This window comes from Erigeron canadensis, chromosome 3 (assembly GCF_010389155.1).
Source record: "Erigeron canadensis isolate Cc75 chromosome 3, C_canadensis_v1, whole genome shotgun sequence".
Classification (NCBI taxonomy): domain Eukaryota; kingdom Viridiplantae; phylum Streptophyta; class Magnoliopsida; order Asterales; family Asteraceae; genus Erigeron; species Erigeron canadensis.
The window spans coordinates 6337853-6403837 of NC_057763.1; the positions used below are offsets into that span (position 1 = coordinate 6337853).

Below are 65985 nucleotides of genomic sequence, written 5' to 3' on the forward strand. Positions count from 1 at the left end.
TGGAAGGAAGTGGGAGACGCAATCATCGACAGCCTCGTAGATTCGCCGACCGAGGCAACGAAGACTATCGACGTGACCCGCGTGATATTGAAGAGATTGAACATCTACAACAACGTATTCGGGATCTGGAGTTGTAGAATGATCCTCGTCAAAACCGAAACCGACCAAGGCATCTGGGGTGACGGGGATAGATTTGAAAACCATTCGGGAGAAACGGATGGAACCCGTTATTTGAGAGACGGGAACAACCCCAATCTGGCCCTCTTCGCAACCTAGGAATCAAGATTGAGGTCCCTGAGTTTGATGGCAGAATCCAACCTGATGAGTTTCTTGACTGGCTTCACACGGTTGAGAGAATTTTTGATCTTCGTGACATCCCCGACAGGTACAAAGTTAAACTTGTGGCTATAAAATTGCGCAAGTATGCTTCATTGTGGTGGGAACATGTAAAGAAAAAACGAGCCCAAGGACGATCTATGGTTACTACTTGGGAAAAGATGCGGAAACTGTTACGTGAAAAATTTTTACCCCCTAATTATCTACAGGAGGCTTTCTTGGAGTATCAAAACCTTTCCCAATGGTCATTAACCGTTGAGGAATTTATTGCTGAGTTTGACAGGTTAAGAATGCGTTGTGGCGCCGAAAAGGAAGAACAGGTCATTGATCGTTTCTTTGGAGTTCTACGACCTGAGATTGCTGATATAGTGCAACTGCAACGTTATTGGACGTTTGATAATGTTTGCCAGCTATCTTTAAAGGTAGAAAAACAATTCAAGGCAAAGATTAGATACACAACAGTTAGGTCCAGCCCTTTTAAACCCGAAACTTCCCGGCCCCTGGTAAAATCTGAGGTGTCCTGGGCTGCCTCAAATGCTCCAACAAGCAACCGCCTTATTCCTATTAAAACTGAAGCTTCATCAGCTGCCCCCGGGGCTTCCCGTGCACCTAGGTGTTTCAAATGTGGAGGACTCGGGCACTTTGCAAAGGATTGTGCTAATACCCAGTTGGTTACCTTAACTGAAGATCTACCTCCTAAAGACCTACCCCTTGTATACGATACTGAAGATGATCAAAAAAAAGATGAACAAGCTGAAGTTGTGTATCCAGATAAGGGTGAAGCTTTAGTAGTTCAGCGAGTCCTTAGTGCAACCCCAACCCCAACCCCAACCAGGAATGATACCCTCTGGCTTCGCAACAATATCTTCTGCACTCGGTGTACAGCTAAAGGTAAGATCTGCACTATTATTATTGATGGAGGTAGCTGTGAAACTATGGTGGCAACAACTATGGTTGAAAAACTAGGACTAAAGCCTGAACCCCATCGTGACCCCTATCAATTAACATGGCTTAAAAAAGGGAACATGGTCAAAGTAACCAAGCGGGGTTTAGTCCAATATAGCATCGAGAACCGTTATACTGACGAGGTATGGTGGGAAGTAATTCCAATGGATGCATGCCACATCCTGTTAGGACGACCATGGCAGTATGATAGGCGGGCTCGTCATGACGGGTTTCAAAACACTTATTCATTCAAAAAAGATAGTATGAATGTAACTCTGGCTTTTCTAGACACCCGTGAAACAGGAACTGAAGCCTTCGTCCTTAACAAGTCAGCATTACTAGATTTTACCCGGTATACCAACCCATCAGTTATGTTTGCTTTGGTGATAGTTCAGGGAAATGCAACAAACCACTAAACCACCAGTTGCAGAGTTACAGCCCCTACTCACCGAATTTAGTGATGTGTTTCCGGCAGAAATACCAGTAGGTCTACCAATGGTTCGGGAAATTCAGCATTGCATAGACCTTATGCCGGGTTCGGTCATTCCCAACAAGCCTGCCTACCGTATGAGCCCAAAAGAGTATGAAGAGTTGCATCGACAAGTTAGTGAACTTCTTGATAAAGGACTAATTCGTGAAAGTTTGAGTCCATGTGCAGTCCCAGCTCTTCTCGTGCCCAAAACTAATGGGACATACCGAATGCGTATCGATAGTCATGCAGTCAACAAAATTACCATTAAATACAGGTTTCCGATTCCTCGGTTTGAGGACCTCCTTGATCAGCTACATGGATCATTAGTGTTCTCAAAATTGACTAACGTTGCGGGTATCATCAGATACGAATGAGACCAGGGGATGAATGGAAGACTGCGTTTAAAACTAGAGATGGGTTGTATGAGTGGATGGTGATGCCCTTTGGTCTCTCAAACGCTCCAAGTACTTTCATGCGCCTTATGAATCATATTTTTAAACCTCTGATCGGTAGATGTGTGGTCGTCTACTTTGATGACATTCTGGTCTTTAGTAAAAAATTGCAACAACATCTTCTCAACATCTACTTTGATGACATTTCCCTTTTCTCTCTCCCCGCCATAAATCTTTCCCCTTTTCTCTAATTCCCCCTAAATTGAAGAACCCTAATTTCCCCCATCCAAAATTCGTTCGATTAAACACTAAATTGAAAGGAAAAACTTGTACCGCAATGTACCAATCGCACAGGTAAGTGTTTAATCTTGCTTTGTTTTTGTTAAAATGAAGTCAATCAATAAGTTAGGTACTCTAGAGGTTCATTATTGTGGTGGGTTTTTGAAAAATCCACTGCGATACGAAGGTGGGGTGTTGGTTACTATGGGTGAAGTGAAATATAACGAGTATACATTTTAGTCATTCAATAAAAAAGTAATTAAGGTGATAAACACTTTTTATCAAGCAACCAAAGGAAAATCTGTTAGGGCTATATTATTGTGTACCTGGTAAAGAATTAAGTATGCGTTTACGTTACATGGTATGTGATGGTGATTTTAGAAATATTGTTAAGCATGCTATTGCACATGATGGGCCTATACATATGTATGTAGATTTAGAAAAATTAGATATGTCAAGTTTTATTGAAGAAAGTGATGATGAATGTGAGGAGGAAGTGAAAGAGGGTGTGAAAGAAGATAAACAGATGGGGAAGGTGATGATGATAGTGAAGATCCTGACTATGATGGAGATGGGGATAAGGAAAGTGATTCAGAAAGTGAGAGTATGGCAGAAAGTGAGGGTGGAAGTGGAAGTCAGTCAGAAAGTGATTCAGACAGTGATTGTCCTAGCTTAGATCATCTAAGTGCTGGTGAGGAAGAATTGATGGAATGTAGGAAGATGAAACAAAATAGGAAAAGTGGTAATGCGCACCAAAGCATATCACTAAATAAGGGTTTCAGTCCAAAGAAACAACCTATGCCAGTTTTGAGAACACCAAATAAGGGAATCAGTCCAAAGAAACTGACTTTTGAGGCTGAAGAGGGTAAGAAAAATGAAAATGATGAAGACCTTGATACTGGAAATCACTCGGATCCATATTACAATCCAAATGCTGAAGAAGGTCCAGAAAAAGAAGATAATGACAAGATTAAGTCTCAAATGCATGATCCTACACTTCATTGGAAGTTAATGCATCCATTAAAAGGAGAGAGATTTGAAAGTATTGAGCAGTTTAAAGATTCCATTATTAAGTATGCATTGGCAAATGGGTATCCACTATATTATGAAGACAATAAGAGTACACATGTGCTTGTTAAATGTGGGGTGAGAAATGCTAAAGAAAAGGGAATTGTTGTTGAGAATCCATGTCCTTTTAGGCTGTGGGCATCATGGATTCAGGATGAGTCAACTTTTCAAATCAAGTCTTTGAGGACTAAGCATACATGTTCAAGAAAGCAACATTTGAGTGGAATTGTTACTGTAGGGTGGATTGCAAGACAGTTTGGTGATAAGATCAGGATGAGCAAGAAAATAACCCTTTCAGAATTAAGACATATGGTTATGAGGAAGTACAATGTAAGGGTGACACTCAGTCAATGTAGTAGAGCAAGAGCAAAAGCAATATATGAGATGACCACAATTCTCAACAATCATTATGCTAGGATATGGGACTATACAGAGGCAATAAACAAGACAAATCCAGGAAGTACAGTAGAGGTAAATGTTTAATTTAACCCAGATGGAACTACAACATTTCAAAGGTTTTATGTGTGTTTCAAAGCTTGCAAGGAAGGTTGGTTAGCAGTGTGTAGGAAGATCATTGGACTTGATGGGTGCTTTTTAAAGGGTACTGCACAAGGTGAGTTGTTGTCAGCAGTTGGTAGAGATGCAAATAACCAAGTTTTTCCCATTGCATGGGCATTAGTGGATGTTGAGACAAAAGAAAACTGGTTATGGTTCTGCAGATTGATCCAAAATGACCTTGGACTAGGAAATGGTGATGGGATTGCAATAATTTCTGATCAACATAAGGTTAGCTTCTTTTTAAACTCTTTATCATACTTTGCCAAATTATATGAAAACATATTGTCTATATTACTGTCCTTAAATTTGTTACATTTTGGCTTAAAAAATAGGGTTTGATTGAGGCAGTTGCTCAAGTTTTACCAAATTGTGAACATAGACAATGTGTCAGGCATGTATATGCAAATTTTAGTAAGAAATGGGCTGGGGTGTATTTTAAGAACTATTTTTGGCAAGCTGCAAAGTCAACATATCCAGAACATCTTATGTTCATTTTGGATAAAATCAAACAAGGGAATGAAGAAGCATACAATTATCAGGATTGGATTAGAGCATTTTATGAACCAGGATTGGATTGTGATTATGTTGAGAATGGCATTTGTGAATGCTGGAATTCAATGATCAAAGATTTTAGGAAGATTCCAATTATTCATATGTTTGAAGAGATAAGAAGGAAAGTGATGACAAGACTTAATGATCAGAGACTTAATGGGCAGTCATGAACTGATGATATCTGCCCCAGTGTGAGACTAAAACTGGAAGAAAGCAAAATAACACACAGGTATGAACTTAAAAGTTGTCTAGTTTATTAGTTTCTGAATTGTTCTCTTGTTTAGTATTAGTCTGCTTATAATTCTTTTTTAGGGATTGAGAGGTATTCAATGCTGGTTTTCAAGAGTTAGAAGTGATATATAAAAGTGATAGCTTTCTTGTGAACTTGGATAAGAGGGAATGTAGTTGTAGAGCATGGCAGTTGAGTGGAATACCATGTCTACATGCAGACAAGGCCATATATGCTCAATACAAAGAACCTGAACCATTTGTAAGTGATAGTTTAAGAAAAGGCAAGTTCTTGGCTACTTACATGTATAATATAAGATCAGTGGGTGGTGAAATTATGTGGCCAAAGACAAATAGGATTCCACCATTGGCACCACCTCTGAGAAGAATGCTTGGAAGACCAACAGTGAAGAGAAAAAGGGCAAGCAATAAGGATGGACCTATAATGTCTACAAAGTCAAAAAAATGTTCCAATTGTTGTCAGTATGGGCATAATGCAAGAAGCTGTTCAAATGTTCCATTGCCAAGACAACTAAAAATACCCAAAAAGAGAGGTAAGCCAAGGATTGATGGCAGAAATAGTGGTCCAAGTCAAGGTGGTAATGGTAGAGGTGATGGTCCAAGTGAAGGTGGTAATGAAAGAGGTATTGGTCCAAGTCAAGGTGGTGGCAGAGGCAGAGGTGGTGGTGCAAATGTTGGTGGTCCAATTGGTGAAGGTCAAAGTAGTGAAAGTCAAAGTCAACCAGTGCAGCAGTCTGCACCTGTTCAAGTTGAGGAAAATGTCACTAATCTTCATGAAGATGAACCATTGGAGCAGTCTGCACCCATTCAACAATCTGCACCAGTTGGATCCTCTAAAAGAAGAATGAAAAAGACACCAACAAGGAAACCATTTGTTCCTCCTAGAAAGAAGTCAGAAAGGATTACAAAGGATAAGCTTGCAAAAAGAGTGGTAACCAAAGATGGAGTTGGCATGAGTAGTGACAAACCATTAAATGTTGAATAGATATATGTGTAATTCTGATATCTTTTGAAACTCTAATTTAGTAGAATTATGCAATATTTTGTACTTGCATTATGTAATGCAATCTTTTGGAACTCTTGTGTATTTTCAGTATGTAATCTATGCAATATTATGTACTTGCATTATGTAATGCAATCCTTTTTTGTCTAATTTCAGTATGCAATATTATGTGTAATTTCAGCCTAAAACATTTGTAGAAACAACATTACAAAATATTACACATGTACAAACCATCACAAAATATTACAAAACATTTGTAGAAAACAATAATTGCAAAAATACTTCCATTGAATTTCATTCAAAATGTTACAAAAAAGCACAACTGCAGAAAAGAAGGCTAGAACACATTCATTCTTGAACACTTGCAGAAACTGATAAACTAGAAAACATTACAAAAGCTTACTAATTGATTGACAAACTGATAAACTAGAAAAGAAGGAAATACATAATACAAGAACATATAATACCCATTATAATCCTTCTTGAACACTTCAATTTTTTCCTCAAATTTGTGATTTCTTCTTCATGTTTCTTTCTTTCATCTCTGAAATCAATCATCTTGCCTGTATACCAAACTTTTGGTAGTGGTGCGTCAATCCAAGAGAAGTAGTTACATCTTCTAGCAGCCTGGTAATTAGGACAACCAAGAAATCTCCTACCTGGGTTGTTATTAGTCCATGACGTCCATCTTTTTGCTACATCACCACAAAAACAACGAGAAACAGGTCCTCGAGATATATTCTTGAGTTTTGGAGGGAAATAGAGAAAAAGGGGGAAGAAAGAGCGGGGAGAGAGAAACTGATTGAGAAATATATGTTTTTTTGATATATAAATTGATATATGTATTGGGTTGGTCAAAGTTAAATGCCACCTCAGCAAAAGTGATGACGTGGTGGAGGTGACGTGGCACTTAACGGGCTCCGTCTGTCAAAAACTCACGACATACCCTTTATTAGGAATTTTATGAAAATAGGATTCTTTAAATAGACGAAAACAAAATAGGTTACCTTTAATAGGAATTTCGTGTAAATATGTTACCTTTTTATGGAATAAACCCTTAAATATGATCCAATTATCAACATTCATCTTCTAATGTGTTTTAATTTCACTGCAACGTCACATGCTTATACTATTTATTGAGTCTATGCTTAGTAATGAAAGCTTCCTTGTTTATTAAACTCTCCTAAAACACCCCAAGAACACCCCCTCCTCATACCACCCACTTCTTTCACTATTAATCCATTATTTTATTATTTAATTTTCTTTTTAACAAAGTTAAACAAACACATTTTATTATAATTAAAACACATTACATTAGTTAAAAATAAAAGACAATACATAATTAAAAAAGCTAGTACTTAGATAAAAAAACACGGAAAACGATGAAATGCTACGATTACTCATCATCTTTTATTGACATACTTCCTATGCTACGGGAAGCGCTTTCGTCGAGTCACTACTTGTCGTGTTGCGGGCATTTGACTTCCCACGTAGTTTTGTCTTCCCCGCAATTGTCGTGGTACGATTCGGACCAAGTGCATTGGTCACCTAACGTGTGACCGGCCTTAAAAACATCATCGACTACCATCTTGACCTTGCTCATCTCCCTCTGTAGAAACGAAGAATAGTGTTCTTCGTGCTTTGAGACCTTGCGGCCTGGTGCTTGTATTGCCTCAACGTCTTGCTTGCATGGTCGTCTTTTCTCCCATAAGTAACCCATGACCCTAGAAAGTTCAGTTTGATGGAGGGTGTCCTCTTTGATATCAGCCATGATTCGTGTTTTCGTCTCATTTTCGGTCAGACGAGGTCGGTGAACATTTTATTTTGATGATAAGGACGCCATTTGGTTAGCAATAGTGAGTGAGTTTGTAGAAGAATGAAAATTGAAATGATGATGAAACTAAATTGTGTAGGCTAGTGTTTATAGAGTCACTTCCAAGCTAGCCATTCAGGGACCAGAAGTATAAATGTTTTTGAATTTTTGGCCGTTTGAGAGACTGAAAGTGTAAATATTTCAAATTCGAACGTTGGAGGGACTAATTGTGTAAAAATTTTGAATTTTGAACGTTGCAGGAACGTTTTTTAGTTTACCTATAAATACTGGTTCGTTATCAAATATTTATGATCAAAACTCAAAATTATATAGATCTGAAATGGCTTCTTCATCAAATGTCCTAACCGAAAATGATTGTCGATCAAGTGCAGGAAAGTATCATGGCTGGTATCCTTGACCACCAATGGTTTAAAGAGGAACTTGTTACAGTTATGCGAAAACTAAATGCGAAGAAGCAATGGTGTGTATGAACAGATGGTTATCAATGTATAGCTTTTATTATTGTAACTTGATCTTGGCCCAAATAGAAGAAAAACCCCAACCCGGAGAAGATTATAAGATCCTGGCTATGAAGATTAAAAGCCACCGGTCAACTATTATCGAACTCTTGATTCATTTTACCAGTTCAACTCATTTTGCCAAATTTCCCTTTTGACCAATTTGTTGGTCCAATGCTATCATTCATGAGTAGCTGGGTCGAATACTCCATTCTCAGCTTATTGAAGTGCCATTAAGTAATATTCTCATTGTTTTTGATGTTCAATTTTCAGCTGAAAACGCTGAGCAGGCATTAGCGCACCTGTGGCTTAAAGCTGTGATTTAAAGAATTATTAAACCAATGCATTAGGTGAAACTGTACATATTTAATTAGTCAAAGATACTTTTTAGTATCAACTCTGGACATCAAAACCAAAGAAGAAATCCTTGAACAGAAAATGGTACGCATGGGACTTTTGAACGAAATATATAATCCTTACAACACAAAGAGATAGGATAGGTAGCTTGTTTTTTGAATGTCAGATTATGTACAAAATTCTTTTTTTGATTTTGGTGATTCTTTTTTATAGATACGACTTACTATTTAATAACTTGTATATTTTGTACGATAAAACACATTGAATGATTTGTCTGGATTATTCTGGTTATGACATTCAAATCAAAGCTTAAAGTCACTAGGGTTTTTGCATTGTCGATGAGAAAAGGTGTTCTTAATTGTGTGGATTGGTTAAAAATACTACATATTACATGTTAAAAATACTACAAAACAACTAAGACGCTGCGTACAGAGCTATACGCAGCGTACATACACGTATTAGCTAGTGGGCCAATGAGCCCGACAATACTTCAAACTATAAAGTCTTGTCATTGTAATAAAAAACTTAATTAGGATGGACCATATGGTATAAAACTTCATATTCTTTGTAAACATACATTGATATTTAGCTTACCAATAGAGTTGCTAGGGTGGGCCTTAGCCGTTCCTATGTACAATGTGGCTTGGCCACCGGTGGGAATGGGGGGTTCGTATTTGTGTGCAATAATGTAATGTGTATGTTATTATTATTATTATTACTATTATTATATTATATTTATATCCTCTTTATTATATATGTTTTAAAATATGTTTTAAAGATGAAAATGAAATTATTTTATAAAAGTGTAACAAAAGGTTAATCTTGTCTTTTGACATAATATAATTTATATTTGAATTCCTTCAACTGAATTTCATTGTATTTTGTTAACCCAACACAACACACATTTTAAACTTTCACATTCTAATTCCTATAAATACCTATTTCTTTAACGAGGCGCGTAACACGACCATGGCAAAAAGTGTAACCCGACCAGACAGTATTAGCGGTGACGTCGCCGCTAATGCTGCGGACCCCATCTGACGCACATTAGTTACTTTTGACCGTTGACAAGACCTTTGACTAAGATGTCACCGCTAATGCTAAAACCTATTTTTCTTTTAAACCAACCGCGGAACCCAAACCAGACGATTCAAACAAAAAAACCCCACATCCGGCCACCCCAATTTTCTCTGCATATTCCGGCCATCAACCCATTTTCCGCCCATCACCCTCTCTATCAAGAATCAGGCCACCCCCACCTTCTTTTTGGTGACGAAATTCCGGCCACCCGCTTCCGGTTTTTGCCCATCAAGTCTAGTTTGTCATTGTTTTTACTTGAGTATCTTGCACCCGATTTATTCATTGTATTGTGAATCCGTTTGTGTGAAGAAAAGAAGGAACAAATAAGAAAAGTGTTGAGATTTAATTTTCACAAACGGATTTTTGTTTAGAAAGTTTAACTGAGTAAGAGAGAAATCAAAGAAATTGTTTCGAATTTTGTTTGAGAGAAAGAGTGTGATACATATTTTTTTTAAATGGTCGTTGTTGTTTAATGTGCAAAAACTTGTTTTAATTTACAAGATAAAGTCATCTCGTGAATGATAATGAAAACTTGTTGTGAGATGAGCACAATATCACGCATGTTATAAATTTGTAACATCTGTCAAACTTTTTGATGGTCAAATTCATTTCCTTCAATAAAATAAGTTGGTTGCAAGCTATAACAAGGAACAAGATCACATGAAGTGTGTTGCTTTTCAAGAAAAGTTGGTCAAATTCAGTACTATTATATCTTGGGAGAAAATAATCTCAAATGTCACGTCATTAGCGGCGACGTCGTAAGCATTAGCGGTGAAATCGCCGCTAATGTCTATGACGTGACATCTTGGGATCGGACGATGTCAGTCATTATTGCAGGCATGTCAGGTTCGCCACGTCATCAGCATTAGCAGCAACGTCACCGTTAATGTCCTGATCGAGTTACCCTATTTCTGATCGTGTTAGCTGTGTTTCTTTAAATGATTGCAATTTTTTAAAAAACATTCTCCGACTACCCTGAGAAGATTTAAAAAATAGTACTCGTAATAAAAATCACGGACTAGATCGGACGGTTACCAACCTAACTCTATATTTGGGAAAAACTCGCGCGTCACACATTTTTCTTTCACACACACTCTCTCTTCCTCTCTCACTCTCACTAATGTGACTGTGTGTTACACACAGTAGACTGAAGCATATATAGAGATTCACATTGAGACCTTTATAGTAAAATCAATTCAGAAAAAGAGAGATATGTCAACATCATCCGTTGCTAAAGATGCTGTTGAGTTTACTACCGGCATCAATGGCTTTGAAACCGTCATTCTCCATCAAAAACCTCACACTTCTGTTCAGGTATCTACACTAACTCCCATTCTTCACTCTATATCTATACCTGTATATATATAATATATATATTTATATATACACATGCTGTAATTGTTGGTGAATATTATGTGATCGCATTGCTAATCGATTTGATATATTCATATCGCAAGTGATATAGACCACAAAACTGTTTGTTTTCGTTTAATTAGGTTTTATATGTTGTTACATGCCATCGGATTCTCGCGATATAGGAATTTATGAACATTTATTGCTCTATTCAGAGAATATTTTGTAGTATGTGTATTTTTATTGTATTGTGGAGTAGTTTGCTGGTGGATTTTGTTTCAGCATATCGCTGATTGATTCGATATAGTTGTAGTTTGCATGATATAGATTATGAAACCGTCAATTTAGTTTTAGGTTAGATTTTTGGTTATCTGCAACCGGAATCTAGGTATATTCTATGAAGATTAGTTGCTCTATTGGATTAGAACTTTTTAGGCTACACTTGCGTATTTTATACGCGGTTTTTGCGACAGCATATGTTGAGATGGCCTTAAGTTGTTTGATGTTATAGTATACATATAACTTGCACATAGAATGTATCTGTAAACTACAAGTTTGATCTCGTTTATCGAACCAGAATTTTGAGTAGCAATTTTCTAGAAGCGAGTGATAAGTGCAGCGGTGTGGCGATAATTGTTTGCAGAAACAGTTTACAAGAATTTACTTCAGAGTTGCTAGTTTATTAAAGAAGTAGAACAACGTATCTGTTTTAAACATATTTGGTTTCTGACAAATTAGAACATCTTTTAGGCTTATTTATTACAGGTACACTGGGCCTTATTATGTAATTTAGTTTTCAACCATACTTATGATTGGTTTGTTAATGATCTTTTCTGTTGTCAGTTTAGTCCATAAAGAGGGGGACAAGTTAGAATGTTATAACCATCTTTTTATATGATAAATTACTGTCAGGTGGTCACTTTTTATCTGAGTTAGCGATCTTTACAAAGTTATGCAGAGGTAGGCGCTCGAGTCACTATCTAGCATTTAAATCATAGAAATGTGGTTTTTAAGCCATATTCATTATAAATATTATAAATATATAGAGTATAATAGTCAGTAGATCATGTTTATATATGAGAATTAAGAATCTAAATATATATGTACAATTACTATTCGATACCACTAGTTTCATTGTTCCAGCAATGTAGATGGTTATATATAGTTGGGAAAAATTATGCGTTGAAGACGTAATTAAAAAGCTTGTTGTTTCCTCTTGTTATCTTTTTTGAACACTTTTTGACATACTCTTGCTGCTCCTAATCTTTCATGGTCAGTCAGCTCCAATAGGACAAGTAACTATTTGTAAAATTCCATCTAATTGTAGTTCTCTATGATTATGGTGAATGTATAATCATGCAAGCTGGTCTTATCTGTATCTTTGTTGGCTTAGTCTAACTTTCATCATATCTGAAGGCTTTGCATCTTTGATGGCCTTTAACCTTTCTATTTTTGCAGGTATATCTGTATGGAGCTCATGTGACATCTTGGAAAAATGAGCGAGAAGAATTGCTTTTTGTCAGTAGCAAGGTACCAATTATTCACAAATTCTATCTATGATGAATGCCTTAATACTCCTATCTATACTACTAAAGGTAATGGGATTACTGGTACTCTGAACTTTTTATCTGGCACTTAGCTTCATTAGGAAATTTGTTGTACCATCTCCATTTTCTTAGCTCAACAGATCTGCAAATGCCATGAATATTAGAATCTCGGTTGTTGATTGACTTGGTTCCAATAATATGTGTTATTAGAACTACCTGTTACGACCACATATGGTTCAATATGCTATTGGCAGAAATTGTTATTAAAGCATGGGATATAGATGTGTTGAATTTCCTGGTTTTGTTTTGGTCAACTTATCCTCAGCTTTATTTTGCGGGAAGGTAGAACGTTAGACTGCATCCAAAATTCTGTAATTCTTGGTAAAGTGGATTGAGAGGGGTCTATTCTATTGTTGGTTTTGAATTGTATACTGCGAATACCCCTTTGCATTGGTGTCTTGCTCAATAGTCCATAAATATATGTGTTTGCAGGCAATCTTTGCTCCTCCAAAGAGTATACTTGGGGGTATTTCTGTATCCTTTCCTCTAGTAAGTGTCTCTATCTTTTTGCTGTTTACTTCTCTGTTTCTGGATTTGTTTAGGTCGTGGATAGTGGGACACCTTCTTCTTTCATGCAGTTCCCAGATAAAGATGCTCTTGCAGCATTTGGATTTGCTAGAAACAGAGTATGGACCATAGACTCTGGCGGCTCTTCTTATCTACCCAATGTCAATAATGAAGTTTCTGTGGATCTGTTACTGAGTCCCACTGAGAAGGATTTGAAGATATGGCCTCACAGGTATATAGATCTTTGCTTACATTGTATGTTATGTACTTTATGCTTTTACTATCTCGTATGCTATTTATGCTTTCTGTATGTTTTATTGCTGCATAGTTCCAACCCCTTATATCATTTGCAGGTTTGAGTATCGGCTGAGGGTTGCTGTAAGACCTGGAGGAGAATTAGTGTTGACATCTCGGATCAGAAATACCAACCCTGATGGAAAGTCATTTATGTTCGCATTTGCCTGTCCAGCCTATTTTTCTGTTTCAGATATCAAGTTATTTTTTCATCATATATATTGATATTCAGGTGTAGATTTAGTGTATTTGCTGATATTTACTTATTATTATTGATTCATTTTGTGCGAAAAATTTTATTCACTAGCAAGAATTCTAAATGTTCTTCATGAGTTTTGTGTTACACTATTGCTTGGGTAGACTTTTTTTTTCTTTTTCTGGGTAATGGGATACCCCAATGATTTTATAACTACACATAAATAAGGTTCAGTACAAGAAACGTGACAGAGTATCACATTCGTTTATATATGGCATACCATATATATTACAAGCATTAAGCAAACAATAAACACTGTTACTTCCAAACTGATAAGTAACAATTACTAGGAAGTAGGGCAAGGTAGTCTCCAATTTGTGACAACAGCACCACCAGAACTAAGTAGCTGCTACCATATCATCTTCCAATGCATTAAGTAGCTGCTACCATTGCTTGGGTAGACTTTGTACATAGAAAATGTTGTTCAACATGTAGTTACGATAAAACAAGCTCATGTTACTACCGTGGTATATTGGTGGTTCGGATATTTATTTCTAATGAGTTCTTATTGATTTATGGAAAATAACTTGGCTGCAGGCTTATGCAGCTACCTTTGCTGCATGCCAGTTGATTAACTACACTCTTTTTCACTAAAACCTTGTTCCAGTGTCATTGGAATTCAAGTGTCAAAGTGAGATTTCTAAATATGTTATTGCACTATAAAACAGCTAATTCCACCATGCGATAAGGCATCATCAGCAAAGCTACACATTCACATTCCCACTTTCAGAAGTCAATACCCAACCACAAACCCATTCTCAGTTTCTAACTCTTATTTTTATGCAAAAGTGTACAACATATATATAAGAAATGTGTACAGAAAATGTTTGATGATAAAACGTGTGAAGGAAAAACTTGGTTAGTTCATGGACAGGTTAAAGTTGTTGCATAGATAGGCACTTATGAAGCCAAGTTTTTCTCTTTGAGATGAGACTTTTACTTTAGCTATATCCAAAGGATGGCTATTAAGATACTAATTACTGAATTATCTCTTATTTTGCTATGTGGAAAATACAAATCCAAGTCAGTTGTATTGTATGATATACAATATAATTGGTAACCTCACTTCATTTTTAATCATACCTGATTTCAAGTTTGCTCCAAAAGTGAATCAATATTATCATATAATGACTCTTTGCTATCTCTAAGAGTAAGTGAAAGTATTAGCTCTGCTATGTTTGTATATCACACTTCCAAGTATATCTCATTGACACCTTATTGTGTGAAGATACAGCTAAAAAATATCCGTAATATGTAATCGTTTCATTTAAGGATTTTTGGGCATTTGTGTAAACTTTTAACTTTCATTGAGCAGTTTCAGGTTTTGGATCAAAGCTGTAATGGGGTGAAATTGTAAAGATGAATCTCTTTTGAGTATGAAACTACATTTTTGTTGAGTTGAAGAGATACAATTCTTTTAGCCTTAGACAGTTTACAGTTCTAAGTTTTCATCATAAGTTAGTTTGGTCTTGGCCTATCTGGAGCATATACGTTTAGTGACACTCTTCACAAAATTGGGTAGTGACACTATTCGCCACATTGGGTTCTGTATACTTCCGCGGATGTAGTGCAAGGGATACATATTCTTTATGCTCGAGTTTCATACTTTACTTTTTAGTAAATTTGAAGAAGAGAATTGCTTTTAAGAAGCCTTTATAGATCTGGAATTACAAAGTTTATACGTAGCATGCTGGTGTTACACACAGGTTTGTGCATTGGGTTAAACCACACTTGACTCACTGAAATTCCTGTTGTCCGGAAAGCCCTGTTTTGTCTAGTACTAGTAAATGTAATCCTGAAAATATACCAGTGGCTGTGTTTATGTATGGGGACCCTGCTCTTTCTACAGTTATTTTTTAGGCTGTGAATCAAGTACGACAATAATGATTCAGCTTAACATAGTATCTCAAAAGGAAAATTAGATGTTTATGTCCAAGTTGATCTTGTTGATGCCGGTAGATGATATTAATTTGGAGCTGACCTTATCTGCATTGATATGAAGCAATTATCTGGCCCTCCTTTGCTAATTCCTTGAACTGTTTAAACTCCCATTCAATGCTCGTTTTGGATCATTGGTTGTCAACTATCTGGCGGGATCAGTGGTTATCTGTTTCTAAAGGAAACATCTTACTATTTATCCCTCCAGTGATGTTCGAGTGGAAGGATTGGAGACACTTGATTACCTTGACAATATGAAGAACGAAGAAAGATGTACAGATCAAGGGGATGCATTAGCCTTTGAATCCCTTGAATCGGAGGTAATGTTCTTGCCTCTTATCTCACTTTAATTATGTTGCCATGGTTAAGCTTATGTAGTATCAATTGTTTACCCAGATTGACATGACATATCTGAGCACACCAACAAAGATTAAGATTCGGGATCATAAAAAGAGGCGAACACTTGTCATTCAGAAAGATGGGCTTCCTGATGCTGGTGCGATTATGCATTTTCGTATAAGATTTTTTGTTTGATTGTTCCAGATGTCCAGGTTCTAAATTTTTTGAAATTTGAACTCATAACATGTTTCCGTATTAAGGAATAATCTGCAAAATGAAAGTTCTTTCATGTGCATGGGTATATCCTTGAGCATGGCCTTTGAGCCCATAAGGGCCATAGCTTTCTGTATTTGATTTTTTATTTTGTTTCAGACTTTCAGTTTTCTTGTGTATTTTGCATTTAGAGGAATGTTTGTGTTCTGCTCTATTATTGTCATCCACCATCTGACAAAACTGCAATTACCTGTTTGCAGACTTGCAGTTAATCTTTCCAACCAAAATTTCCTTTCTGTTCATAGACAATTTATTAATGACTTGCTGAAGAATATCAATTCAGAATTAACCTAGTTTTCAAAATAGTCGTGTTCAGTATTACTTGGTGAATGTGAATTCACATATCTGCATAAGTAACTAAACTGTGTTAATTATTTTCACATTTCTGCATAATTAGTAACGACATTTTGTTTTTGGCTCTTTTGTTAGTTGTGTGGAATCCATGGGATAAGAATGCAACAAATATGGCTGGTTTTGGAAAGAATGAGTACAGACACATGCTTTGTGTGGGGGCAGCAAGAATGGAAAATCCAGTTACGTTGAAGCCTGGTGAGGAATGGACAGTAAAGCTACAACTGTCGGCTGCTAATTTGAGCTAATGCAGTAGTTGAGAAACATATGCTGATCAATATAATGTACAGGTATGTTTGCTGATTTTTACTAACTTATGTCAATTGAGAATGCTTTGGTTCTAGCATTATCAAATCCTGTGTTACAAAGTGGTTGATGTGTGTGCATGTGCATGTGCATCATCCTAGTTTCTCTGGGTTTTTTTTTTTCTTACCACAGTCCACGTTATTGTGGGGGTTCTGTTTTGATGGACAGAAGTGTGATTTGAGTGAGATGGAATTGGTTATGTGTAGATGTGGCAATTCCATGCCCGCTTTTTAATAGCAGATCAATTTGTGCTGTGATTTTTTAATGACATGTCAAATGGGTAAAATAGTAAAACTTTGCAATACAGAAAACTATTCAAATGTATAGTTACTGCCAAAATTGCCTCAAGTGTATTATAGTAGTTAAAGCTGCAATCTATCCAGTTGTTTTGTTTATTAAAAGTTGCTTTGAGTTTTTGACCAGAGTACTAGACTTTTTTTAGAGACCACTCAAGTATTTATCTGATATAATTCTTACCATTTTTGGTCAAAAACTCAAAGCAATATGCTAAGTTTAGGTTTATCGAGAAGAAAACAATTTTAACCCATTACACATCAACACCTCATCAAATGTTTCTTAGTATTTTCATAATTTGTCAACACAATTTCGTCATCCGGTATATTTTTTTGCCATATTTGACACAAGCGAATCTAGATACGTAGTTGGATGGCCTCTACAGTTGCTTTAGTACTTACATAGCCGTACTTAAAAAAATATTAATTTTTGGGTTGCCTCCGCATACATTTTCCCCATTAGTATTTTGATTCTATATATAAAAAAAACAATGGCAAATAAGTGGGACACATCGTGCCAACCTGACTTGTATTGAGTGTTGTAAAGTTAGTTTGTGAGCTCATATTTTGACTTAAGTTGTTTTTATGCAACAAACAGACAAGCATAGTTTCTGTTTCAGTGTTAAGATCAATTTGATAATTGGCTGACTTTACAATATGACTATGCAATTCAGTTTTAGTGAAGATAAACTAATAAGTAATTAAATGTCCCTGATTTGTAACTTTTTGTCTATCCGACCTAATGACACTCTTATGCTGCAGGTTTTTCATAAAAGCAAGGTTCTTAGCAACTCTTCTGGGATTCCTATTTTCTTGTGTAAAGTTTTCATTGCATTGGTAAGACTGGTTGAGCTTTTTCTCAGCAGAGAACTTGTCAAAAAGACTGTTGGTTTACTAGAAACTATTGAATGGCGATACTAATCGAATAATCAGCAAGAAAGCATAAAGAGATGGTTGAAAAGATTACTTATGTTGTGGTTTGGTAGAGCAATACAATATGATGAAAAATACGTACTACATGAGAAGCAGGTTGTTTTCTGCTCTTCATATATGTGATACCCTTGTTTCACCAATTGCTATGCATTTTGTGTTGTTCGTTGGATATGTTTGATAAACAAAGTGTAAGCACATGGTATAATACTATTAGAGAAACCTCTAAAATCATAAACACTGTTGTGCAAAACTTCCTGCAAACTTGATAAGAAACGGCCACTAGTTTTCAGTATAATGAGCATGCATAGATTATTGGTAGCATGATGAAATTAATGAATATACTCTCGACTAGAGATATAATACGTTGTTCTAGATGTAGTGGATATACCCTTAAATCTAGTGGGACCAATACATTATCTGAGAGATACAATGAACTTCTTGTTTGTTGTGAAATGTTAATTGGATATATAATCCATATAAATTACTTAAGTATTCGATTAGTGTTAAGACTTGGTTGGTTTTGTATCATGAAAATCAAACAAAAGTACAAAACTTAAAGTTGGGTAGTTATGAAGTTTGCCTTATTGAAATACCTTTTAACAAGCATTTTATTTGGTACTAATTTGACCTTTCAGTCAGCACCTGCTCAGCAATGTGTAAGGATAGGACATTAGCCTCAGATATAATAAAGTTGCTGTTAGAAATTGGTATATCAGCCGAGTAATGGGGATGATTAAATTAACTCAGATTGGTGATCCTAAGAATAAGCTTCATATTGATTATTAATAATAAGTCAGTATTAGTTTCCTAGCACATTAAACTCCCTTATTGGTGCTATCTCCATCTGTGACCTAGTGGTAATCTAGGCCTAACCGTAAAGGTTATGGAGATGTTAACTAGTTATTGGATGGTGACACAACTAAAATGACATAATGTTCGTATAATATGAAAACTCTACCTACAATTCCACGTGTGTAATCTACTTAGTATAGGACTAATTCATGTCACAAAAGACATCATAGAACTTGTACATCAATATTTCACAAAAATAACTATTTTTTGTTGTAGTCTATATGATTCATATATAGAAGTGATGTAACTATGGTTAACAAAATACTATACAAGACAGCAAGTTAATGCCTGATTGTTTAGGTTGGTGCTTCTAATATAAATGTAAAATAACTATTAGTTTCTGGAATGGTTACATATCTCACTAGTACAAATACAGAATCTTATGCAAAAACTAATACATTTTTATGCAATTCCCTCTTTTTTTGTAAACTTATATTCATATGCGTTCCTTATGCATAGTGTTTTCTAGAAAGGTATTATAGATAATAACGTCAACATTTTAATCACAGGGGTTGCGTTGAATATCAAGGAATGGGCTTAAGCTTAACATGCCGCCTCCTTCTTACTTAACCCGCACTATATGTGTGACACCCAAAAGGTAAAACCTTTATTGTAACACTCTTTTGCAGGGTTGGTGCTGACGTTTAAGCTTGTTCGTGATGGTGTAACCATGAATGGGCGTAACAACCACCTCCCTCCCACTCAACCTGGGCATCATGTGTGTGTGAATGTAAATCGTAATGTTTCTAATTATATGGTAGGTCGTTTTTGTTCATTCGTTTACGTCTGTATGTTTTGTTCAAGAACACAAACGGACATGAACAAGCCAATTTTCTTAATGAACGAATACGAACACAATTTTTTGTTCATCTGTTCATGGAACGTTTGTTAAGTTAAATGGAACGACACCAACAAGGCCTTGTTTTGTTTGTTTTGTTTACAGGCCTACACCTCACGTGGATCAGAAATCCAGTAATATCAATCGAGTCTAGCCTGCTTGCACCTGTTTGAGATCCACACTTTAGAGAACAGTTGAACTTGAGGAAAGATGTCTTGTGCCTTATTAGCCTTCGGGCATTAGAAAGAGCATGAACTATTTGGTTCTGCCACTTCTAAACACCCATAACCCTGCCATCAAAGATTTGATGTGTCCAGAAGTGGCGACACAGAATAATGACCGTTACAACAACAGGAGACGTCTGAAATAACAACCACCTTTAACGAAGTCCTCATATCCAGGTGTTTACGTTTCATACAAATTATCGTTTTGATCAATTGTTCTCATATGTATACCCAAAAAGAAATGTTTTGGGTTTTTACAGGATTGCATCTCTACTTTTGATTTTGTGGTATGACGGTAACCCCACTTTAGCCACCTCTGTTGAGATGGCAAATAAACCCCTCTCTTCGCAATCATCCAACAAGGTCTTGGAGCCAGACAAATAACCAGCCCTCCACATTGTAAGGTTTTCCTTCTCTCTCAAGCATTACAGACATTGTTCTTCCTCAAAAAGCTTTCCAGGTATGCATTTCCTCAAAAGCGTCATTGATACTCATTAGACAAGGCAGATACATTTCCCCTTTTCACATGCAGTTTGAATTATAAATAACCGAAGATGGCACTTTAGCAATTTTAAGTTCTATGCAGTATAAATTTTAAAATTATAAGGATTGTTCTCTCTTCAGACATTCCACCATCTTATCCTTTCTTTTTTCTTAACGTTCAACAACCTGATTTTGTGATATATAAAATTAGATGTGGGAATTTTGACCCATTCACTTACAAGGGGTTCATTTGGGATGTTCATCAGGCCCAATAAAAATAACTCATAGGAATTGGTCAAATGGGTTGAAAGTTTCTGAAGTAAAACTTTTTTCTGTCTTAGTTGCAATTGTTAGTGATTTTGTGTAATTACGTGACAAGTTAATTATTAGTAAAATTATTAGATGTTAGAAACAGTGTTGTGAGCTGATCAAACCCGTAAAAGATTACTCATTTTGAAGTAGACCCATTTGATGCATTACCCAACCCGCCTGACCACCGATTTTGCCACCTCCTACTTAAAGAGACTTAAACTCATGGTTTAGGGGTTATAGAGTCTATTTGTCACAAGGTCAAACCCTTTACTTCCTTATTGATCAACATATACTTGAATTCCATGGTTTATTCTAGGGCTAAGTGCGCCAATATGTATCCCGAAATTTCAAACTTGCTATTGTATGTTTACGATTTTCAGCGGTTGCTGTTATATGCATCTCACCTTTTATTACTTGTAAACCAGCCACGTTGGCAAAAACTAAGAAAGTTCGATACAATCAAAGGAAGTTTGGAAGTTGAATATGTACAATAACAAATTGTGCCAAGTGTGTATATTCTAACTGCAGTTTCTTTGTTGGGACTTATGGTACAGGTTATTATTTTAAATGACATCATTGTTGGTATGTGCGCTGCTATGTATGGCCTCCATTTAGCGAGACCAACATTTGGATTAGAATCTGACTCATATTTTGTTTTCGGTTTTCTTTAGTAGTATGATGGCAACTTTTGGTTTATATTACTTGCAACTTTGGAGATGGTGTGTGTGGGCGTGTGAAATGTATATGCAGCTACCAACACGTATGTATGTAGAATTGAACAAGCAGTAAAATCTTATTGTTTTCGTACATTCAATTGACTTGTGTTCTTTTTATGGTAAAAAGTTTGGAACAAGTCATGTCTTTTAAACAAACTAGGAAAAGTTTAATAGGATAACCCATTGATTTTTATTGTTAAAGATTGAAACCACGTATGTATTGATGGTAATGATGTTTGATCTCATATTGATGTTTTATCTGTATGGTAATATATTTAAAAATTTGAATGAATATACATTAATCCGTCTCATTCAGTGAATATGGGTATTGGGGTATCGATGGATGCAATTCTTTTAATGAATTTGAATATGAACATGGAAATGAGACATGAAGTAAATATTGAAATAAATAAATGGATTTGGTGACCTTCAATTTAAATCCAATTTATTTGCCTTTAGGGCGAGACCCGATCAAAAAGACTCTCATAGTTAAAAATGGTATTAAAAAAAAAACTGTATTGCCATTAGACACGCCCAAGGATATCATTTTTACTACCTTATGGCCTTATAAAGAAATTGACTTTTTTTTTTTTTTTTAAAATAATTCTACCTTTAAATTACCAGAATTATCCTTGACTTTTTATGTTTTGCCTTTAATGAATTATAATTTACACTCTACTCCTTTATTTTAATAATTGACAATTTAAACCCTTATCTTTAATAAATTTACAGTATCACAATTATATCAACCTACACCACTTAACACCGTCATCACCACCAATAGTACCATCACCGACATCAGTAGACCACCTTCCCCACCACCGCCTCCGCATTGCGCGGGTACCATGCTTGTTCTTTCATAGTGTGAAGCAGATCTAATTTATTAAAGTATTTTCATATAATGTATGGAACATTATAATTATAACTAGATTTTAGACCCGTGTCAAATACACAGGTTTATTAAATTGTCAATATAAAATATAATATATGCAAGACAAAATACTTATAGGTTATATAAAACTATACTTTAAAAAGTTGAGATACTCATTACTTCAAAAATACATATACGATTTTGAGTCTAATATGAATTTGAAGAATGGAAAGGAAGGCGAGATGGACGGATTTGAAGTATATGGAAGAAAGGGAAGAAAGGGAAGATTGGGAAATTTTGGCAGATGTTCTTCTTGGGTTCATATACGCATGAGTTGGATGAGTATTTGTTTATTATATTAATAAACTAGATACATGCATATCTACCAATAAACTAAAAAAATTGAGGTGTTTTTAAAACGACACGTGACGTAATCCTTGATCGACACATGTCCTTTTAATTTATCTATTTTATTAAATTAGTTTTTTTTTATTGTATATAGATTCAATTTCCTTATTAGATTTCGAATTAAACTATATTTCTTAGCTTATACATACAAAACACATATTAACTATTATGATTCATCGTTTCCTCATTAATAAAGTAGTGTCTTTTTCTTTCTCAATTCTTCAACTTATATTACTTATATTACTTATAATAAGTTAATAATATAGAGACTTAGAAAAATTTGAGTTTACGATTTGAAATCACAAGGCTATTTGCCGTCATCCTCTATGCTTACAATTTTCGATTTTGATGTGATTTCCAAAATTTTAACTAAACATATATTATATTTATCATTACTGTTTATTATAAGTTAGCTTCGATCATCGGTTTACTTTAACCACAATTTATTTCATTTTAACAAATGTTTGAGACATATTCGAATTTCTTTATAATACAATCTATATACCTACCGTATATCGTACAGGTATTAGAAATATATATAGATATAAATAATATTGTAGAATATATATATATATATATATATATATGGCAGGTTATTTAGAGTTCACCTTATTTAGAGTCTAAAAAGGGTCTATATAACTTACACATGAGTTAGTTTAATTACACATGTGTAAGACCGTCCATCTTCTCCAGTGACTTTTCCAGCGAGAATCAGGTTCATTACACATGTGTAAGTCGTGGCGGTGGTGGTGACTTACAACTTACACATGGGTAAGTCGTGGTGGCGGTGGTCGTCACCGCCGCCGAAAAATCATGGTGGTGGTGGTAGGAGGTCGTTGGAATTTCAGGAGATGGAAGAAAATCAATGGACCTTTTTAGACTCTAAATAAGGTGAACTCTAAATAACTTTTCTCTATATGTAATTAATGTTGATAAGGTTGTCGATATTATTGTATTTGTTATTAGAATAACTTATATAATAATTGTAGTTATCTATATAGTAATTATCTATAGAAATTTTGTTGGTCGACTAACATAACTTAAATTTAATTAAATGAATTAAGTCACATGTGTTATTTATAAAATTAGAAAAATTGAGAGTTTTCATTGGTCATTAATGTTTGGTCATTTTCCTTTTAGTATATATAAAGATAAAGATTTATAACGATAATAATAGATTTCCTTTTATCTATAAAAAAAATCTTCTAATTTCATCTGGTTTAAGAGAGATCACTCATAAATTTCAACAACAATAATCTAGCCTTTGAATTTTTTTATATATAGTCAATAATATTTTACGCCCTTATAAGACTGAAGGTTATTTTCAATCTTAGATTAAACCTGAAAGCAATCTCTATATAGTGTTGTGGTAAGAGTAAGGTTGTTTACAACTTTATATCATAACCTTCCTTATACATCGTTAAGATATTGGGACCAAACACAATTAAAAATGGTATTGGATGCGGGTACTTCAACATTTTACGTCCTTGAATTTTTATTTAGTTTTTTTAGTCATTTATCTTTTACTTTAAATTAAATTGAAATGACAATATTTAGTTCATTGAAAATTTATGTATGTACGAACACTTTCACTTAATTCATTAACTATCATGTTTGACATCAAGAACGATAGCTATTCAATTTTCGATATGATATGAAGATTTTCCATTTATATCTTAAAAGATCAACCACCTTCAACTCGGCTTAACATCTAAGATTTTTTTATCAAACATCTCATGTGTGAATCGGCATAATTTTGGAGATGGTTAGGGAAAAATTTAGATACAGGTAAAGCACATTTGAGTAAAGCATAATCATAATCCATGGCTTTGATAAAAAAAATAAATAAATAATAAGTCTAATATTATTCTTTCACCAGTTATAACTTACTAGCACGGTGTTAGTTATAACTAACTAGTACGGTGTTAGTAGCTGTAATGATGGTCTGCGAATGTTGGAGATGGGTGGCGATGATAACAATTATTGGTGATGATGATAGTATGGAGTGATAGTGGTAATTGATGCAAAGTTTTTGATTTAAATGGGTAGTAAAGATTTATTAGAAGATAAGAGACTAATGATCTAAATTAATTCATTAATAATATGATAAGATGATCATTTACATAACTTTTCCTAACTTTTAAATAAGGGTGTATAATCTTTATCTATCTGAACTCCTTTATAAAAATTATTACACCTCTCAAAATTGAAAAGTTTTATACAATAGTTACACACGAATATTAAATTGCTATTAATAAACATCCACATTAAAAAGAGTTTTTATAAAAAAACCAAATTTACCACTAGTTACAAAAAAATCAATTTTTTAAAGAAAAAGTTCAAAACTTAATTATCATACGGAGTGTATCGTTTTCAATTATGTTTCTTTGTAAAATTTACTTGCTTAAGACGCTTAAAAGAAAAAAAATCAAACATTTTAGTTTTAGGTAGTCAAATTTAAATTAATGAAATAACAAATAAGAATCATATGTATATCCTAATTTATTTCTCAAAGTTTAAATCATCTTCAAACACAAAAAGTTAACTAGATATTTGAACCAAGACCACATGTCCACCATACACAAACTTTTGTATTCTTTGTAAAGTTTTGACTCGAACATTAGATTTTATTGTACTCGTATTATTTAGTGGCAACAAAACACCTTAATCCTTATCTTCACCAATCCACAATGGAGGCGATGTCAACCACTGTTCCATCATCCATCAATATTCCAAAATTACACCACAACAAAAACCATCATGTTAACCATCTCAAACCACCCATTCTCCACCATCACAACCACCACAACATCTCAAAAACCACCACCGTAAACCACCACACTTCGATATCGACCAAACCAACTAATAACATCACCCAACATAAACTTTCATCTAGTACTTTTAAACCAACAACCACATCTCCCATCCAAACTCACCGTAATGTAGCGACTGGCTACGCGGCTGCACTAATAGACGTGGCATTATGTAGTAACACGTTACTTGTTATTCATAAGGATGTGAAAAGATTGTTGAAGTGGTTGCAAGTTAATCAGATGTTGAAAGGTGTGATGAATGATGCCAATTTGGATGAGGGTGTGAAAGGTAGAGTGATTATGGAGGTGGCCGAGAAGGCGAAACTAAGAAAGCAAGTGGTGGCAATGGTTAAGATGTTGGTTGCTAAGAACAAGTCGAGCTTGGTTGAACAAGTAATGGTTGAGTTTCAAAGGATTTATTTTGAGCTAAATACCAGCAGTTCAAGGATGATGGCTGTTTAATCATCCCTATTCTTAAAGTTGTTACAATCGATTATGATTGTGTTATAAAAGTTAGCAAACCTTTTGCCCAATTATGATTGTGTTACTTGATGACTTAAGAATTTGATTAATCATATTATGATTGTCTATGATCAATGAATGTGTTGATTACTTTATGAGTTATAAATTTGGTTTGGCAAACATTAATATTGTTGTTGTGTGTTTTATGGTTTCAAGCATGTTGTCGTTTTTGATGTGCAATGCTCATCTGGTTTTCAGGCACACATTTAGTTTGAATATAATATAAAGTTATTATAAGTTTGAATTTAGTGCTCCATATTACTTGCTTGATTGTAATATATAGCTGCAGTTGAACCTATTAATCGGAATTATTTGTTGCGAAATTACAAATTAGACATTAAACGGAATTATAAGACAATTTAACTAGAAAAATGAAGTTAAATGGACTTTTGACATACATAAATGTTAAAGGAGATTCCTCCTATTGAAACAGTAACAACATATGGGAACATCAGAGTGATTGCAAAAAAGAAATGGACTTCCGATCTATATACAACAGATTATCTAGCGAATTAATATCAAAAAAATTGTTTATATTTTTTAACGCCAAATGCTAACTCGTGTTAATAATTAAATATTACTACCGACTTGAATCTAAAACTTTTAAAGAGGCAAAGTTTTTCAACTTTTTTTTTATACCATTAGACCCAGAAAATCAAACTTTTTTGTTACAGTATTTATTTTCAAAGTCATTTAACATATATAGTTACAAAGTTACAATAATAATAATGAGTTAAAACATATTTGTTTATCATAATACGGAGTATTTAATTAATTTCCCACAAGATGATATAGCCTTTTCATATATTCGACAAACAACTCCATCAACCCAATATTCTCTTGAACCTACCAACCAAAACCCAACGACTCGATACTCCGACTGACACCAGGCTCCAGGTCATCTTTCTGCTGGAAGGTCCGACGCCGATTATTTGCTCTGTAAGCACTAATTTATGGTGTTTTTTCTCTTATTTTTTTTTCTCTAATTCCCAACTCTTATATTTTTGTCTTGAAACAAATGTTTACTATTCTTGATTGATTGAACACATTAACAATATCTGTTTATAACCGACCTATAGAATCGAATGATGCTAAATTTGGTTACTAGCTATTTAAAGGTCAAATTGTCACTGAGGCATTTCGACATACCCTTAGCGCGCATGCTTTCTTCTTAACACCATTGCGAATTAGTTATATTCTGTCACTGTTTGTAGATACCACTGCTTGGATTCACCATTAAAACATGAAGGAGTTGCACTAGCTTAGTTATATAAGGAAGACAATGATGAGGGGTTCTCTAATTCCAAATGCAGCTAACAGAATCCGTTTTTATATACGTCACTACTCCACAAACAACGACACCTCTAGCATAGATCCATTTGTCGCCCACCACCATCTATCGGCTATTGATATTGGAAAGTAATTCAAACAAGTCATGACCGTTGGGTTTCCAGTTATGCACGTTTAATAAAGTGGCTCGAGTCTCATGCACCACGATCCCCGAAGATTTGGTCTTTTTAGTTATTTTCTTTATTTACTAGTTGTTTGTTATATGTTATCTCTGCATGTTTCTTTTGTGTCATGTACTTGTGGCTATACATAGCCTTGGTTGTTATCAATGAAAGTATCCGAAATAATTCAAAGTACTTTATTGTGTGTTTGACTATAATTAGTTCTATGTGCTAGAATATGAACACATACATAACCATATAATCACGAGTAAGCGCAACGGAAGAAATCGAAACATATATGCAATCAAATTAATTAACAAAGACTAGAATTGAGTTGTGTACTTTATGCAAGCTCCAATAAAAATAATAATAACAAGATTATTATTAGTGCTTAGGGTTTAAAGCAAAACCCCTCTACGATCGCACACTAGACACCCCGAACAACGTATGCTAGTACTCGATCACAAACCAAACCTTTTTCTTGAACCTTCAACTTCAAAGTCGAAACCCCTCTTAGAAGAAGGAATTTTGACCACTTCAAAGCAAGGAAGAAAAAGGAGAGAATTTGCTTATGTGAAAAAGTATATAAGAATCAATGAAAACCTAGAATTAAGCCCTCTATATATAGGGAATAATTAGGTTAAACATTCTTGGAAAACAAGTTAGAATTAAGGCTTTCCAAGCCTTAATCCAAACCGGCCCCATAGAATTAGGGCCCAAAAACCATTTTCGAATTTTCACATTTTTAAACCTCCTTTTTAACTAATTAAATATAATTAACCCTTTAATTATGTTTAATTAATTATTTCGTGATCAAACTAATTAATATATTACTTTAATATATCAATTACCGTGTCATTTCGTGTGACCCCGTAGGCTTAAATTATTCCCGGACATGCGATCTATAATAAAATGATCACATTCCAACAGCTCCCACTTGAGCATGTTATTATAAAGGCAATAACATTGGTTGGCGTCTAGCAAGACTCCAATGCTCTCGAAAATATTTAAGAATAGATTCTTAAATTTGCCATGTTGAAATGATTTAGTCTTTAATATCCCTTTGTTCAGATACCCTTGTTAATTATGAATATGGATCAATGTCATTTCATAATTTAACGATTATGTTTCTCATTTCTACAATTAATTAAGATTACCAAATTAGTCAAGACAACTTCTTGAGTTCATTTGGGTGTGGCCATACAAACATCTTCAATTAATTAATAAGGGCGCCAAATGGTATCATACTTCAGTTGCAAATTAAAGGAACAAATCCTGTATTGACTACAAGTGTCTGGCCATGTCGTTTCTTAACATTTCTTAAAATAGCCCTTTATTACTGCCTTGTTCAGGACAGTTAGGAACTATATCAAGAAATGCAATCCACACATGCATAACTCACTTGTATCTCAAGTCAAAGGATAAATAAAGTAACCATTTCACGAATTTCATTTAATGACGCCGATCCATAAAATGATAATTCGTTCTGTGGGGTAAGTCCAATATTCACCTTTTGAATATCATGTGAGTTTGGTACGATCCACCATTTTCAAAATATTCCCTTAAATATTTTCACCAATTTCTCACAATTGTCTTACTTTAATTATATTCTCATATAATTAATCGACAATAGACATTTTAGAATATTCAACTAATATTCATGGATTTAAACATGCAAATATAGGACACAATTATTATAAAAATGAAACCACTTATACTACGTATAAAAATTCATTTATTGAAAATAACAATTGTTTAACATCCCATTATCCAAATACCAATCACAGATTTACATGATATAACTTAGCAATAACCTATGCCCACGACATACTTATTGACCTTTCCTTTTAACAATGCCTTTGTAAAAGGATCTGCTAAGTTATAATCTGTGTGAACTTTAAGTAATTTGATTTCACGCAATTCGTTTTGCTCACAAACGTAGTGATATCTTCTCAGGTAATGTCTGGCACCTTTCTGAACCCCAGGCTCATTGGCAATTATAATTGCTCCCGAATTATCACAGTACAGTTCCATATGTGTGCTATTTGAGAATTATCATATAAATCCAAAAATAAACTTTCTAATCCAGACAACCTTCATGTCGTCTTCTCTGAGACGACAATATACTCAGACTCTGTCACATACATAACAACTGTGGTTTGCTTTTATCTTAAAGCATTCCATCGTGTCTTCATTTAAAATGAAGACGTATCCCGACTGATATTCTTGAAACATCTTCATCAGTCATGAAATCCAACATCATAAATTCTATTACCATTTGAATTTTGATCAGGATTTCAACCATACACCAAGAATAATTCTTTAGTAGCCCGCATCTACTTAAGAATACTTTTCACAGCAGTTCACTGAGCCACTCCGGGATTTTGCTGATATCGGCTAACAATATTTTGAGCGAACACAACTTCAGGTCTAGTGCATCTTTCCGCGTATATGATAGATCCCACCGCCGAAGCATAAGGAATTCTTTTCATACAGTCCACCTCTTCAGGTGTAGAAGCACCATTTTTGCTAGATAAATTAAGTCCTTGCATAAGCAAATTTCCGCGCTTAGAATTTTCCATCTTGAATCTCCTCAAGATCTTATCTATATACGCACTTTGACTTACTCCGATCAACCGTTTACTTCTATCTCTATAGATTTTGATCCCAAGTATGAATGCTGCTTCACCTAAGTCTTTCATAGCGAAACACTTTCCAAGATAAGATTTAACGTCTTTCAACATTGGAATGTGATTTCCTATTATCAATATGTCATCGACATACAAGACAAGGAAAGTAACATTACTCCCACTAGCTTTGCGATATACACATGGCTCATCAGGAATCTGAACAAAATCAAACTTTTTGATCTCTTCATCAAACCTTTTATTCCAGCTCCTTGATGCTTGCTTTAGTCCATAAATGGACCTTTGAAGTTTGCATACTTTGTTGGGATATTTAGGATCGACAAAACCTTCTGGTTGTACCATATAGACTTCGTCGTCTAGAAAACCATTCAAGAAAGCGGTTTTGACATCCATTTGCCATATCTCAAAATCATAGTACGCTGCTATGGCTAAGATGATCCTAATAGCTCTAATGTCCGCAATGGGAGAAAAGGTTTCCTCATAATCAACTCCAAAGAGTTGAGTATAACCTTTCGCCACAAGACGAGCTTTATAGGTGTGTATATTTCCATCCATGTCGGTCTTCTTCTTGAAGATCCACTTGCACCCAACGGTTCTACCATTTGGTGGAAGGTCAACCAAGCTCCAGACTTGATTGTCTTTCATGGATTTCATTACCACATTCGCAGCTTCAAGCCATTTGTCAGATTCCGGATCTGATAATGCAACATTGAAATTAGGAGGTTCATTCAAATCTCCTACTACGTGTTCTTCAGACTCAATCATAAGATTTAACCTTTCACGAGCACGTATTGTCCTTGAGGACCTACGAACTGGAATCGCTTTATCTTCAACTTGTAGTTCACCTAGAGATTCATCTCTTTGAACATTTTCCCCCCAAGTTGAAGATTTGCCAGTACTTACAGAAGTTGACTCATCTTCTTGAGTTTCATCAAGTTCAACAATCCTTCCACTGTCCTCTTGAGATATGAGTCTCCTTTCAAGGAACTCAGCAAATCAAAAAAAACTTTGACAATGTTTCCGGTAGGAAAGTAGAAGTAGTAACCCATCGTTTCCTTTGGGTGTCCTACAAAGATGCACTTGACAGATCTGGATTCAAGTTTGTCAGGCGTGTCTCGTTTCACGAGTGCCTCACATCCCCAGACCTTTAAGTAAGACAACTTAGGAACAGTTTCCATGCCACAATTCATGCGGTGTCTTGTCAACCTTCTTGGTTGGAACCATATTGAGAATGCATGCAGCAATCTCTAGAGCATAATCCCAAAATGAAATGGGAGAGTCTTAAGGTTCATCGTTTATCTTACCATGTTCAACAAGGTTTGATTTCTCCTTTCTCATATCCCCTTATATAGGAGTAAGCTCTTGGATAAATCCACAAGCTTTTAGATGATCCTTAAACTTTTGGCTTAAGTATTCTTCATCTCGATCTGAATGAAGAATCTTGATGGTTCTATTGAGTTGATTCTCTACTTCACTTTTAAATTCATTGAATATTTCAAAGACTTCATGTTTACGTTTAAGCAATTAAACATAACCATAATGACTGAAATCATTCATAAAAATGATGAAGTAGCTAGCCTTTCCTCGACACATGCCTAAATGGGCTACATACACCTGAATGTATTAGTCCAAGTAATTCCTTAGCCCTCTCCGGTTTTATGCGGAAAAGGTATTCTTGTCATCTTGTCGAAACCACAAGGCATGCATTTGTCAAATGATTCATCATTTGATTTAACGATCTCTTGTCAAATGATTCATCATTTGATTTTAAGATCCCTTCAATTTGAAGTATTCACTTCTTGCTAACGACAACACATTTATCAAATGATTCATCATTTGATTTCAAGATCCCTTCATTATGAAGATTTCCAATGTGTTTCTTGCTAACGACAATCCCAAAAACACGCAATTTATCAAATGATTCATCATTTGATTGCAAGATCTCTTCATAATGAAGATTTCCAATGCGTTTCTTGCTAATGATAATGTCAAATCCATGCAATTATCAAATGATTCATCATTTGGTTTTAAGACACCGTCCCTTTGAAGTCTTTAAATGCCTTTCTTGACAAAATTAAACAAGATGACTATGTCAAAGATAATTAGAGTCCAAGTTAAACTTGACTCTTTGCTATTGAATTATTATTTGTTTAACAACGCATATAATTCAATTTTGAAGATACTTGAAGCACTTGCCGAACCAGCTTGCTTCTTCTTCACGTTCAACTCAGCTAGATACTTTAGCCGTATGCTCCTTTTGCCAAAAGGGTCTTTTAAGGTTTTGAGACAAACACAACTTGTTTTCTCTTACCAAAAATCTTGCCCTTAGCTTACGGTTGTTTTGCTTTCCGAACCTTCCCCCCTTGATCATAAGAACTCGGGATGTAGCAGATTTCCTTGAAAGCTCTTTCTCATACTCAATTAACATGACATGAAGTTTAGCTGTGGTTTTACTAATGCTATGCATATTACAATTGCGCACGAACTCCTAAAAAATCCGCTTTTTAGGTTCATGCCAATAGTAATATGCAGATGATAAGCATAGTTTAACCTTTCCAATTGCCCATGAGTACCTCTTCAACTAGAGTACTTGAGGACTAACCGATGTTCCACGTTCGTGTCGCAAGTCATGAAGTTGATCAACTAGGTCGAACAACTCTACTCCGGCTTGCTTTTAGTACAAAGACTTGAGTTCAGTGAGCATATCACATGGAAATGAATGCTCAAATTGCTTTTGAAGGTCGGCATTCATGCTTTCCAACATTAAACAAGCACCTTCATTGTGTCTATCATACCGAGCATTGTATGCAACCAACTTTCAAGTTGAAGCATTCGCTCCCGGAACAACGGTATCTGCTCATCAATGACTTGAACCCAGTCATTGAAGTTTGGCTCCAGAAAGTCTTTTCCTTTCTGGCATCGACCTGAAAGCCGATTGGTGTATGTTTTGAGAAGGATTTGTTGTTGCCATCTTCAAAACAGACAAAAGTTCAATTATCGGTATTTTTGATAATTAATCCTTAAGAAATGTAATTTACCCTTGTTAAATTCATCTAACAAATTACTTTCACTAAGACTAGGATCCAACTTGACATACAATCATTTCATCAGTTGATCTGCTAGAAATGACGGTATTCGAAAGGTAATCGAGAATCGATAATTGCATTCATGAAACTCCTAGAATTATGGGACTTACAACAACACTGTAAAAGGGTATTAAGTGTTTTGTAAACATGTTTTGTCCCATCTTATGCCACGGGTTAAGGTCTCACCTCTTAACTCGTTTTAAGTCGCCCAATTAAAAACATGTAGATAGTCCACCGCTGTCTCACAACGAGTGGTAATCTACCTTGAAGAGATACAATTCACCTACGTCTCACGTAGAGCAAAAAGCACTGGCGAGTGTTCTTAGCAAAGTGGGTGGCATTGACTTAACTTTAAATGGGTAATGCATTTGATTTGAATCAAAAGTTTATGTTTGAAGACTCATGCATAATCTTCGAAACATAATATTTAATAAAATTATTTGTATAGTCTTAACAACACAAGAGAGCTCGGTAGCTCCATTTGAACGCACAAAGAAGTGCAAGGGCAAAGGTTTGCGATGAACGCAATTAAAACCCGCCCTTTTAGAAGGCTACCGCACTCCGACTTATACCTCTCTTAGAGTTTGTTCAAATGGGTGAGCCGGTGTATCTCAAGGTTATAAGACTCCAATTTTATTAATGAAATCTCTATTTTGATAGTTCTTAGTCAAGTTTATTTCAAAAACCAATTTTTGCATCACCTTTATACAACTTATAAACAATACAAAAATTAATAAACTTACTAATTTCCGAACTACTTAATCAAGTAACAAGTTAAGGTAGGCCACCTAAACATGGTCAGTATGGTTCATGCATATGTTTAAACCCGGCTCCCCCTTCAGAAAAAGAGGACCACATGTATCAAGTTACCTTGATTGCGTAAGCCTTTAAACAATATAACTAACAATTAGCACATAAACACATAAAACATGCTGACTGGAAATTTCCAATAGCTTCACGACCAGTTTAAGGCAGTTTCTGGTCCGATTCATCTTTGGACCAGAACTACAAAGTTGTAGCCCTATGAGTCGAAAATCTACAGTCCGAATTTGGGCTTCTAAATCATTACTGATTAAAAGATATGATTTTTTTAGTAAACTGTCGCAAACCAGAAAATTTATACAAAAAATTCACATTGTCACATAATTATCTAATAATCAACCCTAATTATTGGATCATCATGCTTTGCAAAATATATCTCTATATATCCAGTAAATTCACAATAAATTTTTCATGAATTTCTTGTAATTTTACTATTATTTAACAACTTTAAATAATTAAGATACACATAATCATGTATTCATCACATAAATCATGTCAATTCACAATTCAAAACTTGCTTGAGGGTTTCAATCTCCATTGAACAAGGTTAAAACTTTAATTAAACAAAAAACTAATTTTTATTTAATCAATATCCGATTTAATTAATTAAAAAATAAGAAAAACAACTTTTTAATTATTTAACAATTAATTAAAATCAACCAACCCTTAAACCCCCTTTCAAGTTTTGATCTGTGTAATTAATAGATCACATATGTGGCTCGTGATACCACTGTTAGAATATGAACACATACATAACTATATAATCACGAGTAAGCGCAACGGAAGAAATCAAAACATATATGCAATCAAATTAATTAACAAAGACTAGAATTGAGTTGTGTACCTTATGCAAGCTCCAATAAAAATAATAATAACAAGATTATTATTAGTGCTTAGGGTTTAAAGCAAAACCCCTCTACGATCGCACACTAGACACCCCGAACAACGTATGCTAGTACTCGATCACAAACCAAACAAACCTTTTGCTTGAACCTTCAACTTCAAAGTCGAAACCCCTCTTAGAAAAAGGAATTTCGGCCACTTCAAAGCAAGGAAGAAAAAGGAGAGAATTTGCTTATATGACAAAGTATATAAGAATCAACGAAAACCTAGAATTAAGCCCTCTATATATAGGGAATAATTAGGTTAAACATTCTTGGAAAACAAGTTAGAATTAAGGCTTTCCAAGCCTTAATCCAAACCGGCCCCCATAGAATTAGGGCCCAAAAACCATTTTCGAATTTTCACATTTTTAATCCTCCTTTTTAACTAATTAAATATAATTAACCCTTTAATTATGTTAATTAATTATTTCGTGATCAAACTAATTAATATATTACTTTAATATATCAATTAATATTATCGAGTTACCGTGTCATTTCATGTGACCCCGTAGGCTTAAATTATTCCCGGACATGCGATTTATAATAAAATAATCACACTTCAACACTATGATCAGTGTGGTGTCAGAGCCAGGCTGGTTCCGAAATCACAACCTCTCTCAACTCCCTCTGATCATCAAATAAATCACAATCCTCATGGCCGCTAACAATTCCACCGGAGTTCCTACGACTCCCCTTCCCATCTTTAAGGGGGGTGGGGATGAATTCTGGAAAATTCGTATGAAAACAATTCTCATGTCTCATGATCTTTGGGACTTTGTGGCAATTGGGTTCAATGAAACCCATGGAGACAGGTTTCGTTTGCAAGAACACAAGCGAAGAGATGCCCTTGCTTTATCTCTCATTCAATTTGCTGTTCATGATGAGATTTTCTCAAGAATTGCTGGAGCTAACACGTCTAAGGAAGCATGGACGCTCCTGCAAAATGAATATGAAGGTGATTCAAAGGTCCGGATGGTCAAGCTACAAGGACTCAGGAGAGAATTTGAAACAATTTACATGAAAGATGGAGAGGTTGTAGGTGACTTCTTGTCGAAGGTGATGACGATTGTGAATCAAAAATGAGCCTATAGAGATAGAGTGACTGATCAGACGGTTGTGGAGAAGGTGTTAAGAAGCATACCAGTCAAGTGGGATCATGTAGTATCTGCAATTGAAGAGTCGAAAGATTTGACTCAACTCACATTTGATCAATTAATGGGTACACTACAAGCCCATGAACCCCGAGTGAACCGTGGCAACCAAGTTGTTGTAGAAGAACATGCCCTTCAAGTCCGAGAAGATGAGACTAGCCTGTTTGCCCTTGGTAGGGGTCGAGGATCTCCACGGGGTCGTGGTCGAGGTCGAGGAAGAGGGCTTGGAAGAAGTAGAGCAAGTATACAATGCTTCAACTGTAATAAGTTTGGTCATATAAGTCGAGATTGTTGGAATGAACCACAAGCCACTCCGGTCGTTGGTGGTGAGAATGAAGAAGATGAAGCATAGTTATTCATGGTTGTGGAAATTGAACAGGAAGAGTGTGATGAGATTGGTCTCATGGCAGCCAATCAAACTAAGGAGATAAGCCCCACGAGTATTTAGTTTCTAGATAGTGGGTGTTCAAATCATATACGGGGCAACAAACCTTGTTTAAGAATATTGATACAACTAAGACAGTCGCAGTCCGAATGGGGATTGGCAAACGGATCAATGTCGAAGGAAAAGGTGTGGTACGACTTGAGGTTGCTGATGGAAAATACAAGACCATTCCTGATGTTCAGTTTGCACCAGATCTTGGCTATAATCTTTTGAGTGTGGGCCAAATGATGAAAGGAGGACACCGATTAGTATTTGATGATGGCGCATGCACGATAACAAACAAACAAAGCGGCGAAATTGTGTGCATGATTCCGGTGTCGGGTAACAATACATTCCCTCTTGATGTTTCTAATGCAAAAAACGTTGCATTTGCCACTATGAGTGACAAATCATACTTGTAACACTTACGTTTTGGCCATTTAAATGAAAGAAGTTTGCAAAGCTTGAGCAAAAACACATTAGTGCATGGCCTTCCACCTATAAAAACCTTGGAACATTTGTGAAGGGTGTGTTCAAGGCAAGTTGTGTAAGTCTCCATTTCCGACTCATGCTACTGGAACAATTAGACCCTTAGATCTCATTCATGCTGATATATGTGGACCAATGCACACACAATCTCTTGATGATCTTCTTTATTGATGATCTTAGCTGAATGACATGGGTATATTTTTTAAAAGAGAAATCTGAGGCATTTGAGAAGTTTAGATTATTTAAATAAATGGTGGAGAAACAAACAATCAACAAGGTCAGAGCCCTTCGAACTGACCGCGGTGGTGAATTTTGTTCTAAAGAGTTCATAAGCTTTTGTGAACAAGAAGGAATAAGGAGATGTTTGACAGCCCCATACACACCGGAGCAGAATGGTGTCTCAGAAAGGAAGAATCGAACCATAGTTGAAATGGCTATGAGTATGGTGCATGAGAAAAATCTGAGCAAGAAATTCTGGGGCGATGCAGTTGCTACGGCGGTATACCTCAGAAACTTATCTCCAACAAGAGCTCTTGATGAAGCTACTCCTTAAGAGGTATGGTACAATCGAAAACCCTCTGTACACCATCTTAAGATTTTTGGATGTGTTGCTTATAGCTTAATACCTAAGCAACAAAGAAGAAAATTAGATGCCAGAGCGTGTAAATGCATATTTATAGGCTATTCTCAAAACTCTAAAGCCGACAAGCTCTATGACCCCATTAAAAGGTCTGTAATTATTAGTAGAATTGTTACTTTTGATGAGCATGCAAAATGGACTACCAAAGCAGAAGATAAGTTTGTACTGCTGATTGATCTTACAGAAGAAAGGGCTCAAGTTGATTGTGAAAGCTCAAGTGAAGATGGGACAAATGCAGAAGGTTCAAGTGGGACCCCACCACATGTGGAGTATAATTTTGGTGAAAATATTATAAATCAAAGTCAAGGGAGTGACAGCTTTAATCATAACTCCACACAAAGTCCAACAAGTAACTCTACTAACCCTAATACAGTTAGGTCCAGCAACTCCCCACCTCGAAGAATGAGACCTTTACCTGATATTTATGAAGACACATTACCTTTGAATGAAGACCCGTTCAAGAACTTTATGAGTGTCAATTAGCTTTGTCATCTATGGAACCAAACTCATTTGAAGAGGCTGCAAATTATAAGGAATGGAGAGAGGCGATGCACATGGAGTTACAGGCACTTGAACGACATGAAACGTGGTCGTTGGTTGATCTACCTGAAGGAAAAGAGGCAATTGGTCTCAAATGGCTATACAAAATAAAAGTGGACGCCAATGGCAAGATCAAAAGTATAAGGCCCGTTTAGTTGCGAAAGGGTATGCTCAAGAATATGGAGTCGACTATGAAGAGACATTTTCACCGGTAGCAAGGTTCGAAACGATCCAAGTCATCTTATCATTGGCAGCTCACAAAGGATGGGAAATCTAACAATTTGATGTGAAGACTGCATTCCTTAATGGTCCTCTACATGAAGAAGTATATGTAACCCAACCACATGGGTTTGAAGTGAAGGGTCAAGAGAAAAAGGTGTGGAGATTGCATAAAGCTCTTTACGGGCTTAAGCAAGCCCCAAGGGCTTGGTATGATCGCATACACTCATACCTTCAGGAGATTTCTTATGTTCGTTTGGATAGTGAGCCAACTGTGTATGTAAAGAAGACTAGTGATAATAATATCATCATCATTTGTATTTATGTTGATGATATCATTTATACTAGTTCATCTCATGAGTTGCTGGAAGAATTTAAGTCAAAGATGGTTGAAGAATTTGTCATGACTGATCTTGGAAAGCTCACCTACTTTCTTGGGTTAGAAGCTGCTCAAAATGAAGACGGTGTATTTGTATCTCAACAGAAATATTCTTGTGAGTTATTGAAGAAATTTGGAATGAGTAACTCTAATGGTGCTGTTACACCTATGAATACCGGTGAAAAGTTACGAGGTGAAGATTAGAGTCATAGGGTTGATGGAAAGAAATTTCGAAGTCTTGTAGGTGGGCTGCTGTATCTCACCAATACAAGACCTGAACTTGCATTTTTTTGTGGGATTCATTGCAAGGTACATGCAGAAACCATCGGCACAACACTTTGGAGCTGCAAAGAGGATATTGAGGTATATTGCAGCTACTACTAACCATGGGTTATGGTATGAGAAGGGTGCAAAGGTTTGTTTGAAGGGATACACTGATAGTGATTGGGCGACATCGATTGATGATCGAAAAAGTATATCAGCACATGTTTTCTCTATCGGCAGTGGGGTTGTTTCATGGAGTTCAAAGAAGCAGTCTATTGTGTGATAATAAGTCAGCTATTTTCTTATCCAAAAATCCAGCCCTTCATAACAGGAGCAAGCATATTGATATAAAATTTCATTATATTAAAAGTCTTGTGGCTTTGAATTAGGTGGTGCTTAAGTCATGCTATACAGAAGAACAACTGGCTGATGTATTAACAAAGCCTCTTGGTACTAATCGGTTTTGTCTCCTGCGAGAAAAGTTGGGTGTTCGGGTGTTTGAATTAAAGGAGGGTATTGGAAAGTAATTCAAACAAGTCATGACCGTTGGGTTTCCAGTTATGCACGTTTAATAAAGTGGGCCGAGTCTCATGCACGATCCCTGAAGATTTGGTCTTTTAGTTATTTCCTTTATTTACTAGTTGTTTGTTATTTGTTATCTCTGCACGTTTCTTTTGTGTTATGTACATGTGGCTATATATAGCATTGGTTGTTATCAATGAAAGTATCCCAAATAATTCAAAGTACTTTATTGTGTGTTTGACTATAATTAGTTCTATCAATTGAATCCATATCCCAACTCCTTAAACCCTACATGGTAACACCTCCGATCAAACCTTGGCCACAAAAACTATGGCCCAAACGCCTTGTGGCCATGATCACCCGCCAACAAAACCTTGACCTTGCCCTCCAAATCTTTTACCTCGCCGGAAACTACCATTCTGGCTTTGAACATAATTACGAGACCTGTCATTCCATCATTCACAAGCTTTCTCGTTCTCGTGCCTTTGAACCGGTTAAAACCCTTCTTTCCCGTTTACAAAAGTCAGGCATCAAGTGTGGTGAGAATCCTTTTATTGATGTCTTACGCAGTTATGGCCTAGCCGGCCGTCCTAAAGACTCCTTACGGATATTCTTGTAGATTCAAGACTTTGGTGTCACAAAATCTGTACGGTCTTTGAACACCCTTTTAAATGTTTTGATTCAGAATAGGAAATACAAGCTCGTTCATGCTTTGTTTAAATGCAGTAAAGAAAAGTTCAATATCGTACCAAATGTGTTTACTTATAACATTCTTTTGAAAGCATTTTGTAACAATGGTGACATAGAAGGCGCCCTTAAGGTTTTAGATGAAATGCCAGCGATGGGAATGGTGCCAAATCTTGTGAGTTATACAACTGTGTTGGGAGGTTACGTTTCGAAAGGGGATATGGTCGATGCAAAAGAGATGTTTGGTCAAATTCTTGATAGAGGGTGGACCCCTGATGCGACGACTTACACAATTTTGATGGATGGATTTTGTAAGCAAGGGAGATTCGTTGTTTGATAATCAGTAACCTAAGATCTTGTTATGCCTGAGTTGTCACCAAAGTTATTTTACACGGTTTTGATAATCAGTGGACCCCTGAGTTGTCACCAAATTTCAGGCATAACAATTGGGCTTTCAACTAACTTTCAATTGGATAGATATAACTGTCAGTTGAAAGCCCAATTGTCCCCAAAGTTATTTTACACGATTTTGATGGATGGGTTTTATATCCCCAAATTTCTTCAGCCCATTTTCCTTTTGCTTGTCCCAGTCTTTTCTTCAGATTGTTCATGATGATCTTGTTGTTTGATTCTGCTTGTCCATTGGCTTGAGGATGAACAGGAGTAGAAGTAATCATCTTAATTCCCCATCTTTCACAGAAATTAGTTGTTTTCTTGCCAATGAATTGTGATCCATTATCACAAATTATCTCAGCTGGAACTCCAAATCTTGTTAATATATTTTTCTTGATAAAAGATATAACATGTGCTTCCTGGATATTAGCATATGCTTCTGCTTCAATCCATTTGGAGAAGTAATCAGTCATGGCCAGAAAATACTTCTTTCCTTTTGAGGACTCCGTCATTGGCCCAACAATATCTATTCCCCATTTCATGAATGGCCAAGGTGACGGAACTGGATACATAGGCTTTGCAGGCTGATGATAAATGTTGATATGTCGCTGGCATGCATCACATTTCCTTGAATATTCTTCAGCGTCTTCTTTCATGGTTGGCCAATAATAACCTGTTCTCAAGATCTTGGAGTACAGAGATCTTCCAGCTGTATGATTTCCGCATTCTCCCTCATGAATATCTTTAAGCACCTTAATGGTCTCAGGGTATTCTAAACAGATATGGTCCTTGATGTGTGAAATCGAGTAATAAAATTTATAAAACACGAATTACGGAAAACTGACTACAACACACTCATAGGGAGTGAACCTGATCGCATTCAGTATAGTAAATTCGGTAAATCCAAGGTCGATCACAAGGACTTAGTAAGCAATTGTTAAAATAAAGTAATTCAGAAGAAAAGAGGGTTTTGTGGCCAAATTGCCACTTTGCAAATAGTTAATAAATTTGGTTAGTAATCCCGTAGGATTTATCGCAAGAGAGAAAGTTTTGATTAAAACAATAATTTAAAAGGCATCCATCTTGATTTCGCTCAACAACATGTTCAGATTGCACATAAAATGAGTTCAAATCCAGTTCAGTTGATTAAATAACCGAGACTCAAACAAAGCACCAACCCCGTACCCGTCAAGTTAATAACTTCTTTTGACTCTCTTGTATAAACTAGTTCCATTACAAAGACCGGTACCCCAAGACATCTTTTATAACTTAGCTAATTCAACAATGGTTTTGGTTATTAAGATAACAATTACATCTATCGATTGTACCCAACTGTTAACACATTTACTCCTATTATCATTGAATGGTTATCTACCGTACCCGTCATAGATCCAACATGTTTGTACCCAAACAATTGAAATAGAATATATGCGAACAATAATTACCATTAAAGACACATATAAAATACCAATCAATTCACGATAAATGATAAGGAACAAATACGCTAAGATCTCGATGTAACGTTAAATGTAATGAACATTGAATTATTAAAAGTGTGCAATCCTTGCATATTGTCTCACTCTATCAAGATAAATGATAAAGTGATTAGCTACTCATATTGAAATAAGAATAACAAATATAATATAAAGAATTCATTGTACCGAATGAAAGAAATTGAAAGAAATTGAAAGCAATGAACGAAATAAATCCAATCGTAATCTTGATTTTCAAAAAATGATTAATTGGATGAAAAAGCTCTCCAAAAGTTCTTGAAAACGGCTGGAAAAAGTAAAGGTAGGGTTTTGGAATGATTAAGCATGCTATTTATAAGTTTTCAAAAATTATAGTGCAGATTCGGCAGTAGCTGCGGGGCAGCTTACCGTAGCTACTAAGCTGCGACGCTGCTAACCTTGACCGCTGTTGACTTTTTGACTTCTGTTGACTCGTGATGGCCAAAAACTGAAGGTGCTGCAGCACAGCTAGCTAAGCTGCGACATAGCTATAGCTCAATGTTTTTGAGTTGCTACGCAACTTACTAACTGCTGCGCAGCGATCCTTTTTTTCAGCTTTGACTTTAGTTGACTTTCTGCAATCTTCATCCAAATGCTTCAGCAATCATCCGAAAGCACTTATTTTACTTCAAGAATGTCGTTTTCTTCATAAATACGCTCAAATACTTGTCAGTAACCTGAAACACTAACAAATACCATAAACGCGCCAAATGTATATAAAAACTACTCAACAAACATGCTAAATCAACTCTATTAACCGTGGGAAATGGGTATAAAATACGACATATCAAATCCCCCCATACTTAAGCTTTGCTTGTCCTCAAGCAACTCCAAGCTGAAAATCATAAAAAACTTTGGCACATCATGGAACCACATTTCAGTAATCAAAAAGAAGCTCAACCATGATGAAAAATGAGAATAGATGGTTAGGCAGTTTTAATCTTAAATGAAAACCGGAATGTTTGACAATATTTGATTGATACACAAGCCTTAATAACATGACTAAGCACAAATGAAACGAATAAGTGATATCTTGCCTATCCTACTCCAACTAACTTACTTTTGGGCTTGAATGTAACACCCCGACTACGGCGGAAAACTCGGGATGCAAGATAAAGCACACGCGCACATGGATGTTACATAGGAAAACTAAATGAGTGCATTGGATAGGCATAAATAGTCGGTTACATAGTTCCAATAAACAAAATAGAAGTCATCACACATAAAATCAATGAAACATTTAGATAAATGCAAGATAGGTTCCCACGCAGGGGAAACAGATTGGCATATTTTCGACTAGCAAATACGAAAGCATGCAAACTCCAAAACCTAGCCTGCAGTCTGCTAAGTGTCCCATGCTACCAACCCTAGCCACGATTTGCTTGAATACCTGAAAGGAATACTTAAACGAGTCAACACAAAGGTTGGTGAGTTCGTAGGTTTGAAAACATTAGTAATTTTGTATGAGTATGATTTATGCCGTCAATAGAATACGAGGATGAATTAGTACGATGTGGCTAGAGACCAACTTTGCACATAAGTATGAGTATGTGCATAATCGTGCACTTAGAGTACTTGGCTAGAATAAATCAATCGTGCACTCACAGTCATAAACATGACATGGCTAGTATGTATCAATCGTGCACTCACAATCATAAACATGACATGGCTAGTATGTCACAAAGTAGTCTAACAGCCATAAAATAACAATGAAAGCAGTTACGGCATATATAAAAGCATATTTTGTATTCCTTTCACCCCAAAACATAAGTAAAGAAAAAGGGGCTACGAAAACTCACATTGATCTGGTATAAGCACAGAGATAGAAAGGTTTTATCTATCAAACCCAAGTACGTCTTGTTGGAAACCTATATACAAGTCATTGATCATAAATAAGCACACGTATTAGTTCTTGTGATTAATTATCATTGGAGTGTCCTTGATGAACTGATGATTTGGTCCTTAAAGATCCTTGAATGTTTTGACTCAAAAAGAGTTTGAATGATCACACACACATATGTAGTTATAATGATAATGTGTTGAACATGTCGTTACTAATGATTTTCTTGTCTTAAGAACTTAGTTTGATCGACCATAGAACTTGTGCTTTAAATGATTTAGATGAATTATGAGTTTTAATGTACTGGTCTAGTGGTTAAGTACAAGATCTAGTTGATTTAAGCTCAAGCATGCCAAGTTATAAAACAAGATTTTTTTGTGTCAAGATCTTCCTGACAAGATCGTCCTAGCAAGATCTTCCTGGCAAGATCGTCTTGGCAAGATCTTCCTGGCAAGATCGTCTTGGCAAGATCTTCCTGGCAAGATCTTCCTAGCGCCAAGAACAATTGTTTGAGCAAAACCAATTTACAAGATTAGTTACCCAAGAAGTGTCATCACAACATCACAACACAACATTCACACGAGATCAAACGAGCAATCAAAAGAGAACAAAGGCTGCCCTAGGACGATCTTGGCCTCAAGATCGTCCCATCTGGGTCGTTTCAAAAGCAAGAACAAGTACAAGATCAACAACAAGGTCTAGATCGATTTCAGGACATGTTAGAACATGGCTCTAGTAGGTATATGCACAATAACACTAACCAATAACACTTTTACTGAATACAAGATCAAATATAACCTAAACAAGTCGTGGCACAACAAGAACAAGTTGTACCTTCATATTCAAAAATGGGTTTTGTAGATTAAAGCATGTTATGACTCAAATTTGTTTATAAAAATGTTACTAAACACATTTAGACACAAACCCATTAACTATTAACATGATTTTCATTCAAAAATTGGACCAAATCATCAAGAACATAAACTTGAAAAAGTACATTTTTAATTTGATCAAAAACTCATCAAATGTTGTTGTTACCTGTAAAATAATTCAAGAAATGTGTTTTGATTATTACAAGGATGCTAAAAGTACAAACGATTTAGATTTAACAATCCAAAATCAAGAGATGCTTTTGTGTGTGTTTTTGGTGGCTGCAGTGTGTGTTTTTAGTGAGAGAAGTGGAAGAAGAAGAAGATGAAGGTTGGTGCTTTCTCTCTCTAAACCCTCTATTTATAGTTTTCCAATATTAAATGAACTTAATAAATGTAGGGACTATTTGTGAACATTTTGGACTAGAATTTTTATAAACACGAACGTTTACGACCCGAGCTTTAGTATTCTATCGTATTAAATCATAAATTCGTCATTTAAATCAAGATTTAAGATCAAATTGATCTTCATGTAAACACATAATTGGGTCCAAATATATCAAGAACTTAAATTAAATTGAACTGTCTAATTGTTCTAATGGCGAATGTACGATTCGAGGAACTTATTTAGTACATTTCTAAGTTGGTTGTTACATTGAATATTTGAATAATCACTCAATGCCAAGTCGTGATGCATACTCTTTTAACCATAGGCTTGTACTAGGTTCGTTCCTTCATCGCCAAGGTGCTAGCACCCTATAACGTCTATCAGAAGAGGACTTTAAGGGTTGTAATGTATTTGAGGCTAAACAAGGTATTTAAATGGGATATGGAAATTTGGGAAAACAAATAGTGTTAACAAAGAAATAACACAACATTTAACAAAGTTTTCACATATAGTCTACTCCATAAACAATCCCATGCCATTAGTTGCCAACGGTCCAAAACCCGAGGAGTTTCCCGACAATACCTCCCAATAGAACGATTAACAACCGACACCATTGTGGTGTATGATAATCAAGCAACTCATCAATCAATACTAACCAATGTTGGCTTAAATAAACTTGCCAACCTAAATATGATATGTTAAAGTATATAGCATTCCAAAATCCTTTTGTATGTTATAATCGACGAATCAACTAATAAAAATGATTTGACCAAAAGTGAGTAATACCAACTGACAGCCCAAGCTCATTTTTTCATTTTTTTTTCTGTTTTCCAATCTTTTATTCTTTTTTTTTTGTGAGCTACTTTTACTCTGACTAATTGGTATTCTCTTAAATAATGTAAAAACAGTGACAAATCATATAATAACATGCTAAGACGAATAATCCGGACTTGATCAAAAAAATCATGACAAAATCAAACTACCCCCATAAAATGAGAATATCCCAACCCGACATAATAAGGCAAAACCCAAACCATCAACTAGCATAAGCATCCAATGACCCACCAGGACTTTGACTATCGGTATGTCACGTTAATCAGTCAAAACACATTCCACCTATTAAAATTTTGCCAAGGATGTAGTCAAATTGCTTATTAAAATCTATAGTTAGATGACAAAAGCAATTAACTACAAGGACAAGCATGCAAAAGTTTAAAAGTTCCTCTAAAATACCTGACTTTTTCCTATTTACCACCCCCCACACTTAAGTTGGACAATGTCCTCAATATCTAATGAACTAAGACAAACTATGGGAAATAGGGGAAAGTAAACAAAAACAAAATCAAGAACAAGAAAAACTTGTTGGGTATAACGGTGTTCCATGCTTGAATGATGCCAACAAGAATAATGCGCTGAACTTACTGCTAGCATATGCACATGACAATAAACTTGCTATCAACATGAACACACAATTAAAAGACAACAGATAAATAATAGAGTCCTGCATTATGCGATCCTGATTATTCAAACAAAGATAGAAAATAAAGTTTGACACACGGGTTGCCTCCCGAGAAGCGCTTAATTTATTAACGAGTCGTTAGCTAGACTCGAACCCCTAAAAATTACCATGGTGGGGTTTCTGACGCCCCCACACTTAAAGTGTCAGGCGGTTTACGCGAATAAGGTGAATAATATGTGAATTTTAACTTAACCATTACCCAAACAATATACTTCACCTTATGAAATTTCCATTTTATTGAACGAATATATCCACCCTTTCATCCGAACATATAAAATTTCAAACATTCCATTGCGACACGGTAACTTCAAGTTAGTAATTTTAAAACTCATGTCCGCGGATTTGAAAGGGTTAGGAGCTAAAGACCTAGGAGTCAATTTAGTGAATAATAGGTAATGAATAAAATTACTACTAGCCCGAAGATTATCTAAATTAATCCAATTAAATTTAGAATAACAATTAAAGTTAAAAGAGCTCCCTGGATAACCCGACTTGGATTGCAAATCATCTTGACACCTGTCCTCGCATTTCTCCACTTCGAGAGTTATATCCCTTTTATCTAGCTCCTTCTTTCGGGCAATGATCTTCTTCTTTATTTTTAATCCTTCAATCTCCAGGACCTGCCAATTATTCTCAGGTATATATTTTAAATCAAAAGAGAGTTTGGAAGACTTACCTGAATGAGTGAATATAGGATTCACTTTGTTCATATCCGGTGGAAAGATAGACTCCCCCACACTTAGAGTGTCGGGAGGTCTAAACTTAAGAAGTGAGAAATCTTCGAGTAGGACGTTGGAATCCTCCCAACTAATGTCTTCTATATCTCCATTGCTAGCCTCAACGATGGATGGCACATACCTTATGGTCGATACAAACTTGATTCTTAAGCCCGGGGTCGTCACGATCTCTTCATCCCACATAATTTCAGCCTCCTCTTTCCATTCGGCTTCATCCCAGACGACTTCAGCTCGTTCTTCCAATTCCACATCAACACGGTCACTCTCGTCCTTATTACTTGACTCGTGCGGTTCCGGATGTGGTATGTCATGATAGTCCCCGTACAAATCAACTTGGTCTCCTCGTCATGGAGCTGAGTCTTCTTGCTGCATGTCAACTTCTTCTACATTCTTTCCAAAAGTTATGTCACCAAGATCGAACTGCGGATGAGAAAATTCGAGTTTCTCCATATCCTGCAAAAGAGAGTTAGTAGCACTTGAAACACAATTCGGCAAAGAAAATACCTCAAGAGAAGGTGAGGCAATGATTTCCACATCAACATCATTCAAATGCTCATTGCTAATGGGAAATAGCTCACATGGCTCAAAAGAAAGTGGAGTAGGTATAACATCATCAAGTAATGCACCCGACGGATTAGACTCTAGAATCTCATGTGTCTCAAAAAGTGGCACGTGATGACATTCCGTTGTTTCACTCTCTCCCGAATCCTCAAAATTCCGCCATATTGCCTTAGTTTTGGGCAAAGTCACCCATTCCTCCGGTTGAGCCTGTTCTTCCATGTAGTCAAAAATCTCGTCCGTATCCAGCGAAAGGAACATCTCTTCTAGTATTTCCCTAACTTCGCCATCTAACCTATGCATATATAAGGAAACAAATTCGCTAATAGTTAGTGAATCCAAGCCTAACCTATCAACTATTTCTCTTATCCTTAACCAAGCTTCCTCGTAGCTTTCATCAGAAAACTGCTCAAATTTCCGAAGCTTGTCTGGGTATTCCTCTTCTAAATCATAGTCTCCATATGCCGTTAGTGTCGCTAAACCTGCAAAACAGACACAAGCACAACCCGTGAAAAGCACAGATAGAAAACAAAGTAAACTAACTAAAACAACAAAATCTAAAATATACTAAACTAATAAAGAAATTAACTTTCTCATAAATAAATACGAGAAAGGGTCGAATCACAAAATTAAAACAACAACTTAAACAAAAGTCCCCGGCAGCGGCGCCAAAAAGTTGATGTGTGAAATCGAGTAATAAAATTTAGAAAACTGACTACAACACACTCACAGACAGTGAACCTGATCGCGTGCAGTATAGTAAATAATATAAATCCAAGGTAGATCACAAGGACTTAGTAAGCTATTGTTAAAATAAAGTAATTCAGAAAGAAAGGGGTTTTTGTGGCCGAATTGCCACTTTGCAAATAGTTAGTAAATTTGGTTAGTAATCCCGTAGGCACTTATTTTACTTCAAGAATGTCATTTTCTTCATAAATACGCTCAAATACTTGTCAGTAACCTGAAACACTAACAAATACCATAAACGCGCCAAATGTATATAAAAATGACTCAACAAACATGCTAAATCAACTCTATTAACCGTGGGAAATGGGTATAAAACACGACATATCAGTCCTGCAAGAGACTTTCTATACAAAATACCATTTATCATAGAATAATGTGCAGTTTTCATGCGAAAGTTCTTCGGGTGTTCATCTTTAGGGATTGTCCCATTATTTAGATATTCTATTATGGGTGTAATCCATGAATCTTGATTATTCTCAGATTGATCTACTTTTGTATCCTGAATAGCTAATATATTTACTGATTCTTTTTCTATAGCAGGATGTGAAATATGAACTATAGGAATCTTAGTTTCTTGTGACATCCTAAGTGTTGATCTTAGATTTGCTAAAGCATCAGCCTCAGTATTTTCTTCTCTAGGAACTTGTTCTATATCGAATAAATCAAAGTGTTCAATCAATCTTTTAACAATTTCCAAATATTGCATTAATTTTTCTCCTTTCGTAGCATATGTCCCATTGAAATGATTAGCTAAGAGTAACGAATTTACTTATACTTTAAGATTTCTAATGTTCATATCCTTAGCTAGTTGCATACTAGAAGTCAAGGCCTCATATTCTGTTTCATTATTAATGGCTATAAAATGACAATTCACTGCTTAGGGTATAATATCCCCCTGTGGTGATTTTAGTACGATACCTAATCTTATTCCTTTAACATTAGCTGCACCATCAGTATGTAAAGTCCATTTTTCAGTGGATTCTTCTAGCATTTTTACTTCTAAATCTACGTCAGATTGCAAATCAGTACTGAAATCAGCCACAAAGTCTGCTAAAGCCTGAGATTTTATAGCAGTCTTAGGTTCATAAATCAGATTAAATGCACTTAGCTTCACAGACCATTTAGCCATTCTACCAGACACTTCTGGTTTTCTTAATACACATTTTATGGGATAATTAGTCCTAACATGTATAGCATGTGTTTCAAAGTAATGTCTAAACTTAGTAGATGTCATAACTAATCCAAGTATACGTTTTTCAAGGTGAGAGTACCTGGTTTCAGCATCAATTAAACTGAGTTTGAAGATACTGCCATATAAAAATATAAAGGTTCTCCATCTTCAGGCTTTACCAATAGCGGTGGAGTGGATAAATATTTTTTCAACTCCTGGAAAGCTTCTTCCTGTTTCTCACCCCATTCAAACTTTTTGTTTTTCTTTAAAATGTCGTAAAATTCTTTGCATCTATCAGAAGATCTTGAAATAAATCTGTTCAATGCTGTCAATCTTCCCGTCAATCTTTGAACATCTTTTGCATTTGATGGAGACTTCAAATTCAAGATGGCTTTAATTTGTTCTGGACTTTCTTCGATTCCTCTCTTGGTGACCATATATCCTAGAAACTTTCCAGCACCAACTCCAAAGTTGCATTTTGCAGGGTTCAACTTCATATTATACTTATCCAGGATATTGAAGGCCACTTCAAGATCTTTCAAGTGATCTTCAGCTTTCTTTGATTTCACCACCATGTCATCTATGTATACTTTCATTGTATCCCACAGTTGGTATTTGAACATCATATTGACCAGTCTTTAATACGTTGCACCTGCATTTTTAAGACCAAAAGGCATTGCAATATAACAATAAATACCTGTCGGTGTCATAAAGGCAGTGGCTTCTTGATCACCCGGTTCCATTTGAATCTGCTGGAATCCAGAAGTAGCATCTACCATTGCATCTATGTGAGGCAGAGGAAATGGATATTTTGGGCATGCTTTATTGAGATCAGTGAAGTCTACACAAACTCTCCATTTCCCATTCTTTTTCTGCACTACTACTACGTTTGCTATCCATTCAGGAAACTTGACTTCTCTAATCATTTTCGCTTTTAATAGTCTTTCAACATCTTCTTGAATAATTGTGTTTCTTTCAGGAGCAAACTTCCTTCTTTTTTGTTGGATTGGCTTGAAAGTTTTGTCGATTTCAAGCTTGTGTGTGATCACCTCTTTTGATACTCTTGTCATATCTTGTTTCCAAGAAAAAGTCTTCATTCTTTTCCTTAGAAAGTCAGTAAGTTTGACTTCTAATTCTTTTGAAACCTTTGCTCCTAACGATACTTTAAGATTGGGATCTTCAGGTGTCAGAATAACTTCTTTAATGTCTTGTTCTTCTGGTTCATCAACATCGAAGATCCTCTTCTGTAATTGCTATTGTGCAGTAGGCTTTGCTGCTGACTTCATGCTGGATATGTAGCATTCTTTGGCTTCTTGTTGATCTCCTTTTACAGTAACCACTCCCTAAGGTGTTGGAATTTTAACACATTGGTGGTATGTCGATGAACTGCCCTCATTTCATGAATCCATGGTCTTCCGGGAATAATATTGCAGCCTGGAAGGGTATCTACCATACAAAATTTTTGCATGGAGTTTATCCCTTCAACATATACTGGTAGCTTTAACTCTCTCACAGTGTATTTGATTTCGCCACTGAAGCCAATTAGTGGAGATATCTTGCCAATAATATTGTCTTCTGAAATGTCCATTCTTTTCAGCGCCTCTAATTTAATTATGTTTACCGAGCTTCCATTATCTATCAAAATTCTGCGAACATAATGGTTAGCAATAAACAAGGTAACAACCAAACCATCATGATGAGGTTCCACAATGTCATCAAAGTCATCGTTTATAAAAGAGATGGTGTCGGAATTTGAGATTAGTCCCCGGCAGCGGCGCCAAAAAGGGTTTAACAAGGGCGCCAAGCCAAAAACTTGATGTGTAAAAATCAAGTTAAATTTAAAAACAAGAAATACCCTAGAACTGACTACTACACACTCTCGGGCAGTGGACCCGTTCGTATGCAATATAGTTTAAAGGTAAGTCCAGGTCGAATCCACAGAGACTAATTTAAAGCAAGCGAGTTTTAAGTAGTTGTAGAAAGAGTTTTGGATTTTAAAGACTCCCGTCATATTGGTTTTGAAAGCAGTTAGTTAATGTGAAAAAATTAGTAATTCTGTAGAATTAATTGAAAAGAGATTTTGTGAAACAATAATATTAAAAAGTATACCCACTTGGAATAGCTCACATGTCAAATTATCACAATGCCACCTTTTTATGTTGAACTACTTAATATGTAATTAAGATGAACTCTCGTTTTTCTCAAATCTTTAATTGTCAAAAGTATAGTTATCGCTCTCGCGAATAATTTCTTTCCTAACAATCAAGCATTAAGTCCTAAGTTGGTTTTAAGATTTAATCTAAAAAGCTTTCTCTCGAACTGCTTATTAATCGTCTAATTAGATCTCTCTATCATAAAACGACTAACACATTCATCCAAATTCGATTGTTTAATCTCTATCACTAGTTTCTCTCGAATTCCAACGACTTTGAATTAATTAAAGACCGATTAATTATTTCATAAACTAATTAGCAAATCTATAGATTTCTCTCGAACTTCTATATTTAATTACCAACTAATTTATATAAGAAACCAAAACAATATATAAACTTAGACAAACATGGATATTCGACTAAACGTAAAAACCGCGTTCAACAATAAAAATTATAACAAAGTGACAACTTTATGACATGCTCACATTATCCAAGTGGGTGTAAAGAAAATTAGCTACTCATGACAAGATAAATAAAACTAACAATTACTAAATAAATAAAATCCATAATGATAATTGTATGTAATATAGTCTTGCAATAGTGTATCTAATATATAAAGATAAATAGTAATTAAAATACTAATAGAAAAGAGTAAAGAGTCGAACAGAATAATTGATGGCTGGAAGTTGTATTCGACGAACAAAGCAGCAACTTTAATTCGTTTGTCTCTTGCGGCTCCTCGCACCCATGAAAATAATTCCCCGCCAATATCCCTTTATGAACTAACTCCAAATACCCTTTTTATTATTATTTTTTTTCGACTATAGATATGCCGTCTATTTTTTCAATGGCTCTTCTAAATTAAGTATATATAATACTTGAGTTTCTTTATTTGTTTCTTGAAATCCACGTAAGACTAAGTGAGGCGGTTGCCTCTTTTCCATACTAGCCCATCTTTTCTTTTCTTTGTTGTGTAGCCCACGAGATCACCACCTCAAATAACAATAAAAATATGTACATCATTATAGATGTAGGCTTCTTTTCGTTACTGATTGTTTGATGGCAATAAGATCAAGGATTATTTTTGGTCCATGACTTTATTTATGTAACCCATAAATTACTATGTCACATCTTTCATCTTTTCAGTTTCAATCTTTATTTTCTTCATAATTGATCTTTATTCAGCATACTTTTGTCAACTTTTATCTTTTAGACTTATAATCATATAAAATCACATATTAAGTATAAAAGTCTATAAAGGTGACAATAATACAATCATAAAATAAATAAAAGAACCAATATCGCGTAATATAAATATGTATAAAATAAGCGATATCATCTATTATCTATTGTTGTTTATTGTCTTGTTACCACAAGTCAACACCTATTAATTGTACCCAATTAACTAGAACAATGTACTCCTAAACTTAGATACCTCTAAATCATTCATACATTATCAACAAAACAGTAGATAAGAGCACAAGAACTCAAAACATTAAGATTACGACAAAACGTTTAACAATCAACTTGAATTCAAAAGATTATGCAACCATTATTTAGTGTGTCACTTCATCTCAGTGGATGATGAAGTTATTTAGCTAGACATAATCATAAATAAGTCACAAATAGTAAAAGAAAGAGTAAACATCTTGTACCAAAGTGAGAAAGAGAATGAAAAGCTAAAGAAATCGATGTTTGAATGCCTTGAATCCTTCGAACAACCCTTAGAACTTGGAGAACGTAAAAGCTGCTAAAAAGTGCCTCAAGAAACCCTAAAATCGATTGGAAGTGAAAGTATCTCGAAAGGGAGGGTTTTGGTCTTGTATTTATAGTGTTTCGCAAAAGTCTTCACAAACCGACCTACAAGTGTGGCGCACCAAGCATCAGGTGTGGTGCACCTGGCCTTGTTTCCAAAAATATCTCTGCCCGATATGCGACGCACCACAGGGTTGGTGCGCCGCACCTCCCTGTTTTATCACATCTTCCAACTCTCTGATCAAAATATGCTCCGCACCAGCCTTCCAGGTTAGCTAAAACTTGTAATTTTCATTCCGTCTTCACTCATACACATCCACGAACCACCCTAATGAATCTTTTAATCATCCGGAAGCCGTTTCTAACCATTTTACCTGTTCTAAGCCTGCAATCACTAACAATACCATCAAAGCATCGAATATACATGTAATTTGCACATAATTAAGCTTAAAACGTCTTAGAAATGATATGGGAATGTATATATAAATGGATATATCAAATTCCCCCATACTTAAGCCTTGCTTGTCCTCAAGCAAACTCAGATTTCAAAACAATCATTCCCTTGGTTTTCGATCGCAAAACATGACAATAATCCAAAAAGAAGCAAAACCATAAGAATAGTTAAGCATTTTTAATTTTAAATGAAAAACCGAAATGTTTGACAATATTTGAATGATCTACAAGCCTCGAGAATACGACTAAGCACGTTAATCAAATGAAAGAAGAACATCTCAACTAACTTTCTCCAACTAACAAACTATTGGATTGAAATATTGTATCAATCACTCGAAGCCTATTCGTGATGCATATATTTTAACCATAGGCTTGTAATAGAATCGTCCCTACGTCGCCATGGCGCTAGCACCATATAACGTCTATCAAAAGAGGTAAATAACACGGTTGTAACATACAAATCTGAAGGCTTACAAGGGTAATTAACAATGTGTATGGAAATTTAGGGATATAATTGGTGTTAAAAGGAAATAACACAACAATTAACAAAGTTTTACATATAGTCTAGTCCAAGACAACCCATATCACTAGTTGCCTTCTATCCATAACCCAAAAGACATTCTCCCGAGTCTACTCCCCCAATAGACCAATACAAACCGACACCATTGTGGTGTATTACCTTCAAATGACTTCTATCCACCAATTCTTACCCATTATTAACTCTTCCGCACATGCCATCTTTAAATGAAAAATATAATCAATCTAAGAACCTTTTAGTTGGTTTAAATAAATATACCAACTCAAACACCAATCTTTTAAACAATTGTTGGTTTAATTTAACTTACTAACTTTCTTTGATTTGACAAAAAATGAGGGAAATACCAAATGACAGTCCAAGTTCGTTTTTCTTCTTTTTTTATATTTTTTTCTGTTTTTCATTTTTTTTATTCTTTCTCTTTCTCTCTTTTTTTTAATGAACTATTTTTACCCTGTCTAATTGGTACCCCCTTTTTATAACTTTGAAATACAATGACAAATCATAACTCTCACTAATTAGAATAATCTAGACTTGATCCATAATCATGACGACATCAATCTACCCCCAATAGAGAATACACCAACCCGACACAACCAAGACAACCCTAAACCGTCTAACTAGCGTAAGCAACTAATGATCAAACAAGGATTTCGACTATCGGTATGGTGAGGATAGGTTACATATTTAAGTGGATTTAAAACAAACGAAAGGTAAGGCTCAACATGTTTTCTACGTGTATCTTGCACTAAAAATGAATGCAAACAAAGGTTTAAACAAAGGATATTCACTAACCAATGTGATTAGCTACTTAAACACATGCATACAAACATGGTCAAACAATGATAAACATAACAAAGGGTGAATAAACAAAGAAAATGGGTTTAATCCTAAATTTACCTCTTTATCATCTAGCAAACTACGGGACGATCAACTGAGACAAGTTCTAGAATCAACACAATCACCGACACACTCATATCAAAGAAAGAAATAAACGAAAGTGGAAAATCAACCTCAAACTTGCACATCATAGTTCAGAGCTCTAAAAGAGACCCTTACTTCCGGATAAATCCAAAAGCCTAAGAGAGGGACAAATTTACAAGGCTAATAGTTCCAAAACCATACACCTATCATACTAAAAACGAATCAATAGCTCATATATTTGGTGTTTTGGGATATAAGTGTGTTAAGTCTGGGATTCGCTGAAGAAGACTTGCTCGTTGACGTGTGTCGTCAGCAAGTATTTAGCAAGTCATCAGCAGGTGAAGTGACCTCTTCAGCAAGTTGAATGCTCCAACATGGTGGTCATGGCGGGAAGAATTCAAATCAAATGAAGACAAGAAGTCACATGGTGGTTAACCAACTGTAATTTGCCTTGAATGACAAAGGTACATGTTGGGACCAAAGCAAGGGTTCTCTCTCTCATACCCGATTTGGTATAGAAGACAAGGGCACATGATTCAAGTACCATGAGCCAATTGGATGTCGACAACCACCATCAAAGAAGGCTGTGTTGCCCTAATTCTTCCTCTATATAAAGCAACACAGGCGCATTGTATCAAGTGTGTTAGTCACCTTGAAAGTGTGTGTCACTTGTAATTGTTTAAGTTTTTAGTGTGTCTAGACTTAGCAATTACCTCTGTTCTTTTGTATTCTTGTAAGTCAAGTGTGTAAGATCAACCATGTATTCATCGTTTAATCAATGATACATATGATTATTCTTGCATTGATGTACTACAATTGAACTTGATATTGTTTTTGTTATTCACTTGTTTATTTACTTTCTTGTCTAATTTAAATATAACATAAGTTGTGCATTCTTGGACCATCAAGTGGTATCAGAGCCATCGTTCCTAAATCATTGGAACAAGATCTGTTTGTCTCCTTGTGTTTACATTTAAAACTTCTGTTCTTTAATTTTTTCTTGAAACCCTCTCTTTCTAAAACAAGAACATGTCTTCTGTTCCCAGCCTAGTGAACACACGTGACTTTGGCTACGTGTCGACACCTCCTAAGTTCGAGCCCAAAGATTTTGGGTCTTGGAAGGAGAGGATGCTTCTTCACATCTCTGGTATGGAACCCTATTTAATGACCATATTAATTGAGGGTCCATACGTACCGATGTATGTCCAAAGGACTCCAGGAGCTACACCTGAAGCTCCTGAAATAGTCACTGACCTGGTTAAACCAGAGGTTCAATGGACAGATGAAGAAAGAAAGCTGGTAAATCTTGATGCTAGATTGAAAAACATGATTATCGTTACTCTTCCCACTGAAATCATGAAGCTAGTAATCAAGTATCTCTCTTCAAAGGAAGTATGGGACAGACTTGTCAACACCTATGAAGGATCTGCTGACCTCATCAAAATCAAGAAAATTGATTTGAAAAGAGCTTATGAAAACTTCTTCTCTCTTCCTGATGAAAGTCTTGAGAGCACCTATACTCGCTTTAAAGGGTTACTCAATGATATGACAAATGTTGGCATTACTCATGATAACTTTGAAGTATGTCATAAATTCATCGACTCTCTTCCTCTTAAGTGGCAAAACTTAAGACAAACTCTTCGTACAACGAAGAAAATCCAAGATTTTGATCTTGAAGAACTTTTTGGAACTCTTCAATTTGAAGAGAGAGCATTGGCTCAAAATATTCGAGCCTCTACTGATTCCAAAAGACATGCTGGCCCTTCTTCTTCATCTTCCTCTGTTAGCATCTCCTCCCATCCTATTTCTGACCCTATCGCTCTTGTTTCTACTAAGCCCATCGATCTCTATGATGGTGCCAGGACTTCAAATCTTCCAGCACCTATTCAGACCCTCATTGATAAGTTGGATGATGAAGAAAAACAAGATTTGTTCAATGACTTCATGGGCTTTGCCCTTGTTGCTGGTAGAAGATACTCCAGAAGGTGGAACAATCGCAAAACGGTTACTCCCCTCAAACCTCCTGTTGATAAATCACAGCAAGAGTGCTGGAGGTGTGGCAGAAAAGGCCACTACCAGAAGGAGTGCAGAGTCTCTATTCCCAATCCTTCTGCTCCCAAAACTAATCCTTCTAAATCTGTTGATGAATATAGGAACAAATACTATCAGCTGAAGGCTAAGGTGGCTGAAACAGAGGATGCCAAAAAGTTCCAGCAAAAGGTCTAATTGCTAAAGAACATGATTGGACTGACTCAGATGATTCTGATGATGACGATTATGTTGATGCCATGTGCCTCATGGCACTTGCTGACAGTGATGCTCTGACAAAGGATCAAGTCTCCTCTAGTCAGTGGGTAAACGTCACTGTTAAAAAGGTACACTCTCTTCTTTCTTCCTCTTCTAATCAAGACAAGACCAAAATTATTGAGTCTTTGTCTTGTGATCTTCAGTTCGTAGAAAGTCTACGTGCTGAACTTCAATCTAAACTTAACTCTGCTGGAGTAGAGTTAAGTGAAAAATCTGAAAAACTTATGAAATTGAAAAACGTTCATATTGAACTTCAATCTCATGAGTTAATGACTCAGAAACTCCAACTTGAGAATGAAACTCTCAAGGCTGAAGTTTCTAATCTAAAGAAGATTGTGACCTCCTGGTCAAAGGCTTCCAAATTTCATCATCAATGTTTGAGTGAGCAAGTCCCTGCTCAAGTACAAGCAGTGATTGGTGGCAATTTTGATGCTGCTGCCTCTATCGCTGACTCTTTCAATGATGATGTAAAGCCTGAAATCTCTATTCTTCCACCATGTTCATCCTCCATCTCTCAAGAAGAGATGAAAAAGTGGTATTTTGTCAAGGGACAAAATGACTACCATGCTGAGATGGACTCTAAGGCTACAGCGTCCACCAGTGTGCCCTCTTCCTCAAATGTTAAAAGTACGAGTTCCTCAACCAGTACTTTTGACATGTTCTCTCATCTTTCCATTGTTGGCATGATGCCACATGAAGGGAGAATACAACATTCTCCACCCAGAACCTTTAAAGGGGATATTTCAAGTGATGGGTATGTACCCATTGCTCCTCAGCGTCTATCTGCAAAAGGTGCTGAGCCCTTTAAAAGAAACACTATTGCTGCTCCCTATGGCTATGGTACTCCTCAGCGGGTCAATCATGTCGTTCAGCAACACTCTAGTGCTCAATCTTCCTCAACCTACCCATGCAAGTTTAATGTCTGAAGATCATTTAATGAACAGAAGGGTTAGGTTCGCTGATACAAGACATCAGCAAGTACTTCCCACAAAGGCTGTACCTGCTGATGCTCAAACTAATACAGCATCACAACCTATGCCTTCAAAATCAAATCTAAGGCATAACACTCGTAAAAGAGGAAGACTGCCTTCACAAAATAGGTCTACCACTCCTCAGCGAGGATACGTGCCACATCAGCAGGTAAGGGCTATAACTCCTCAGCGGGGACATTTGCCACATCAGCAAATGAGACCTACTACTCCACAAAGAGGACAAATGCCTTCTCAGCACAGTCAATCCTCAGTGTCCAACAAGGAGTACCTACCTCATAGGCAAATGAGGTCAGTTACTCCAAAACGTCAAGTCAGATCCATAACTCCTAACCATGTGAATCAGTCTCAGCAGGGTTCCTCTTCTCCAAAACGTCAAGTCAGATCCACAACTCCTAACCATGTGAATCAGTCTCAGCAGGGTTCCTCTTCTTCCTATCCTGCTAGAAAGCAAGCATGGACCATGATTAGAGGACATCAAAATCCTCAAAATCATCATAGTGAATCCATCCTTGGTCCTGTTCCTCAATTGCCCCCTCCTAAACTTAGACAAAGGAATAAATCCAAGTCTAAGCAAAAGAGCAAGGCCTCCTCTTCCACTACTCCTCAAATAAATGAGCTTACTCAGCGAGTAAATGATCTTTCCTCTCAGCTGAGGGACTTTCTCATTCAGAATCAAGGCAACCCCTCTGACAAAAAATGCTATCTTTGTAGCAGCAGAGGACATGTTGCCTCTGAATGTGTTTTATTTAGCCCAAGAGATGCTCCAGCGATTGTATTTCAACCAACATCTCTGCAGCTACTGAAACATCTTCTTCCTCTACACGGATCAGTGAGAACCTCTCTACTGAACCTGTTATCAGTGACACCTTCTCTGTCACAAATGCAAGCATTGCTGAATACATTGCATCTCAGCGCATTGAAATTTCCCATTCTCAGAAGGTTATTTCAAACGCTTGGGGACATCCTTCAATGCTGGTTGAGTATAGCGCTCCTAATGTAGTGAGCAGCTATGCATATCTTCGTAGTAATGAAGCAAGCATAATGCCCTCCAATGAAGATAACACTACTGTCTCTGTAGGAAATCACACTACACTTGAGGAGGCTTTCTCTGAAGAGCAAATATCCTCGCCTGAAGTACCTTCAGTTAATCCTGCTGACATTGTAATGAATGAACAAAGTGAACCCTAAATCCTTTCTTTTCATCCATGCAGGGCTCGCTAGGAAAAGGAGTGTGGTATTTGGACAGCGGTTGTTCAAAACACATTACTGGCTCCAAGTCCCTGCTGGATAACTATACAGAGGCACCTGGTCCTACAGTGGTGTTTGGTGATAACTCCACTGGACAGATTGAAGGGTATGGTCTTCTTTCTAATAGCCTCATAAAATTCTCAAAAGTTGCTTATGTAAATGGATTAAAGCATAATCTCATCAGCATAAGTCAACTATGTGATGCTGACTACAAGGTAATCCTTGATAAACATCAAGGCACTGTAGTAAACATCAACAAGGCAGTCGTCTTGGTTGCACCAAGAAAAAGAGATGTATATCTTGTAGACTTTACTCCTATCAAGACTGATAGTGAGACTTGTTTCTTTGCAAAGTCAGCATCCGAGTTAAATTGGTTATGGCACAAGCGTATGTCGCATGTGAACTTCAAAACCATAAACTCACTGGCCAAAAAGAACCTTGTTCGTGGCCTTCCTCCTCTGTCCTTTGAAAAAGATAGACTTTGTGGTGCTTGTGAAAAAGGCAAATGCCATAGAGCTACTTTCAAAACAAAACAAGCTAATTCTGTTAAGGGTTGCTTTCACCTTCTTCACATGGACCTTTTGGACCAGTAAATGTCCAAAGTCTAAAGGGTAGCAGATACACTTTAGTAATTGTGGATGAATATTCACGATACACTTGGACAATTTTTCTTAATTCTAAGAGTGATGCTGCTGATGAAATTATCAATTTCATTAAGAAAATGGAAAATCTCAACAGCATAAGGGTCAAAGAACTCAGAAGTGATCATGACACTGAGTTTAGAAACCACACTTTTGAAACCTTTTGTGCTGATCAAGGGATCTCACAAAACTTCTCTTCCACTAGAACTCCTAAGCAAAATGGTGTTGCTAAAAGGAGAAATAGAACTCTTATAGAGGCAGCACGTACTATGCTCAGTGAGTCCTCTCTTCCCAGTAGATTTTGGGCTGAAGTAGTCAACACGGCTTGTCACACTCAAAATCGATGTCTCATTGTTAAAAGACATGACAAGACAGCATATGAAGTGTTAAGAGGAAAGAAACCTCAAATCAAATACTTCCATGTATTTGGCTGTCTTGTCTTTATTCTTAATAATAAGGATCATTTAGGCAAATTTGATCCTAAAGCTGATGATGGTTACTTTGTTGGATACTCTTCCATTAGCAAAGCTTTTAGAGTATTTAATACTCGACTTCAAAAAGTGGATGAATCCATTCATGTCACTTTTGATGAAAGCTCATCTGCTCTTAAAGATATCCAGTCATCTTCTACTGAGAAGATCTTCAATGAGTTCACTGATCCTCCTACGGAAGATGCTGACTCATTTGTTGATGCTTATTGCTCGTCTCCTCTTGATCAACAACATACTGAGAACAGTTCAGCAGATCCTGAGCTGGAGCAAGTTGCGGCTCATATCTATACGATTGAGCTAGTTGAGCCTATCTTAAGGTCAATCCATGCTGCATCAGCCAAACCTAGATCATTGGCTGATGATGTGAAAGCTAATGACTCTGCTGATGATGAGTTTCATGATGCTTCAGCTAACACTGAAGACATGGAGTCTGCTGATGACCACATCATTGATAACTCAAATCAGTCAAATGGCTCCAGCGATCAAACTCCTCTTGATCCTTCAATTACCATTGATTTCTCCTCATATTCTTCTCCGGCTGATCCCATACAAATGTCTTCCGCTGCCACTCTAGGTTCATCAAGTGTCCCATCACTTAAGTGGACTTCAAGTCACCCTGCTCACCAAATTATTGGTGATCCTCAGTAGGGCATTGTGACTAGATCAGCAACTAGAAACACATGTCTATATGTCAATTTCCTGTCAATGATTACTCCTAAGAATATTGGAGAGGCCATGGTTGACCCATCTTGGGTTGCAGCCATGCAAGAAGAACTAACATAATTCCAAAGACAGCATGTCTGGTTCTTAGTTCCTCTTCCTCCTGGCAAAGAACCCATTGGAAATAAATGGGTTTATAGGAATAAAATGGACGAAGATGGTGTTGTTATACGCAACAAGGCTAGGTTAGTAGCTCAAGGTTACCTTCAAGAAGAAGGTGTCGACTATGACGAAACCTTTGCTCCAGTGGCTAGACTTGAAGCAATACGCTTATTCCTGGCACATACTGCTTATCGAAACTTCACTGTATATCAAATGGATGTCAAGAGTGCTTTCCTAAATGGAAATCTCGAAGAAGAAGTTTATGTGGAGCAGCCACCTGGTTTTGAAGATCTAACCAAGCCAAACCACGTCTATCGTCTTTATAAAGCATTATATGGTCTTAAACAAGCTCCCAGAGCTTGGTATGACACTCTTTCTGAATTTCTTCTTTCTCATGAGTTTCAGCGAGGATCTATAGACAGCACCCTCTTTATCTATAGAAAGGGTGCTCATGTTCACTATGTGCAAATATATGTCGATGACATCATATTTGGATCCTCCAGCAAGAAACTTTGCAATAAGTTTAGCTCACTAATGTCTTCTCACTTTGAAATGAGTATGATGGGTGAGCTAACCTTCTTCCTTGGTCTACAAATTCGTCAGCTTACTGATGGCATCTTTATAAACCAAGAAAAATATATACGAGACATACTGGCCAAATTTGATATGTCTAATATCACCACAAAGCCTACTCCCATGTCTCCTCCAAACAATCTCCATGCTGACCTTGATGGTGAGCATGTGAACCCCACTTTCTATCGTGGGATGATTGGCTCACTGATGTATCTCACAGCGAGTCGTCCAGACATTATGTTTGCTACTTGTCTTTGTGCAAGGTATCAAGCATCACCCAGGGAATCTCATCTTCTCGCTATCAAGCGTATCTTTAAATATCTCAAAGGAACTTCCTCTCTAGGTCTTTGGTATCCCAAGGATTCTAACTTTGACTTAGTTGCATACTCTGATTCTGACTATGCTGGTTGCATGTTAGATAGGAAAAGTACCAGTTGTGGATCTCAACTGTTGGGGGGAAGGCTGACTAGTTGGTCTAGTAAGAAACAGCATACAGTTTCCATCTTCACTGCTGAAGCAGGGTATGTGTCAGCAACAAGTTGTTGTGCACAAGTCCTTTGGATGAAGAACCAACTTGCTGACTATGACCTAGATTTTCTAAAATCCCCATCATGTGTGATAACATTAGTGCTATTGCTACCAAACATAATCCTGTTCAGCATTCCAAAACTAAGCATATTGACATAGGTATCACTTCATTCGTGATCATGTCATGAAAGGGGATGTTGAAATATACTTCATCCCCACTGATGATCAACTCGCTGATATATTCACTAAACCACTAGATGAAAAGCGATTCAAAGATCTCGTCAGCAGGTTGGGAATGCTAAATGGTGATCCTACAAGTTCAGCAACATGATCACTCATGTTTTGCTGCCCATCCTCCTCTTATGAAGATGAGCAGCGACTTTTTAAGTCAAAATCATAAGCGAGCTCTTCCTTTTACTCGCTGATCCCTGTTGCTTTGGGAAAAAGCAAAATAAAGGCAATAGAAAGCCAAAAGTTTCCATCCAGTCCACAGCAAACGGCTGTGGTAACGACACATAAAATCCGTTGATCCCTGATGCTTTGGGAAAAGCATAATAAAAGTAATAGGGTGCTCAAAGTCCCTATCTAGTCCAGCAGCAAACGGCTGCTGGTAAAGACATCTAAAATCCATTGATCCCTGATGCCTTGGGAAAAAGCATAATAAAAGTAATAGGGTGCTGAAAGTCACTATCTAGTCCAGCAGCAAACGGCTGCTGTAAAGACATCTACAATCCGTTGATCCCTGATGCTTTGGGAAAAAGCATAATAAAAGTAATAGGATGCTGAAAGTCCCTATCTAGTCCAGCAGCAAACGGCTGCTGGTAAAGACATCTAAAATCCGTTGATGGCTGACAATTTGCCAAAAATTGTTTAATGCCATCAGCATCCACTCCTTCTTTCCTTGTGGTGCTGATTAAAACTTGGTAACCATTCCTTTTTAATGAAATAAACTCTTCAGTGGATACCTCAATTTATTTGAGTGTATTCCACTACGTATTTTGTTAATATTTTATTATATATATCTCAAACGGTTACCTCGATTTTCTCCTAAATGGACAACTTGTACACTGTACGTGTCGTATGAACTCGAGTACAGTTGAAATCGTGGTTCATATAGCCACATCATACCTCTCTCATACGTACATACATACATTGTCCTATAATTTTAAAATAATATTTTTATGCTACGTATGAAAGAGAGTACATGTGACGACTCACTTTTTTGCAATTATGGGGCCCATATCCATGCCATATATATTCACAATCCCTTCCATATTCCACCTTTTACGTTCAGTTCTTCTTCTCTATCAATTTCAAATATCTCCTATCATTCAAACTTCTCTTTCAAAATATTTCAAACATCTCTTGATCTTTCCAATCATCTCTAAAACTTCCCAAATGGCTTCTTCTTCTCAACAAGAAATCATTCCAACATATCTCATCTCTGAGAAATATGATCCAGAAGGGATCCCCTCCTCTAATCTTGTTTCATTCCAGGCCTCTAAACTCATATAAAGGCCAACAACTATCTTGGTTCTCCTAGTATCCCAGAAAATGTAGAGGGATACTTCTCCATGTTAGACTTCATCAAGGGGTGTGACGTCAGAAGGACGATTTACAGAGATCCTAAGGAAATGCCTCTTCATCTCCTAAGAGAGTTTTGGTAGACTTGTGACTATGACAAGGTCAATGATGTCATCACTGGATCGGTGATGAAGGGTGAACACAATATCTATTACTGTTGACTCGTTGAGGTGTGCCCTTCGTCTTCCTCAACAATCTACTGAGCGTCCGTTTGTGGGCTGGTATCCACCCAAGTATGGAAGGAATGGCTGGTAACCATTGGATATGGCACTAATGTTGAACCTGTACAAGCTGTGCACAGCAAACCCCAAAAGAAGTTCTTGCCAGGGGTGTGGAGGTTGCTGTTCACTCATGTAATACAATGTCTGGTGGCAACAGTGGATCATTTGATCAAGCCACTGCTGGTCAGATGCAGATGATATGCAATGGCAAATGGTCGATTCCTTGACTTTGCCAGTGTCATTTTTGAAGATTAAAGGGAAAGTAACCATCAAGAATAGATCAAGTTCAGTGTCATTTGCAAGATTTCTATCACTGATCTTTAAACAGGAACTAAAGGAGAAGTACGTGCCTCCTGGTGCTCAATACATGTTGTCTCCCAGAATTGCCAATACTGTATAAGACTCCAGCATGCGATCCAGAACAATTTTAAGCAAGATTCGCTGAGCTTACTCCAGCAATGAATCAGGTACTGATCACTGTTTTTCCTGAACATATGCACCAAACCCCTCTGGAGCTGGTGTGTGGTAATCCCCACAGCAGCCTCCAAAGCTCACAAGAAACCCAAAAAATTAAGGAAATTAAAAATTCTTTCTTCTTCCACTCACCTCCTGCTGCTGTCCCAACACAGCAACAGCGAGTACCAAAGGGTCAAAACACTAAGGTTAGGAAGTCTCACGATCCAAGGACATTAGAAACCCAGCTAGCAA

General features: G+C 36.2%; 3 protein-coding genes and 1 long non-coding RNA gene across 4 annotated transcripts; all 4 read left to right on the forward strand.

The window, feature by feature from the left end:
* The first annotated feature begins 10721 nt into the window (after positions 1 to 10721).
* Positions 10722 to 21595, forward strand: LOC122590671 (putative glucose-6-phosphate 1-epimerase). The gene is made up of 11 exons (XM_043762843.1): positions 10722 to 10936; positions 12434 to 12505; positions 13015 to 13071; positions 13161 to 13321; positions 13443 to 13583; positions 15786 to 15897; positions 15974 to 16073; positions 16619 to 16830; positions 17902 to 18168; positions 19434 to 19681; positions 19868 to 21595. Exons 1-8 carry the CDS (start codon positions 10835 to 10837, stop codon positions 16786 to 16788), a joined length of 915 nt encoding a protein of 304 aa, XP_043618778.1. The 5' UTR covers positions 10722 to 10834; the 3' UTR covers positions 16789 to 16830; positions 17902 to 18168; positions 19434 to 19681; positions 19868 to 21595.
* A 3782-nt stretch (positions 21596 to 25377) lies between these two features.
* Positions 25378 to 26186, forward strand: LOC122592432. The gene has a single exon (XM_043764656.1). It carries the CDS (start codon positions 25467 to 25469, stop codon positions 26049 to 26051), a length of 585 nt encoding a protein of 194 aa, XP_043620591.1. The 5' UTR covers positions 25378 to 25466; the 3' UTR covers positions 26052 to 26186.
* A 724-nt stretch (positions 26187 to 26910) lies between these two features.
* Positions 26911 to 27757, forward strand: LOC122590637. Its single transcript, XR_006322570.1, has 2 exons — positions 26911 to 27050; positions 27326 to 27757. It is a non-coding gene; the product is annotated as an uncharacterized LOC122590637 (long non-coding RNA).
* Positions 27758 to 39157: 11400 nt separating this feature from the next.
* On the forward strand, positions 39158 to 40654 carry LOC122591432 (pentatricopeptide repeat-containing protein At1g09900-like). Its single transcript, XM_043763701.1, has 3 exons — positions 39158 to 39385; positions 39498 to 39631; positions 40357 to 40654. The coding sequence occupies exons 1-3, from the start codon at positions 39158 to 39160 to the stop codon at positions 40652 to 40654; spliced, it is 660 nt and encodes a 219-aa protein (XP_043619636.1).
* Positions 40655 to 65985: the final 25331 nt, after the last annotated feature.

What these genes read in the sequence shown, in the direction of transcription:
- LOC122590671 (XM_043762843.1), top strand. Translation starts at nt 10,835, where the DNA reads ATGTCAACATCATCCGTTGCTAAAGATGCTGTTGAGTTTACTACCGGC. An exon ending in TTTTCTGTTTCAGATATCAA is followed by an intron (nt 13,584 to 15,785) that starts GTTATTTTTTCA and finishes TTATCCCTCCAG; the next exon opens with TGATGTTCGAGTGGAAGGAT. An exon ending in AGATGGGCTTCCTGATGCTG is followed by an intron (nt 16,074 to 16,618) that starts GTGCGATTATGC and finishes CTCTTTTGTTAG; the next exon opens with TTGTGTGGAATCCATGGGAT.
- LOC122592432 (XM_043764656.1), top strand. Translation starts at nt 25,467, where the DNA reads ATGGAGGCGATGTCAACCACTGTTCCATCATCCATCAATATTCCAAAA.
- LOC122591432 (XM_043763701.1), top strand. Translation starts at nt 39,158, where the DNA reads ATGCAGAAACCATCGGCACAACACTTTGGAGCTGCAAAGAGGATATTG. An exon ending in GTTCAAAGAAGCAGTCTATT is followed by an intron (nt 39,386 to 39,497) that starts GTGTGATAATAA and finishes GCTTTGAATTAG; the next exon opens with GTGGTGCTTAAGTCATGCTA. An exon ending in TTAAAGGAGGGTATTGGAAA is followed by an intron (nt 39,632 to 40,356) that starts GTAATTCAAACA and finishes GTTTAAATGCAG; the next exon opens with TAAAGAAAAGTTCAATATCG.